The 72,089-nt window shown below is 42.0% G+C and overlaps 1 protein-coding gene across 1 annotated transcript; it reads left to right on the forward strand.

The window, feature by feature from the left end:
* The first annotated feature begins 4,956 nt into the window (after nucleotides 1–4,956).
* Nucleotides 4,957–36,683, forward strand: MATN1 (matrilin 1). Its single transcript, XM_089671888.1, has 8 exons — nucleotides 4,957–5,116; nucleotides 8,268–8,614; nucleotides 17,796–18,018; nucleotides 18,111–18,236; nucleotides 18,373–18,777; nucleotides 32,899–33,051; nucleotides 33,180–33,260; nucleotides 35,273–36,683. The coding sequence occupies exons 1-8, from the start codon at nucleotides 5,032–5,034 to the stop codon at nucleotides 35,323–35,325; spliced, it is 1,473 nt and encodes a 490-aa protein (XP_089528014.1). The 5' UTR covers nucleotides 4,957–5,031; the 3' UTR covers nucleotides 35,326–36,683.
* Nucleotides 36,684–72,089: the final 35,406 nt, after the last annotated feature.

Genomic DNA, 72,089 nt, shown 5'->3' on the forward strand with positions numbered 1-72,089 from the left:
TGAGAACATGGGTTTGTTCAGTGGAGGGCCATCTCTGCTGGCCTAAACACTGCCTAATCTATCAATATCATTGACCTGAATAAATGTGTTATTCCCAATAGTCTATTCTTTTCATTTCATAACTTTTCTCTTGGTTTTGCTGCTTCCAGTAGTGTATGTTTATGTTAGAACTTTTATTCAATCATATTTCTAGGGTCAAAGAAAATCTGTCTGGAGACCTTCAGATACAACAGTGTGGGGGTCTGTAGCATACAGTAAATGGCAATGAAACTGTAGTTTTAACCAAGATGCCGTTCATAAACGGTGCCCACCATTTTAGCCTGTGCACACTCACTGGGAGCGTGCGGCACCACGATCCAGTGCCCACTGTGTCCGATCGCGGTGATCACTGATTGGCTAATCAGTGATCACATTACTAGTAGTAAGCAAGATGTCACTTCTGACATCATTGCTTACTACGTGTGAAATCTGTGAATGATCACAGAGATCACATGGTACAAGGCTATTCACAACAGCCTTGTACCATGTGACAAGCTGTGACCAATCACAGCTCTCACTGTATTTCTCAATGGCTGCAAGAATGCAGCCAGAGAGAAAGAGAAATTATTGCTTTTACAGCCTTTATGGGTGTAAAAGCAATCAGTGTAAAAAAAAAAAATCTTCATCATCCCCCACAAGTAGTACAGTGTCACTATGGTGACACTGTACTGCTAGGGTGACAATATGTTAAAAAAACATAAATAATAATATAAAAAAATTAAATAAAAATGTAAAAAAATGTTTTTTTAATTATAATTTTTGGTTATAAACTAATTTGGGTTATTTTTTTTTTTTGCTAACTAAATACATTTTGGCCAAGATTTATGAAGAAAGATCATTTATTTGCAAAACTTTATAAGAAAAACACTTTTTTAAAAAATTTTTTGGACATTTTCATTTATATAGCAAAAAAAAAAAACCCAGTGGTGAATAAATTCCACCAAAATAAAGTTTTATCTGTCTCAAAAAAATGCTAAAAAATTCATATGGGTACAGTGTTGCATGACCATGCAATTGTCATTCAAAGAGTGAGAGAGCTGAAAGCTGAAAATTGGCCTGGACAGAAAGGGGGCAAAAGTGTCCGGACTTGAAGTCGTTAAGTCAGTCACATGACTACACATTGCATACGATACTAAAAATGTCAACTCACTATTGCTAGTATGCAGTATTTACCGAAAATAGCAAAAACACTTGGTAAATACTGCATAAAAAGACCTTAAAATCAATTAAAAAAAAGGAATAAATAATTAAATGTATGCGGTAATTGAATAGTGGTCCAGACATGTGGTAATTACTGTATCTGTCAGTACTGTCATGGTTTGTTAAGGAATGGGTGGCCGCGGAGTCCTTAACAACCACTGACAGCTGAATGTAAAAAAACGTAATTGCCGGCAATTAAAATAATATTTTGAAAAATGGTGTGGGGTCCCCCCCTCCATCCATACCAAATCCTTCAAGTCTGGTATGGGTTTCGAGGAGAATCCCCACGCCAAAATTTTTTTAAAAAAATGGCCTGGGGGTCCCTCCAAATTCCATACCAGACCCTAATCCAAGCATGCAGCCCAGCAGGTCAGGAAAGGGGGAGGGGAGAATGAGTGCCCCTCCCCTCTCTTGAACCATAGCAGGCCACATGCCCTCAATATGAGGGGGTGATTTGGGGCAGGGTGGCTCCCCCCCAAAGCACACTGTCCCCATGTTGATGTGATCAACTACCCAAAGTCCACAAATCAGCAAAACTCATATGCCAATCCAACCCTGGCATAGTGAAAAAAATTAAAAGTTAATAAAGCCACTTAAGTACTACACAAAAAAAAGAGAGACAGAGGGTGAGGTTGATTAAAGTGGACATGAACTTAAAAAATTGATCTTGAATTCCTCCTGAAAAGTAGCACACTGGTATGTGAATATGTCTACAGCCTTGTAGCTGTATATCTGTGGTATGAATCTAAAGATTTGCTGTCTTTGACTGATGTTATCAAAATATTTGTAATGAGATGTATTGATGTCACGACTTTGCTGCCTAATGTTCTCATTACTGGAGGTTCTGACATGAGAAAGCTAACCCAGCCTCTACCAACATGGCTGAATGTAGCAGCCTAAAATAGGAAGCACCTCCTTAATGCAGTGCTTCAATCACTCAGGGCACCTTTTCTTACCTCGGCACAAGGGGATTGTTAGGCAGATTATGCTAGGCATCTTTGGAACTTGCAGATTACAATCAATAATGTATTTAAGATCTGATTTGAAGACAGGTTAAACCTGACTTAACATTTACCGTACATCACAGAATACCTGTACCTTTACTATACCCTACCTGTGCTAACCTTGGTGTCCTGTAACCTTGATTTTGGGGTCTCTGTTGGACACATTCGCAGCCCCCTCCTCCCTCTCCCAAAACACACCCAATTCGTCTTTCCTGAATCTTGGTGTGCTTTGTGTATTTCTTCCAGATTTATGCAGCAATCCAGTGTTAAACTTTGCCACTGGGCAGAAGCTTCCTGTAATAATGACCGGTCACTGCTGGTCTCTATTCTTGTGCATGGTGAATGATCTTGTATCTGCCCCCTCCTCTCATTTTATGCAGGCTGCCTGTAGTGGATAGATCTGTTGGGTCCCTCCCATAGCTCTTCAGGGGGCAGGGAGCTGAAGTTACATCAGTAAGAAGAACTCTGAGAGTTGATTGGAGGGAAGGGAAGCACCTTCTTCATACAGGAACAGAGCTGAGGCTGTCAGTCACAGGATAATAGAAAAAAGTCTCCTGCGCTGCAAATGGATACCCTATCTTTAAGCAGCCAACACCAACCTTAATCACAAAGTATAAAGTCACAGATACACAATACAATATAATGGTGTAGCGCTAAATGCATATAAATGCATATAGATAAAGACATGCAACACACCCCTACCCACAAAATAAAAACATAAGCCCCGAATAGGGGATCAAGTGGTAGTGATTCCTCTTAGAGGAACTTAACACGCGTGAAAAAAAGTCCAAACGGTGTGTAAATCTTGGTAATAAGCTAGTCCTTATATCTTAATGGATGCAGAGACCCAGACAGATGGATGGATGGTGTATATTAAGTGCCACACTCTGCAAGGTGATATCCGTGAACAGCCAAAGTGCCTCCTCACCTCCTTTATGAGACCACAAGGGTCACCACACTTTGTGGAATATCCACATACATGTGCCCTCCCCGTCACCATTTTTCTCTTGGTGTCAGGAAAACTTGTCAGAAGTGACTCATGCTTAGAGCAGAGGAACAAGACAGCAAACAGAAATGACACTTAGTGCTCTGGATTGAGACAAGTGCACACTATAGATGAAGATGCTTTGTTCATATTTCATGTCTGAGGTTTACAACCACTGTAAATGAAAGTTTTTGGTCCTGGAACTTCGGCCACATTATCACCTTTGCATTTAAACATGGGCGCTGTAAAGAAATTGCATGTGTCATAAGAAACAATGTTATTAAATGAGGCTGTTCAGAGCTCTGCTGTGCCTTGTGCTGCAGTTTGAAAAATGTAGCTTGTCCATTTTCCTGTACATTTTGAAAAATGTGGCTTGTCCATTTTCCTGTACATTTTGAAAAATGTGGCTTGTCCATTTTCCTGTACATTTTGAAAAATGTGGCTTGTCCATTTTCCTGTACATTTTGAAAAATGTGGCTTGTCCATTTTCCTGTACATTTTGAAAAATGTGGCTTGTCCATTTTCCTGTACATTTTCATGCACTGCAATGCCCAATAGAATGAAGATGCATCTAAACATACTACAATACGTGTTAAAAAAAAGCCGCACCAAAACAGACAAATGCAGATTCAGATAGATGTGTACCTGGCCTGAATAATATTTTGTGTTAAAAGCTCAGCCATCCACTATAGTGTGCATGTATGACTGTATGTATGCTGTTTTGTTCTGTGCTGCACTGACTAAGTTCGTTATTATTGCACCATGACTTTCGTTCAAGAATCACATTTAAAAAAAAATCTGCTTGGCTGCAGATGGTAGGAGTTAAATATAGGGAGTAGTCATATGGAGGGAAAAGAGGAAAAGTAAAGTATACAAAGTGATTAAAGCTACTGGCTGAGTAGAAAGGAAGACTTGTAAGTACTGTATATAAATGTGAACAGTTGCTGTTTTGTTAGAATTGTCAAATAAAAGTAGAGTGCAACATTGCAGGCTTTTAATAAAATAATGTTTCCGAGGTGAAACTTTTCTTTAACTTGTTAAATGCCAACACACAGCAAACGTGCTGAAAAATGGTTGCTATAGTCCTATTTCAGTTGCTTATAGAGCCTTATTGCACTGCTGTCCTGTAGTCTCGAATAATGGTGCAGAGGGCTACGCAGATACTTTGTGTGCTCAAGCTGGAATTAGCCCTGATCCTGAACAGAGATCTTTATGTCTCCACTGCAGATACAGGACTCCTTTTATAAGTTACACTGAAAGGCTCTCATTTAGGTGCTTTCACCTGATTAACCATTAGTAGTAAAATTACTAGCTGCCGTCTACAAGCATTCCGTGCCTTCATTCACCCTTTTCAGACTGGTGGAATACAGAGCCCACAGCTGGTCCTCTGGGTGCCCTCACCAGCTCATTTGTCCTAACTATGATTCAGCACTGGATAGGTGAACAGCCACCACTATTACATTCCCTGTCTTGATGTTATGTGTAGGTGATGTCTAAGATTGCTGTAACAGGCATGCTTTAAGAGTTTCTCTTGTACCTGCAACTTTTCTATACTAAAGGAAAGTCAAGGCAAGTGAAAGAGTTAACTTTAGTGTTTTGAAAACCAATATTATACAACGATAAATATACTTTCCGTAATCTTTCTCCTCCTAATTCACCTCCCTCCAGCCAGTCCCCACCCATTCCACCCCTCTATGTCACTTAACTGGGAGGCACACCTGGAGGGATGTAAGTAAGATACCTTGAACACAAATTACCCATTCCTTCATTCTCACTTTGCTTTCTGACTCCCCTCTGGACACCATGAAGACCTGTCTACTCTCTGCTCTTCTGCTCTTCAGCTGCTATGCCTATGTTGCAGTGGGAGCACCACCACAGCAGCTAAGGGGTAAGTTACCTAATTCTTTTTGAATGGCCTTAGCACAAACTATGCTATCATATGCTGTGCTATCATAAAATACCCACCATACTATTCTTCAAACATGTGCACTGTTAACTCAGTAAGTGTGTTAAATAACTCCTATCAGACACTTTGGAAAAGTGGAAGAGGTACTTCTAACAATTTAGTTAAAATCCAAACCAACTGGATATTTTCAATGGATAGGTAGGTAGATTATATTGTATTTGGCTAGATATTTTAGTCAAGCTAGAATTATTACACAGAGGGGGAGATTTACTAAAACTGTTACACACAAAATCTGGCGCAGCTCTACATATCTCTTAGATTGTAAGCTCCAAGGAGCAGGGCCCTCCTAACCCTCTTGTATTGAACTGTATTGTCTCCCGTTATATTGTAAAGCGCTGAGCAAACTGTTGGCGCTATATAAATCCTGTATAATAAAAATAATACATAGGAACCAATCAGCTTCCAGTTTTTTTTTTTTTTGCCCATCCAATTTGAACAAGCTGAAGATAGAAGTTGATTGGTTACTATGCACAGCTGCACCAGATTCTGGGTGTACCAGTTTTAGTAAATCCCCCCAAAGTAAACTGCAACACATTTTATTTTATAGCATTAACAAAAATAAACAGCCTTGTAAAGGAATCAGCAATAATAATGTGAAATGCACAGTAAGACATAGCAAACAATCAAAATTGAAGTTTTCTGAAATCAAATCAGTAAATGCTTTCTGTTCATTTTCTATGGATTTCTGCACTTTGCAAAGTGCAATCATGGTGAATAAAGCGTAAGGTGTTCCACAATTAACATGTAAGTACCTGTTCATGTACAGTATAAAGGTGCATACTTTATGTGTACTTGATGCTCAATTTAACTTGTTGCTCTATATTTGCCAATATATGATCAACATAATGCTGCATTACGTATTTCTGAAAAATGAAAAACCCTTTGTATGACATAAATGGATAGCTTTTATTGTCCTCCAATCATTCTTAAAAAAAACATATTTAATAACTCTGGCCAGCATCTCTTCAGCATATGTCTAGCTGTAAAAGATGGGGACATCCATAGACATAGCAAGTCTCCTATGGCTTCAGAAGCAGTGACATACTTTTTAAAAAGATAGACATCCAAACAGCTTTAGCATTAGAAACCATTATTTTTTAAGACTGATTTAAAGTAAATTTGTAGCATACATATTCACAAGGAGCAAAAACTGTATTACCTAGCACCCAGATCACCATTATTGTAACAGCACATCTCCTTAGTCACTTACTTTCTGAAAGTGACTATTATGATAGCTCTATGCAAACCTCCTTCTTGCTTATGAGATAATTCTCATGCCTGGTGAACAGGTGAAACCACTCTCTTGTCAGAGCAGGAGGGGGTATAATTATTTTCCCCCATATCCAGAAGTTTAGGTTTTCCGGAAGCTCCAGTGACCATATGGGTAGCTGCGCTTTGACAGCACACGTATGCTGTAGCAATGTTTGATACCTACAGCTATCCACATCGTTAGTTTATTACAAATGACTGTATTACAGGTTTACATTCAAGTTGTTTTTAATAGTATAAGGAGAAAATATCAAAAGTACATATACTGTATGAATCCCCTTTCTATTACTGTGCAACCTACTTCAAGATGTTGTAATTGTACAAAATAACCTGTTTTTAGCAGCCAGTGAAAGCTGAATTAATTACCGCACATCACAGCTTTTCAAAATGTGTTACCAAATTGTCCCTATTATTTTTTACACCTGAAAAAAACTTTTTTTTTCATTTTAAAACATTTAAAATTTTTCCTATATTAGTCATCCATAGGTTTGGCCCATTAATATTAGATGCTTAACATAGGTTAATCTCTATCAAATGACATGTCCTAGTAGAGAAAGAGTAAACGTTATTATAATTGTGTAATATGTTTTTATTATTAATGTTTATGTTCATAATTATTTTGTGCCTTACTATTATTATTAAAATGTAGTTTGCTTTTTTTTATAGATAGATATAGATAGTTTCTAACCTTTGAGTTAGGATTTTTTTTTTAATAATGATAATGCAATACAGCAAGACTGTACTAACAGTTTGATCAATGTGTTTTAATGAGCACAAAGAGCCTGGTGTGGTGTATGGTTATGTCAGAACTCGAATCCTCAGTGGCTTCTGCTTGTTTGAACTTTCCATAGATTTAGTATGGTCATAATTTACATTGATCTTGCACTCTGGTATAATAGATAAAAAGATATTGATTTTAATCATTTACAACTGTTGTTTCTGATATCTTTCTTCTCATAACAAACACTACAACAATTTTTTGAACAATGCTTGTGTAGAGTATTGACAGCAGTTTGCTGTATAATGCGAAATGAGTCAATTAATACTAAATTTAGGTTCCTAAAGGAATATTATAATTCTCATGTTATTTGTCAGTCACTAAGTATACACGTTTATTTTTTGCGGGAGACGGATAAATTCTGTCAAATAGAAGAATCTCACAACTGAAAGAATATATCAGGTTTTTTTTAAGTAATTTCAAGTCAAGAAATAGTTTTGCTAATGTATTTTGATAAAGTGTGAAGACACATCAAGTTTTAGGTTGTTTGCCAGATTTTTGGAACCCAATATGGAGATCAGGTTTTCAAATAAATACAGCCTGCTTGGAATATGCTGCTTTTTACCAATGCCCACAGCCATATAAAACACAGTAAAATAACAAATGAAGTATTGTACTGATTAAATTCCTTCACGGTACAAACATATTGATTTGACCTTTCTTTTAAAAATATTTATCACTGTGTATCTCAAACTGCTACCTCTATTCTTTAGCCTTTAAAAATTGTATTTTTCAGTGTGATAGTGTCCCAGTTAATGAGAGATCATGATCATCAGTCTTGTATCCTGCAAACCACATGACTGAATGTTTTACTGGTAATTCTATTTAAAGTGTCTCTGTTACTGTGTCTATCCCACAAATATCTGCTTTCAGTTGTAGTCACTGTTAATTTACTGATGTGTCTTATTTACTGTAGACAGTTGAAAACTATGAATGACATGCAAAAGATTATATGAGTGCCAGTAATCTGTTAAATTCAATACCATAGATAATCTTTTGCTCATTCTTGCTTCTCATCCAACAAAGGCCCAAACTGCAGGACACAACCCACTGACCTGGTATTCATCGTAGACAGCTCACGTAGTGTACGACCTTCTGAATTTGAACAAGTCAAGGACTTCTTGTCTCAGGTCATCGAGTCTCTGGATGTCGGTTTAAATGCAACAAGAGTCGGAGTCCTCAATTATGCCAGCTCTGTCAAAAATGAGTTCTCCCTCAAAACTCACAAAACTAAAGCTGCATTGCTTCAGGCAGTCAAAAAAGTCCAGCCTCTGTCCACCGGTACAATGACAGGCCTTGCCATTCAATATGCCATCAACCAGGCTTTCACTGAAGGTGAAGGAGCACGTCTGAGATCACCAGGTATCAAGAAGGTGAGCAGTACATATGTTAATCTACCACAGCAAACAACAATATGAACAATCCCTTTATTCTATTCTATCAGAAGAACCAAGTACCATACCAAAAAACAATTCTTAGTCCCCAGGTTTGGTAATAATGAATCACACATGTGATTTTAATTGACTCTACAGCGTCTATTACAAGATGACCAATAAAAATAACCTGTCTCCATGCAATACAAACAAGTAAGCAAAAAATAAGGTTCACCTTTATTATATAATGTGTAATGGAGGGCACACATTTCTATATTAATATCATTTAAAAAGGATATATAAGATCTGAAATATCACTGTACAATAAATGTAAGGATTTTCATCATACATTTTTTAATAAAGGATTTAATTTTTCTTGCATGAATGGAAATCTAATTTCCATATGATCAAAACCTTGAAAGATCATCTTTCACTCCTGCTAAGAGCTCCTAATAAATAATAAATTATCAGCCATATATTTCTTCTCATTCAGCTTAGGAGGAAAAAGAATTTGTAGAAATGATCACTTTTTATAACAACAAAGTTCAAAAAGGAAGGGTAAAGCTCACTTACACCTATATCTGCAAGTTAGGAGGTAGTGTACCACTGAATCTAAGATCCAGGCTACTTAACTCGAGATCCTAACCTTTTCAGATCATTTCCATACATAGCCCAATCCTATACTTTACAAACTGTTTGGATAAAAGATTTACATCACTATATTAGAGGTCATAGTCTTACTCTCAGCACATTGTATTTATAACCAAATTTATTATTAATTTTGGATAGTGTAAGGAATGGTAAAAACACTGTCAAGTTATTTTTTTGCTGTCTGTGTACCAGTGGAGAAATTTCCCTTCACCTTCTAATTTTCCCTTAACCATTCGGTACTCTATCCAAAACAAAAAATTATTATTATTATTATACAGGATTTATATAGCGCCAACAGTTTGCTCAGCGCTTTACAATGTAACAGGAGACAATACAGCAACAATACAGTTCAATACAAGAGGGTTAAGAGGGCCCTGCTCCTTGGAGCTTACAATCTAAAAATACAAGTTTTGCTTGGAGATACACTTTAAAATTATATATTTGTATCTGGTAAATCCTTTTAATGGTACTTTATTCCATGCATTCATAAAATTAACTGATGTGTTGGTTTCCACTGGAAATGCAACTGGTATGTATATGAAACAGCCATATGCATCAGTGGATTTTATGTGTATATTGAACATATGTATAGTATAAAGCATCAAAAATGATCTCATTTAACTGCTGGATGCAGGGATTTTTTTTTCTTACAGGGTTTCCTTATTTACAATATTTCCTTCCCAATAGAATGACATTTTTTAACAACTGAGTTGACATTCGGTCCGTATTGCACAACAGCCTTGTCAAAATTTTAGTTATCTGTCTTGCTTATCCAATAGCTTCATTCGTCTCTCTATCTCTGAACTGGAGCAAGTAAAGTTAAACATCCTTTTCTGCATACCCATTCTAAATCAGACTCAGAAAATAGTGAAGACATTGGATTAGTATGATAGCAGGCAAACAGCTTTTTCGGAAGGAAAGATCAGCAATGACAGTCTTGTTTATTCTCTCAGTAAAGGTCTCCTTGAACTTGTTATAAACATTAATACCATGGAAAAATTATGATTTATTGATAGCAAGCTGACATGGTTGATTTTAATATTACAGATGTCAACGTGCTACATAATTGTGATATCTAGAAACCATTCTTGTATATCAGTATGGCATTTGCACATATCAGGACCAAGTAATGTTATGTCATGTATGCTTCTTTGTTTGATATTTACTGAGCTGTAGAACATTTGGTCAAAAGAATGTAGCTAAGATAACGCTTATACAGAAAGCTATGACAGGTGTTATCGGTTGGACTTGCAAAGGGATGAGAGCGGGCCCCTTTTCAGGTATAGTGTAACTGCCTTTTGAAACACACAAACCTTTGTCATAAATATATATAAATGGAAATCGAGTGCTGGGAACATAAATGCGAAAGCAGCTAGCATAAGAGGTAACCTTTGGAACCCAGTGGAAACATGTAAACAAGAGTATGCAGCACTAATAAAGCTAATAAATCAGATACATAAATTGCACAATAGTATAAGCGAGAAAAACTCAGTCCATATTAAATGGTGAGATAAAGTGATAAGGTGCAATTGTCCAAGCAATCCATGGTCAGAAATAGTTGTGACTATTGTGTTCTTGTGAACGTACAAATAATGCACTAACCAGATAGCGCATGAGGTGCGCATGGAGCAATTAAGACCCGCTCCTGGTACTCTGGACTTGTGATATCAGGAGGATGTCATCTACAGGTATAGCCACAAGATGTCATCAATCCAGGTATATTCGTAAGTCATCCACAGGGAAATCATGAGCGGGGGAGGGGGGAGTCACACATCACTCCAAACCAGCAGGAACCTTCAAAAGCGGGCTCCCATGCAAATAGATGAGACCCAGAGAAGCTTCTAATAGTGTAGTATTTCTTTAATTGGCAAAAATTCAGCATATACAGATAACGGATAAAACTTACATCCAGGATAAGATCTGGCCTCCAGGGTGTCAGTCAGGATAGCCTTGTAGTATAAGTACACAGGTCAGGGGCATAAATAGCTGTGAGTTAGATATACACAATTTGTATACTAAATGACATGCCTTACTTTTATTTGAGATTCACAAATCAAAGTAGAAAAAAAGAAATCAGTTATAAACAAAATGTACCAAAGGCATTTTATTTAATTCTGTATGATAGCAGGTTTAAATTTAGAATTACACAGAAATGAGTCACATAAACTGTCAATGAAAAAAAAAATAACTATAAAAAAAATGCCCATGACAAAAGTTAGGAATCTACCTCATTACATGAAAATTCTATGCAGAAATAAAGAGGAAAAAAATAAATTGTATCTACATCCAAAAGCAAAAATGTATTATGTTGCAGCGTACCAATCCTAAATATGATGGCTGCAATTGCTCTCCAGTTTTTAGGCTTTTTCCCTTATTTTCACCTGTGATCCGACCAGTAAGTCTTTTATTTTGCAACTTCCTTCTATAGACCATGTTGTTTAGCAAAAGCAGCAGTTAACGGGTTGAAGCAAACCATTTAATACTGACAGGAGTGCTTACAATGGTCAGCTTTAATTTATTTGTAGTGCTAACCCAAGAGGAACTACTGAATTGTTTTGGGATCTCACTGCACACCTGAAGATGACAACCCTCACTCACCCAGCACTTACCAACACACACCTTGAGGTATTGCAAAGAATGTATTAGGGCAAACATAGCCTAAAAGGAAGGAGGATTAGTAAGTGTACATATACAAACAATCAATAAGACAGTAACATTACATCGAGAGATATGGTTAAACACCTGCAATATTCTGACCAGGGGCAGACTGACAACTCATGGGGCCCCCGGGCAATAGGAAATCATGGGGCCCCTGTGTCCTTGCCCAAACTCAAAAAAGCCTATGAAAAAGGTACCAGGGGCATCTCATGGGGCCCCTTACTGACCCCGGGCCCTCAGGCAGCGCCTGAGTTTCCAAATGGTCAGTCCGCCCTTGGCGGTGATTTAGTATTGTTGTGCGTATAAATTGCTTTGGCAATTCATACAAATCTTCTGTGAAAAACAGCAAAGGGGCTTAATGCTAGTGCTGGCAGCGAAAGGGGCCGATCCTGCTAACACTGCATTTTTGGGGACATTATACAAAGGAGGCACGAGTTTCCAAATGGTCAGTCCGCCCCTGATTCTGACTAACAGTAATTAACAATAAGCAATAATATATAAAGACAGCCATAACTTGTAATAAAAGTCCGCTTTTTCCCACTGACCAGTGACTGATAAAAAAAACTGTTGGGGCCCATGAAGAAAGCACAATAGTCCCCAGCAGACAACAGATGAACTTGCTCAATGCCAGTCTTTTACCAGACCCAAAGGACCCTCTCCTGGGTCTCCGGATACATGCTCCAATCCAGTAAAAGTCAAGTTCAAGTCAGACAGGCATAGAAGTTGTTGTGATATCTCTCTTTTTATTTCTACTGAGATATTTCCATTTTTTCTTCCTTACAAGTGGGAGTCCTTTCTGATCACAATAGGAATCCAATCACACCTCACATTGACCAATGAGCAGTTTCTATTGACTGTGGACAGCTATGGCAGAGTTCTGTTCAACCAGCAATCCAGTCTTTTTTTTCCACACACACCTCCAGCTTTAAGATTGTCCTCTTTCCTTTTCTCCCAGCAGCCCTTTCTCTCCTTGCTTTATTGCATCAGCCAATCTCATTCAAGATCGAGTCAGACCCAGCCAAGATGGCTTCCCCCTACACTGGAGGCATTACATAGATGAACATTGCAAAGTGTTCTCCCTAAAGATGGCTGTTGCACTACTGCATTATTGAATATTCAGTTTAACTCTGTCCACACTGCAGTAGGATAATACAACCGCAACAGAGGAAGAGGTTCTGCAACAATTATCAGCTACATTCCAAGTTACATATATATGTAAAACTACTATCTCAAAAGAATAAAAAAACCTGTTTGTGTAAGTGTTAAAAGGAGAAGTAGGACAAAAGCTCTTTTGGCTCTACTTCTCCTATGGATCACAGGAGTGCAGTTCTTTCAGCACTCCCATGACCAGTTCAGGTTCTGGAAAGATCTTAACCTAAAGCTGGGATCCACCCAAATGCCTGATGGGCACCTGGTTTAGCCTCTCAGAGTGCTGCTTAGAGCCTTAGCCAGCCACTCCTACTTCCTCCACAGCCTGGCACTCTAGTGAGTGCTGGAGAGGCAGAGCAGAGTCATCGGCTCTCTTCAGACTGAAGATTGAGAACTGAGTAGTCAATGGTGTTTGATCCCTCAGTTCTTGGTCTTAGAAGCATCAGGAAACAGCTGCAGCTGGAAAAGGTGCTGCAGCTATCTAGGCAAGTATGAATGTTTATCTTATTATTACTGAACTTCTCTGTAAACAAGTGTTAGCTGGAGTTCAGCTTTATTTTTTGATAGTCAAGTTCATCTAAATTTGTTTTGCATCTAAAGCTGGCCATATATGAATCAAAAATCAATGGTTCGGCAGGGACTGGGCAAATTTTGACCCATATATGACCATTCCCATGAAAAGTCAATCTAGTGATCAACTTCTAATGAACAGGCTTGTTAGAAATGTTTTGTTAAATCGGTCCTGCAGCCAATTGGCTGCAGTACTGATCAGTATATTCTGACAACGGATTTCCTGCTGTCAGAGAACAATAACACAGTGTAGAGGATTCCTCTATCCACCTCACTTGTGTGGAAGGGGTAATCTATTCAGTCCATTGGCTGATCGAAAAATCTAACCCATGTATTCCCAGCTTAACACTCACCATGTGTTGGCAAGGCTGCTGTCCAGGAGCAACCCTAAGACAGGAGGTGAGTTACCGGATGAAAATTAAGGAAAAAGCCCAGACTAGAAAGATTTTGGGGCCCATTTATAAAGCAGTGAATGTGACATTTACCAACCAGTCCCTACAGGTGAATATTCATGTTGCATGTGTTTTAAATTACAATGATTGATTTATCTGCAGAGAATGGTTTGGAATGTTTCCTAATATTTTAACTATGTTTCACTTTTTCTCCAAACTAGTAACACTAGAACCAGACTCTGATGCCAGTACAGGTTAATGCATTTGTATCCAAAAAAAGTATTAAATAGTTAAGTATTTATTAAAGTACTTAAATGTATTTTTGTATTCACCTCAGCCTGTCTTTGTCCTAGCCTACTGCACATCAGCATTGAGTCTGGAAATGAAAGGGCCAACACTATCAATTAGTCTTAACTAAATTGCACAGTGCTATGATTCTAACCATTGAAGCTTGCTGGTCAGAGGAGAGAGCACACGACCTTATCAGTTAGCTGCTGTTTTTTTGCTATCTGGTCACAGTCTTGACCAATCTGTATTGCTTTATAAAAAAGTAACCACTCAGCACCTTGTATAGTATCCTTCAGAGGTGTCTGGACTGTAAAATTGGCTGAACAAAGCACATCTATGTATTTCAAATCTGTATTAAGATGTTTGCCTGCACTTGCACCTTTATTTCTCAAAGAGGCTGTGAGGCTAATATAATGACAGGTCTAGAGATAATGGATTTTGATTGGGGAAAATGTACTTTAAAATCATACAATACAATCTCTTAGGAGATTAATCTGGACCTATATATTGTACAGTTTAATGAATAAAATACATTTGAGTAGGTGAGAGACATAGAAAATCTAAATATTTACAGTTAAACTGCCATGCCAAATTTTGCAAGTGGTAGCCAGAACAAGACAGATTTCTGTAAGCACGTTTTGGTATAGGTATTGTTTCTGTGTACCAGACAGTTCTATTCACTAAAAAGTAAAAATACAATGAGATCATTTTATTTAAAAACCCTGCTTCTAACATCTGCATGTAGGACTTATAATTTCCATAAATGACACTTATATCACTCATGAACTACAGCAAATGGTGCTAGTCTTTGCTCAGCAACAGTTTCTGCCCTAAACCTTGGCAACAGGCAACTCTCTGATGGGAATTTGGAGCCTTTGATTTATATAAAACACTTCTATATATAAAACTTCACTCCACTTACAACTTCCTCCAGATGCCTTAGGCAGTCAAAATGTCACAGTCTATGGAGGCATATGTTTTCCACCTTTGGGCGTTATTGTCAGGGTACTCAGACAGCAAGATGATTTGCACAGCTGGCAATTAACCAACCAGCTTGCTTGCCAGCCAACAAACATCAAATCCCTGTGGATGAAGAATTTCAAAAGTTTACCACGTTTTGATAAATCTGATAGTGCCAAATGTTTTAATAAGTTTGAACAAAGCCCTCTTATCCCTCTGATGCAGATATAGTTGGTGGTGTAAGTAAAAATATAGAATTTTTCTACTTACACTCAATTCTTTTTCTTGAAGTCCATTGAGAGACAAAGGAATATTGACATTTTTAGACATTTGGGGTATGTTCTGCTGCCTAAAGGAAGTTTGGACACTTACAAACAGAAAAAAAAGTTAATGGCCAGATAAATGGAAAACAGTTCCACAAGAGAAAACAAGCCCAATCTTTACACTACCCATCCTGGGCATCAGGGAAGAAGGGTTCCAATATGGAGTAGGGATGAATAAGACAATCATTCAATCTTATATGAGATAATCAAAATAAAGAGCCATCTAAAATAATAACCATACCAATTAAATGTTTTAGGATTTGAGGAATTGGAGACAGCCACAAAAGAACCACTGTTAGAGAGGGATTGACAAACAAAGGGGGAAAGGGGTGCAAGAAGAACCCCAAAAAATAGACAGGAATGGGAAGACACCCACTCCATACTGGTGCAGCAACAACAGTAGGACAAGCAGATCTGTCTACAATGACACCCCTGCAGTGTCACTAGAACCAGACAGGAAAAAACTGACTGCAGGGTCTGCTTACCTGATTTGGGTCATGGCACTGTAAATCATCTGACCTTCCCTAACCCAGTCTAGCGTCCACAGTCATGGAGCAAGTGGGCGGAGAAAGTGCTAAGAAAAATACAGTACCTGACTAAGAACAGGAGAAGGAAAGATATTTGGAGGAACCTCCCCTGGAGGCTGCGAATAAGCCATAGTTGGAGGGGTGGATTTCAAATAACAAGAATCCTTGAGGTCCTGCAGATGTGTGCCTTTCCACAGGGAGTCTCTCCAGCAAAGTTGAAGTGTGAAGTGTCTGATGACAATCCAAAGGTACAACAAGCCCTTCAGAAAGGTGAAGGTCTTACAATACAAAGTTGACATCAAATGGATAAAAAAAACTGAGCATCTCTTCTTAAATCTCCCAGATACCAAGAGAGAATACGAAAAACAGAAGGTCAACAAGACAAGGAGAGCCAATGTAAGGACAAGCTTCCCCAGTGTTCCACTAGTTCTTATAAGAGAACTTAGCAGGATCTCAGCTGGTTAACCCCTCTCATTGGTGACTGAACACTACCATCACTACCCAGGTGTAAGGTTCCATACATTGGAAACTTGTAGGAGTTAGGCCCATTGAAAACAATTCCAAAAATGGTTCCTCTTCAAGAAAGGTCTAAGTGTCCCAAAATGGGGATGCCATTTTGGGTGGACATAAAGTTATGGGCTGTCAAAAAGTCCAAACGGCAAATTTATACTAAGACAAATACACGGGGGGGGTCCCATAGTGCATGGAACCTAAAGAGGCCTAGTGAAAAGCACCCCCATGTGTAGTAGCACAGGAAACATGTTGCAAGGCAGCTGCAATAGAAGGCATCTCCAAGTAATTAGCCAGTGAGATAAGGGATACTCACTGACCCAATTATTTGTGCTAACAGTCCTTTCATTTGTAGAAATGAGGGTACACCTTTATGCCAGAATCAAACCAGAGTTATGGAAAGCACCACAGGCAGAGCCTAATGCCCAAAGATCCAGGATAGCCCTGCAATCTTTAAGTCCAGCAGGGTCTGGATACAGCCTCCAGAGCTATTGTTGAGGATAGGCTGATCTGGATAGCTGCTGTGTGGAGACTAGCTCAAACAGCAGTCTGATATCTGAAGTGTACCGAGTATCTTGATTGAAGAAAAAAAATAGCCAGCAGAAATATGGATAGAGCTCAGGAGAAGGTGTTCTGTCTCCAAAGACACTAGCAAATAATTGAAGCATTATGATTAAGGGTGGGGTTACTCAGAGGCTGTCCTTCATTTTATTCTGTTTGCCACTGTTTGTTTGTCTAAACCACCTGTAGGCAGCAACATATAACTAAACTTTGTAAGAACTACTATGTTACTGTGTCCTTTAATGGCCAATAAAAAAGTTACATTTGTAAACCACAAAACAATATAAATAGTTGACCTTTATTGTGTCTACCCAACAGGGGCGGACTGACAACTCATGGGGCCCCCGAGCAATAGGGGATCATGGGGCCCCTGTGTCCTTGCCCAAACTCAAAAAAGCCTATGAAAAAGGTACCAGGGGCATCTCATGGGGCCCCCTACTGACCCCGGGCCCTCGGGCAGTGCTACCCAATGATTTTGACACATACTGTACACTATATTTCAATTGCATGACACTAGAATATAAAAATAAAATTTTAAATAAAAATCAGTAAAAATTAAGTGCATTAATTAGATTATTTCCTTATGTTTTAGGTAGCCATTGTAGTAACTGATGGCCGACCTCAAGATGGTGTAAAGGATGTCTCTGCTAGGGCTCGTCAGAGTGGTTTGGAGCTGTTTGCCATTGGGGTAGGACGCGTTGATATGACCACTCTTCGTCAGATTGCCAGTGAGCCCCTGGATGATCATGTAGACTATGTAGAGAGTTACAGTGTAATTGAGAAGCTCAGCAAGAAGTTCCAAGAAGCATTCTGTGGTAGGTTATCTAGTATTTTATATTGTCTTTCCTTGTACATTAGGTATGGTGCTGAAAATGTGTATTTGAATGTTTACTCTTCTTTTGTCCAGAAATGGCTGACCTCTGTTCCACTGGAGATCATGACTGTCAGCAGATCTGTGTCAGCACTCCTGGATCTTACACTTGTGCCTGCAGGGACGGATACACATTGAATGAAGATGGCAAGACCTGCAATGGTAAATTTCAGAGTACTATTCATCTTTTACTTAGTCTTAATTATGTCCCAGAAGAATCAGTTTCCATTGTACAATGTAAAGCCCCTAAATTTATCAGACAATAACAATGACAACATAATTTGTCTTTCCTACTTAGCATGTGGTGCATCAGCTATTGATCTTGTGTTTCTAATTGATGGATCCAAGAGTGTGCGACCAGAAAATTTTGAACTTGTCAAGCAATTCATCAACCAGGTTGTGGAATCTTTGGATGTTGGAAATAACAAGGCACATGTCGGTGTAGTTCAGTACTCCAGTTCAGTAAGACAGGAATTCCCCTTGGGCAGATATAACAGTAAGAAAGATATTAAAACTGCAGTAAAAAAGATGGCTTACATGGAAAAAGGCACCATGACCGGCCAAGCCATCAAATATCTCATTGACAACACATTTACTATCTCCAATGGAGGAAGACCTGGTGTATCCAAAGTTGGCATTGTCTTCACTGATGGTCGTTCCCAGGACTACATCAATGATGCTGCTTTGAAAGCCAAGGAACTAGGTAAGAAACATTTGTAAATTTTACAGCAACAACACCTACAATTCTTGATCTTTTAAGCTGCACTGCTGAACAGAAATAAATACGCCAATATACCTATTTGGCATATGACTAAATTAATGAAACATCATTGATTTTCCCTGCAGGCCTTTACAAGAATAACATTAATTTAGAGATATAATTTAAAGAGGTAGAAATTCTGATATTGATCTTAATAGCAACTGATTTGATGAAAGAAGAGCTTGTATTTACATCCTTTAGAACCATCTATGTTCAGGGTCAAAAACCCTCATGTATGTCACATTAGGACAGGCAACTGTGTCTGTCCAGCTGCTGCTTCCAGCAGACTTGGATGAGCTGCCTGCACACAGCAAATGAAGTCTAGATGTGCTGGAAAAAAGAGCCTTTGCTTCCATGTGAACAAGTCCATATACTGTCATTATACAAATGTGACAGACAGTAGAGTATCAAAAAGCGTAACTAGCATCCTAATTTAATAGTCAAAAATCAGCAATGACAAAACAGTTATACAGCTTTCAGGTACTGGGCAGAAAGCAACAAGCATAGGTCATCAGCAGAAAAAAAGGAGGAAAAGTGACTCACAAAACAGTCAGGGGTGTAGTTGGGACCAGGGGCGGACTGACCATTTGAAAACTCGGGCACTGCCCGAGGTCCCGGGGTCAGTAGGGGGCCCCATGAGATACCCCTGGTACCTTTTTCATAGGCTTTTTTGAGTTTAGGCAAGGACACAGGGGCCCCATGATCCCTTATTGCCTGTGGGGCCCCATGAGTTGTCAGTCCGCCCCTGGTGGGACAGTCCAGATGCAACTGCAGAAGGAATAACACAGGAGTGCACTGGCCTAGCGCATGATACCAGGTAACTGTTTAATAAAATGTGAATAAAATATTATACTCACAAACAAGTGGTGACAGATTGCATATAGATAGATAGTCACAAGATGCATTAATCCACAATGAGCCAAAGACCCTGTTGTCATTGAAGTGCCATCTAGGGGCCAAATTCATCTGACTCATTTTGAGGGTAACCCGCTTCCCCAGAGGAAGAGGGTTACCCTTCAAATGCGTCAGCCGGATTTGGCCCCTAGATGGCACTTCAGTGACAACAGGGTCTTTGGCTCATTGTGGATTAATGCATCTTGTGACTGTCTATCTATATGCAATCTGTCACCACTTGTTTGTGAGTATAATATTTTATCCACATTTTAATCAACAGTTATCTGGGATAATGCACTAGGCCAGTGCATTCTTGTTTTATTACTTCTTTCCTTCAGTTGCATCCGGACTCCCCAGACTTATATGAGAGCTGCAAGGCTTGGCCCACCCGTTGGAGTTTCGCACACATCTGAGTTCCACAGAGTACAGTTGCAAGAAAAAGTATGTGAACCCCTTGGGATTACGTGGAGTTTTGCATGAATTGGGCATAAAATGTGCTCTGAACGTCATCTAAGTCACAACAATAGAAGAACACAGTCTGCTGAACATAATACTACACAAACATTAGATGTTGCCATGGTTTAATTGCACATAACATGTAAACATTCACAGTGCAGGGAGGAAAAAGTATGTGAACCTTTGGACTTAATAACTGGTTGACCCTCCTTTGGCAGCAATACCCTCAACCAAACGTTTCCTGTAGTTGCAGATCAGACCTGCACAACGATCTGGAGTCATTTTGGACCACTCCTCTTCACAAAACTGTTTCAGTGTAGCAGTATTCTTGGGATGTCTGGTGTGAATCGCTCTCTTAAGGTCATGCCACAGCATTTCAATGGGGTTGAGGTCAGGACTCTGACTGGGCCACTCCAGAAGGCGTATTCTGTGCTGTTGCAGCCATTGTTTTGTTGAATGACTTGTATGCTTTGGGTCATTGTCCTGTTGCATCACCCATCCTCTGCGGAGCTTTAGTTGGCGGACAGATGGTCGTACGTTTTCCTGCAAAATGCCTTGATAAACTCTGGAATTCATTTTCCCATCAATGACAACAATCCGTCCAGGCCCTGAGGCAGCAAAGCAGCCCCAAACCATGATGCTCCCTCCGCCATGTTTCACAGTGGGGATGAGGTTTTGATGTTGGTGTGCTGTGCCTTTTTTTCTCCACACATAGTGTTGTGTGTTCTTCCCAAACAACTCAATCTTGGTTTCATCTGCCCACAGTATATTTTGCCAGTAGTGCTGTGGAACATCCAGGTGCTCTTTTGCAAACTTCAAACGTGCTGCAATATTCTTTTTGGACAGCAATGGCTTCCTCCGTAGTGTCCTCCCATGTACTCCATTCTTGTTTAATGTTTTCCTTATTGTAGATGTGTCAACAAAAATGTTAGCATGTGCCAGAGATTTCTGTAGGTCTTTAGCTGACACTCTGGGATTCTTCTTTACCTCATGCAGCATTCTGCGATGTGCTCTTGCAGTCATTTTTACAGGACGACCACGCCTAGGGAGAGTAGCAACAGTGCTAAACTTTCTCCATTTGTAGACAGTCTGTCTTACCGTGGACACATGAACATCAAGGCTTTTGGAGAAACTTTTGTAACCCTTTCCAGCTTCATGCAAGTCAACAATTCTTGATCGTAGGTCTTCTGAGAGCTCTTTTCTGTGAGGCATGGTTCACATCAGACAGTGCTTCTTGAAGCCAGTAAACCCAAAACAGGTGTGTGTTTTATAAGGGCAGGACAGCTGTCAGCAACACATCCAATATCATCCCACTGATTGGAGTCAAGGTTGGCTCACTCCTGGCTCCAATTAGCTCTGGGAGAAGTCATTAAGCTAGGGCTTCACATACTTTTTCCTCCCTGCACTGTGAATGTTTACATGTTATGTGCAATTAAACCATGGCAACATCTAATGTTTGTGTAGTATTATGTTCAGCAGACTGTGTTCTTCTATTGTTGTGACTTAGATGACGTTCAGAGCACATTTTATGCCCAATTCATGCAAAACTCCACGTAATCCCAAGGGGTTCACATACTTTTTCTTGCAACTGTATTTCTGTTCCTAGCCTTACACACCCATGCGCAGAAGCTTTTGACATTATTTCACTCACTGTGCAGTTGGGACATCAACAGGTCAGCTATTTACTAGAGTAGAGGCACAATACTGTGCAAATGTAGTAAAGCAAATGTGATAAGAAACTCGCAAAGTCAGCAGTAGGTTCAGAAATACTCTTAGACAGACATTAGTGATGATGGTAACCAAAAAAAAGACATCAGGGACATACCGGTAATTCCAACATAATTAGAGGAACTGCCAGCTACATTAAGAATAGTATAGAAATAAACACAGAGAATATGTGAAAGAGCAACTGGCCCAAAGTTAATTAGTTTTATTTATATTGGCTATTGCATGTGCTTGAGGCCTCAGTGTATACACAGGCATGCATATGTATCCAAGCAGCTGGGACTGCACATGACCTTTTTTAGTCCCAAAATATTGGTATTGTTACTTTTTGGTGAAGACACTGCTGCCACTACTCCCAGTGCTGAATGAAGTTTGTATCTTAGCAAGAATTAGTTTAGTGTTAAATATTAGGTTAGGTTAGTATTACTGTTAGGGTTAGGCTTTAAATTATATAGCTAAGCTTTAAGTTTTGGGATACAGATAATAAATAACAGCTTACTTTGGGATTAAAGTACTAACTAAAGGCACAACTTGTTTTTTTTATTAGATTTGGTCAGAGTGGAGAAGGGGTACAACCCCTGTCAAGTTGTTATTGCTGTTTGTGTCTCCATTGGGAACATTCACTCTCTATATTTGTTCAGAACAGGAAAAGAGGAGAGATAATCCAATCTTCCACTTGGAGATATCGCTCCAACTGGAAAGATACCTTCTTACTTTTTGTTGAGTCTACAGGACAGGAAGTAATGGGAAATCTCCCTAATGAGACACAAATGGCAAAAACAAACTGGAAGAAGTTATTATCTTCCCCTACTCTATCCAAAATGAAAAAAAAAATGGTTTCAGATTTACTTTAATTTGTGTATATTTAGTTTTCACAAGATTGACATACTTTTAAATGGAAAAGATAAAGGTTTTCAGAATAACATTTAAAACAGACCCCCGAGGTGTTGGTAGTTAATTGTAGGCAATTATTAAAGGGGTTCTGTATATATTTTCTTTTATTATAGTCAGGACAGGATTTTTGGGGAGTTCATTAAGGGTCAGAAAGAAGTCTGAGACTTATGGGTTATTCTGCCACCTACATGAGAATAGGATATGGAAACAAAAAAAGCTGTTAGTCAGCCAGTATGCCCCCTTCCATGGCCAACATCGTACAAAAGCAATAGAAGGAGTGATCATAAGGCAGAGGTGTGGGCTCTGTGTCCCTTAATAAGCTCCAAGAAAGGGATTTTATGATAAGTCAGAAATCCTATTTTCTTAAAAGTTTTTTAAGAGATACAGGATCAGAAGGAATTCTGAGATGTATGAGATGTCCAAAGTGGTCCAGCTGAGGAGTGGGCAACGAAGCAAACAAATGCTAACATCCCTACACACAACCAGGTAAGAACACCTGCTGGGGCCAATTTGGTTTTATAAGCATGACCGGAATACTCTCCATCTTTATTCTGCAAAGCAGAGAAGGAAGAAACTTCAGAGAAGGAAACACTGATCTCATGGAGTCACCAGAGCATTCATTGCTGTGGGCAGTGGATCCCTGAACATAGAGAAAAACTTGCTTAGTGCATATTTAAATGTGGAGGCAGAACAGGTATGCCACTGCTCTGACATTGTCTGACTGAATATGGATTGAATGACAGTGCAATCTTAAAGTCCAATGCTGGATGGACAACTGAACTGCTTATAGCTCCAGGAAGTTGATCAGGAGACAAACTTCCATCAGAGACCACCAGGCAAGGGATATCCTGGTCATGGGTGAAGGGGCATGTGATTGTCAAGTGAATGTGCCCAGTTGTCGTCCACAAACATAATGTTGAGTTGCAATGGTCTGGAGTGGAATTGGGTTAAGGGGATCACCCCAAAGGAGGCTACCATCAGGCCCAGAACTCTCATGCTAAAGCAAAAAGTGGGATGGTTCCTGGACTGTAGTTTCCAAATGTGGAGGAGGAGTTTTTCCTGCAGAAGGAGGACCCTGAACTGAACAGTATATAAAAGAAAACCTAAATCTTCCAAGTAATGGGTCAGTTCCATCATGGACTTCTGATGGATTTAGGATTCAACTGAATCCCTAGGGAGTCTGAACAGTTTAGTTGCTATTGACTGATAAAGTCTCTGGTGACCGTTCCTTCAGTAAGACATTGTCAAAGTAACCCTGTATGGGAATGCGAACATAGAAAGACTACAAATGGAGCCATTATCCTCAAAGCGCAGTTGAAAAACTGAAGGGAAGGCCAATGAACTGAATTTTCAAGGTAAAAATGTAGTGACAAAAAACAATAAATATTTATACAAATAGTGAGCAAAAAGTCTCTTTCAAAATATACACTGCTCAAAAAATTAAAGGAACACTTTTTAATTAGAGCATAGCATCAAGTCAAATAAACTCATGGGATATTTATCTGGTCAGTTAAGTAACAGAGGGGGTTATTAATCAGTTCCAGCTGCTTTACTGTTAATGAAATTGACAACAGGTGTACTAGATGGGTAACAATGAGACGACCCCCAAAACAGGAATGGATTTACAGGTGGAGGACACTTACATTTTTTCCATACTCATCTTTTCTGACTGTTTTTCACTAATTTTGAATTTGGATAGGGTCAGTGTCCCTACTGGTAGCATGAGGCGATACCTGGACCCTACAGAGGTTGCACAGGCACGCCATCTCCTACCGAATGGCACATCAATACGTGCCATTGCCAGAAGGTTAGCTGTGTCTCCTAGCACAGTCTCAAGAGCATATAAGAGATTCCAGGAGACCGGAAGTTACTCTAGGAGAGCTGGACAGGGCCATAGAAAGTCCTTAACCCATCAGCAGGACCGGTATCTGCTCCTGTGTGCAAGGAGAAACAGGATGAGCACTGCCAGAGCCCTACAAAATTACCTCCAGCAGGCCACTGGTGTGAATGTCTGTGACCAAACAATCAGAAACAGACTTCATGAGGCTGTCCTGAGGGCTCGACATCCTCTAGTGGGCCATGTGCTCATTGCTCAGCACCATAGAGCTGGTTTGGAATTTGCCATTCAACACCAGAATTGGCAAGTCCGCCAATGACGCCCTGTGCTTTTCACAGATGAGAGCAGGCTCCCCCTGAGCTTATGTGACAGACATGAAAGGGTCTGGAGAAGCCATGGAGAACGTTATGCTGCCTGTAACATCGTTCAGCATGACCGATTTGGTGGTGAGTCAGTGATAGTCTGGGAAGGCATATCCATGGAGGGACGCACAGACCTCTACAGGCTAGACAATGGCACCCTGACTGCCATTAGTTATTGGGATGAAAATTGTCAGACCCTACGCTAATGCAGTGGGAGAAGATGAAAGAAAGAGCGCACAAACCTTGCGCATTACCTCGATAAATAATGACTAATTTTATTATTAAGGAAATATACTCACAAAGTGATGGTATAACAGGCATAAGTAACCATAATCCACACAGGGTTACAGGTAAATCCAAAAAGGGTGGGGGGGGGGGAATGAAGGCTAACGCGTTTCGAAGGGTGCTCCCTTCTTCATCAGAGCTGGGTTGAGCAGATAGAGACTTCAGTATGGCAGAGTTCCCATGGCAAGGAGACATTCAGCCACTGAGTGTCAGTATTACAGCAGTTCAGCCTGTTTAGTCACCCTTCGAGACACGTTAGCCTTTATTCCCCCCCCCCCCCTTTTTGGATTAACCTGTAACCCTGTGTGGATTATGGTTACTTATGCCTGTTATATCATCACTTTGTGAATATATTTCCTTAATAATAAAATTAGTCACTATTTTTTGAGGTAATGCGCAAGGTTTGTGCGCTCTTTCTTTCATCTTCTTCTACAGTTTTATCAAGCTTCCCCAGCTTCATGATAGAGCTGCACAACCTCTGATCACCAGCGGATGAACACGCTGCTTGTTACTAACGCTGTTTGATCTGAGTCTTTGAGCGCAGGAGATAATGGATCTTTGATGGCTAATGCAGTGGGTCCTGGGTTTATCCTGGTGCATGACAATGCCTGGCCTCATGTGCCGGGAGTATGCAGGCAGTTCCTGGAGGATGAAGGAATTGATACCATTGAATGGCCCCCACCCTCGCCTGACCTAAATCCAATAGAACACCTCTGGGATATCATCTTTCGGTCCAGGTTGCACCTCAGACTGTCCAAGAGCTCAGTGATGCCCTGGTCCAGATCTGGGAGGAACACCCCAGGACACCATCCGTCATCTCATTAGGAGCATGCCCCAACGTTGTTAGGCATACATACAATCACAAATGGGGCAATACAAACTACTGAGTACCATTTTGAATTGCTGAAATGAAATTTCAGCAAAATGGATTAGCCTGCTGAATCATTTTTTCACTTTCATTTTCGGGGTGTCTTTGAATTCAGTCCTCTGTAGGTTGATCATTTTCATTTCCATCAAACGATGGAGCACCCTTACGTTCCTAACACATTACCCAGTCCATATCAGTATAGATATCCAGCATGATATTTTTTCCCATTCAGATCTGATGTGTTTTCTAAGTGTTTCTTTAATTTTTTTGAGCAGTGTATTTTCTTCTTCATCATAACATGTGCACCAAATGAAGATCCATAAAACTTCAACTAATTTGTAGTGCCAATTGTTTTTTGGTGCTACATATTCACCATGAACATTCTTTTGGGTTTTTGTATGTCAAACCTTGATGTTAGCTGAGTAGAGAAAAACAAAAAGAGAGCGCACCGGCCTAGTACATTACCTTAAAAAATGTGTTTATTAAATAATAAAAGTAGGTATTGTACTCACAAAATGTCAATACAGTCAAAGGTACATCGTATAGGAACAGCTTGGTCCAATCCGCACTACGTTTGCATCCATAATGGGAACTCTAGACCTCCAACAGGCTGACGTGTGTCGAAGACTTGCCTCTTCCTCAGAGCCAACTCTGGAGTTGGGTCTGAGGAAGAGGCAAGTCCTTGACACACCTCAGCCTGTTGGAGGTCCAGAATTCCCATTACGGATGAACACATAGTGCGGATTGGACCGAGCTGTTCAAATTCGATGTACCTTTGACTGTATTGTCATTTTGTGAGTACAATAACTACTTTTATTATTTAATAAACACATTTTTTAAGGTAATGCACTAGGCCAGTGTGCTCTCTTTTTGTTTTTCTCTACTCAGAATACTTGGACTTCCCCGGTCATGTGAGGGCAGGAAATTTGTGATGTGGTCCCATCCTTTTAGAGTCCATCCCTAAGCGCAGGAGCATTTGGGTTTGCATTTCTTTATTCTTGATGGTAGCTGCCTAGTTACTGAAATACCTAACTTCTGTTATTTTATTTAATGAACTGAGGGCAGAGGGATAGTAAGAGATTCTGGCTTGTAGCCTGTGGACACCGCATCCCTCACTTATGTGTCTGACCGGGTGGTTTTTAAAGCTAACAAACATCTTCTCACTTTGGGAAGTGTGGGTGTCCCTTCTTATGAGGTTGGCAGGTTCAGAAGGTTTTGGTGTCCAAGGTTTGCAAGAGAACCAATTCCCAGTATTGATCTTAGGCTAACAGACCTGGGAAAAACTAAAGGAGCTCTTTTTAGTGGCATAGGAAGAATGATTTCAAGTTTGAGTTTTAGCATTTTTTGCTGAGCTTAAAGGGTACTCTTCCCTCCAGTGACAGCTTTGTCCAGAGAAGCACCAAAGATGCATTCTTTATCAAAAGGCATGTGCAGTAAGCGTTTTTGCACTTTTTTTCAGCAGCCCAACAGTTTAGCCAAAGAGTCCTCCTCTTATATACAGTACAGAAATTAGAATCAATTTTGGATATGAGACATAACATATCTAGAAACCCATCAATGCAGTAGTATAGGGCAATAGGCATGGATTATAACTGTTGCAAAACCGAAGGAACAGTTAAGATCAATTCAGGTGTTTGGAACCAAAGGATCTGGCTAATGGCAATAACAGCAATGGCAGGTTGTAGAGCAAAGCCTGCAAGGAAGAGGGACTTGGAAAGGATTTCTAACCTTTCACTAACTAGGCCTTTAAATACTGGAATGTCCTCAACAGGAAAGGTTGGTTTCAAGCAAGAAATGGCCGGGTCCACCATGGGAAGGTCCTGTGTCTTAACAAAGGTTTCCTCGGTAGGGTATTGCTCAGCAATACCTTTGCGAGAGGAAATTAGCTTGGCCAGGAAAGGACCAGTCACCTGAAAAAACTGTTTGCATGAGCAAACCTACTGGGGAGGTTTTGATGGATTGTGGACTCTTAAAGGATCCCCAACTAGTAACTTTGGAGAACTTGGACACAAGCTGCTCCAGTACTAGGCATGTATGCTGTGTGCCAATAAGTTCTAAGATGCTGTCTTTAAACTAAGGAGGTATGTCAGCAGACTGAGCCTTGTAAAGCACAAAATTATTCAAAAGGTATATGTAGGACTCCTCATCATCCTCAGCTGAACGTACAAAAACAGCTGCAGCTACAGACATACTGTACAAGGAGAGGAGAAGGCAAAGATATACGCTGGCAGTCCCTGCATTCTGGGTCAGCAATTATGGCAGGGATAATGCATAGGAGGGAGCTATGCCAGATAGAGTTAGGGAAGACTCCAGAGAACTTGTGGCATCGAGTGCAAAAGGTGCAATGCTGCAACATACCTAGGAGCTGTTACTGGATCGTGGACTGGTAGGACCTGCCTGACTTTGCATACATTGTCTCATAACACTAGACTGCAAGCTTCAGCACCATAGGGGAGTAACCAGAGCACACTCCCAAGAACTTGCAACATCATAAAAACTGTTGCAGCGCCAGCCGTTAGTATTCATGCGACTTATGTACATTTACTGCAATAGTTAAACCTAAAGGGTTAAACTCAGAAGGCAGAGTACACAAGCCAAATTACCTACAAAGAAAGAGAGAGGGGGGACAAGCTCCCACACTTGCTATAATATTTATAATATTGGTCCTGAGAGCTACAGTGGCAGCATTAAGTACCAGAAACACCAGTGCAGCACTCAGAGAGCCATTCACAGTCCAAATAGTAAACTCACCTCTGGTGGACATATTCCAAAGCAGTCTTCAAGAACAGGCTTACAGCAGAGGATTTATAACAGCTCCAAGCTTAAAAAGTGTTCTGTGACCTACATAGTTACAAAGTTCCTTGAGAGTGCCACTAGCAGAGCCTAGTGCCTAAAGTCACATTACAGGCCTGCCCTGTATCTTCCTCAGGTGTGGGTATGGCAACCAAGGAGCTCTCCTGGCTCTGCAGTGAACAAAGACGTTCAGTTGAAGAAAACATGTCTTGACAAAAAAGGAAAAATAATTGTTGCTTTTATCAAAGAAAAAAGGATGTCTATTCTCCTAGGACACTAGCATGAGACCAGTACTTCATGAGAGTGAGGGTGGAAGGTGTTATACTGACTGACCAACAATTTTTTTTGTTGCTGCTAGTGTCCAATTTTCCTGTAGGTGACAGTATACCCATACATCTCAGAATTCCTTCTGTATCCCTTAGTGAACAATTCAAAAATATGTAAAGCTAACATTTCATATTCCTGATATTTGCCTGCTGTACCATGTACTTGTATGAAAACGTATCCTGTTCTATTTGTATTGCTTCCTTTGTGTGTAATATCTGGTGTTGCTGCAGTCCCTCTGCTTTCCTATTAAAAATTTACCACACTAGGCATGAGAGGATAGGGTGGTCAGTTTTCTAGCTGTTCTTGAATTTGTCCTGTTCTCCTTCAATGATCAGCCCCCTGCACAGCCATTCACTGGGAAAACCAGGGTGATGCGGTTTCTCCTCCCCCAGCTCTCTAAGCTCCTTATGCAGCTGAGAACAGAGGGCATGTGATCACTTCTATAAATGGACAAAAAAAGTATTTATATATATATTTTTAATATGTATACACAAATGTTTTGCCTTTCATTTCTATTTTAAACTGAATGGGTTATTTTACAAGGTTAGGGATTACATATACTTTAAGAAAAATATATATATTTTTGGTTAAGTAAATACAAAATATTGCAAACCATATTTTAAAGCTATAAACTTTTGAAAAATCAACTTAAACAAAACTGACACAAAACCAATATGCTTTACCTTTAGGCCTCGTTCACACCATGGAGCAGAGACATCAGTTTTTCTGCACGCATTCTCTAAGGGCACAAAGAAAACTGTTCTCTGTGTGCCCTGTTCACATGACAGCATTAGTAATATGTGCGGATTTTTTTTGCACAGGAATTTGCAACATGTATAAAACTCACTGAAACGTACATGAAAACTGGTGTAAACTGATGTCTCTGCAAGTGAAATCTATGCGGTTTTCCCAGCAGATTTTCTGTATGTATGGTGTGAATGAGGCCTTAGTATTAAGGGTTCAGGTAGGAAGCAGTTTAATCAATAGTGCTACTCTCCAAAAACTGGAGCTAAGTTCACACTAGACTGAGCATGCATACTCCTGTGCATTGAGTTTAGGGCAGCCGATTAGTTTCAATGTGGCACCCTATGCGTGGGAAGCATGCAAAAAAGGTGCATGTACTGGTCTGAATGAGTCCTGAAAGCTAACCTACCAGCTAGACTGCCACTGCCAACTGAACTTGATTTGCACTATAGAGATCTGAGTTTCTCCAGTCTTTTAAAAAAATTCATGGGTACAAATTGCATGTTTATGGTGGGAGGAATGTTGAAAATAAGGGCTCATATACACTGCAGCTGATAAACTCACGTTTAGGAGATGTTCAGCATTTTTTTAACAGCCCCTGAACTCACCCTAATGTTTTCCTATGCCTCCATGTACACATCTTCGTTTACAGGCGTTTACAGGCATTTGAGTTTACAGTCGTTTTTTTGAACGCAGAAAACTTGCGTTCAGCAGTTGATTTTATCAGCGTTTCAAATGCAAAACGCTTGTAAAAGTGGCTAAAAGTGGAAAATTGGTTTTCATAAGCGTTTGCATTTGAAATTTTTTTTTAACTCTTCCAGTTCCCGATGCTGTCCAGAGCCTTTTTCCAGCATGAAAAATGCATGGAAAGCGTTTTCAAGGTACTCAAATGGACAAAATACTGAATACAGGATGTTCCTACCCAGCTTGTCACACATTTTAATGACCAATTCTCACCTCAGACCTCTCCCACCCTTGGAAACAAAAGACATGTTAATGACCATTCACACCTCAAATTCCTCATGCAGACCCCCTGCCAGGTGACCTTAATGTCTCACTCCACCAGACACCTTTCCTACCCTTGGAAACAAAAGAAATGTTACTGAGCAACTCCCACCTAAGCTAATCTCAACATATACTGCTGTCTCTGCTTCTATTATTTATTTATTTCAGGTACTTATATAGCGCCCTCAATTTATGCAGTGCTTTACATATATATTGTACATTCACATCAGCCCCTAACCCTCAAGGAGTGTACAATCTAAGGTCCGTATCTCACATTCATACATACACATACTAGGGCCAATTTTAGACAGGATCCAATTCACCTACCGCCATGTCTTTGGGGTGTGGGAGGAAACCAGAGTACCCGGAGGAAACCCACGCAGGCACAGGGAGAACATGCAAACTCCAGGCAGGTGGTGCCATGGTGGGGATTTGAACCAACAACCCTAGTACTGCCAGGCAGAAGTGCTAACCATTTAGCCACTGTGCTGCCCATACTTCTACTTTCTGTATTACTCTGAAACAGTCTAAAATAGTTAATAATTTACCACTTTTCAGTGCATTCTGGGCATCTGGGAGGTTCTCTTGTGCTTATCTTTAAAAAACGCTTCTAAACACAAACGTGCATAAATGCGCATAAACGCGTTATGCAAACGCAGCTAAACAAATGTTTTTTTTATCCTACGTTTTCCAGCAGTCAGTTTCCATCGTTCAGAAGTGTCCCATCTAAATGGCTAATTGGGAGTACTGATGTACATACACTTAATTAACTGCTTTCCAACCACCCTATAGCAGAAATACTGCTACAGGGTGACATGGGTGCGCAAAATCACTTATATATGCGTGATTTTGCATTGCTGGGTAGGGTGTGCATGCAAGCTGCTCACACCCTACCCGGTTGTCAAACACCGGGTCCTGGCCAGTGATTACTTGCCAGCGCCCCGTGATTACTGAGGATCTCCAATAGGGATGAGACCGGTTTTGTTTACTAAACATTCTCCTCCCTGTCAGCGCAGGCACACTGCTTTGGATGGCTGTGCACAGCAGAGCCATCCAAAGCAGTGTGCTTACAGTGGAGCACACAGACTCTGCCCCCTAATAAAACGCTCCCTGCACACAGTTAACCCTTTGATCTCCCCTCATGTTAACCCCTTCCTGCCCAGTGCCATTAATACAATGTCAGTGCTTTTTTTTAGCACTGATCACTGTATTGGTGTCACTGGAGATGTCAGTTCCCCCCAGTGTCAGAATGTCTGCTGCAGTCCCACAGTCCTGCTATAAATCGCTGATCGCTGCCATTACTATTAAAAAATTTTTTTTTTAAAAAATCACAGTATATGTACCGCCATTTGTAAAAGCTACAAATTTCACATAAACCAATTAATTTTTTTTTAGCAAAGACATGTAGCAGAATACCTTTTGCCCTAAATTTATGCCGAAATTTGATTTTTTAAATTTTTTTACTGGACATGTTTAATAGCAAAAAGTCCAAAAAAAAATTTTTCTCAAAATTGTCAGTCTTTTTTTTTATTAAAAAAAGCACAGGCGATCAAATACCACAGAAAGAAAGCTCAATTCGTGGGGAAAAAAAGAATGTAAATTTCATTTGGGTGCAGCGTTGCGCTACAGTTGTCAGTTAAAGTAACGCAGCGCCGTAAAGCAAAAAATGGCCTTTTCAGGAGGGGGGGGGGGGTAAATCCTCTGGAGGTCAGGTGGTTAACTAGTTTATTATCACTATTAAATAAGGTTGCATAACATGAAAGTGTACTGCTTACAAAAATCTGGTTGTATGGAGTTCAGTCCAATGAAATGTATGGTGTTTCAGAAGCTGGACAACAATTTAGAACTAAACAGCATCTATATATGTTGCATAGGTTACAAGATGTATGCTGTCGGTGTGGGCAATGCTGTGGAAGATGAGCTGAGGATGATTGCCTCAGAACCTGTGGGTGAACATTATTTCTACACAGCTGATTTCAAGGCCATGAAGGAAATTGGCAAGAAACTTCAGATGAAGATTTGTGTGGGTATGTGTCAATGAAGTAGGGAAAAAAAAATGCTTGTTCGCAACAGAAATGTATAATGTATTTGGATCCAGTAAATATGATTGGCATTGATTTTAATGACTAATTACTTTTCTCTTTTGAATGAGCAGAAGAGAATCCCTGTGAATGTGAGGCAATTGTGAAGTTCCAGAGCAAGGTGGAGGAACTCATCCAGTCATTAACAAGGAAAAATATCCTTTTTATACTATAACAAGAACAGACTTTTGCTATGGTTTTCAAAAAAAAAAGACTACAAAGATTTGACAAAACAGACCTATACTGGGGAATGAACTAAGTTTCCTGCGCCATTATAATGGCACAGGAAACTTCAGGAGTGGTGTGCGCCACGTTAAGTAAGCAGATAGACTGGTATCAGATCTCTCTGCACCACCTATGCCAGTTTCTAGTTCAGGGTGAATTTGGAAACTAGCACAAGGTTGCACCTAATTAACAGAGGAAATATGGCAGTTTTCTATGTAGAAAGGTGGCACAGATTCCCGCCACATGTGATCCTATGGTCATATGAGATGTGAGCTGTCAGCAGACACTCACTCCCTTTCTCTGTCCATGCAGTGATGCAGTGGGAGGGCAGAGAAGGGTTGTTACTGCTCAAGCTCTGTGTGTGTAAACACACAGAGCTTGAGCATTAACAACCCTTCTCTTCCCACCTGCTCTGATTCAGGCAGGGAAGGGCAGATTGATTGGAGCATGCAGCCCCAGCTCTCACATTCTCTGTGCTGCCTGTCACTGAAGAGAGAACGGATTGCTCATAATAAACAAGGGGTGTGCAGCCCTTTTGTTATTTAGGAGCAGCATCTGCTCCGTTTTTATGTTTAGGAGAGTGATGCAAGTATTGTGCAATGGTTCCTTCAATAACTCTAACTAATAGGTGGCATCCAAATGAAAAGTAATGATGCTACTATCCCAAGAAAAAGCTCATATTATAAGGATGAGATCCATTAGCCTGTGGCTGGACTTAAGTAGTACCTGCCATCTATGGATGTAGTAGAAGAGTAAGAATCCAGCACCAGAGCATCTTGAAGTTAGAAGAATCATTTATATTTTCCATCAAGACATAAAAAAGGGAATGAATTTCTGAAAAAGATTGACAAGTTTCAGCCCCCTACGATGTCTTAGTCAATCTCTTTCAGGAATTGATTTCCTTTTTTATGTCTTAATGTAAAAATAAATTGATTCTTTTAACTTCACGATGCTCTGGTGTCGGACTCTTACTAACTAATAGGTGGCCCAGGCATACATTACAGGTGACTTTTCATTGTGTTGAATTCCATAGATGGTGGCGCAGTCCATAGTTGGTGGCATTGTTCATAGATGGTGGCATCATGGGGCTCTTGGTATAGAAGAAAGACGGCTTGGACTTCTCCTGGAAATGGGAAGAGCACCACAGCAGAGTGTACGGCGACTCTCAGAGTGCTGGGGCTCTTTGGACCCCACCCTTCCCCAAATTTATATCACAGGTGGTCCGGCTGAAGCTGCAAAAAGCCTGCGCACCAGGATCAGTGATCTTAACCCTTTCCCAACTCAGCCTGGGCCAGTACCTAATTTAGTAAGCAGTTTCAAACTGCTTACAAGTTATTCCCTGCTAGCTCAAGTCTTCAGGTAAGACTTGGATAATGTGGGAACTGAATGAAATATCTGCTCTTTTTGTTTTTCCGTCTGTGCAGTGGTATGGAGATTATCCTTTAGTTCCTTAAACTCTCGTACCGAAACTGAAACTATATGAAAATCTTTTCGATGAAAACACAAATAACAGTAAAAAAGAGAAGGGTTGGAACCTTTGTCACTGGGCAGTTTAAAATACAAGTTTGATTAGGATAGGGCCAGTCAGAAATGATATTACAGAGATAAGAGAATCACGGATCATGATCTCATGTGTCCTCTACCAGAAAATAAAAGCAGGATCCTCACTGGGTCCAATTTACTGCTGAGTGAAAGGAGCACAGGTTCCCTGTAAAAAAAGAGCCTGCGGGTGAACTAAAAACTTCCTATCCCTCCATCTTCTAAACATCTTGATTGCTGCACAATGATAGGATTAAATCTGCCTAAGCAATTTAGATAAACACAGAGGATGATTATACTCATAGGAAGAAGCTTTGTCTTAAGCCATTGCCCTTTTGTCTCTAACCCTGCCAATAATGTTTTATGTTGTACCATACAGTTGTTGCCTTAACTCCTGCCTCACTTGAAGCTGTATCCAAGAGGCTCACCGCTCTGGAGAATAAAATCACCGTGTGAAGAACTCATGATCTTTTTCTTCCTTTAACATCCAGGATCCATCCTATGGCTCCCAGATCTATGGTTCCAAAGCCAAACATCAAACCCTCCATCTAGCCTGCACAAAGACTGTCTAATTCTCTGATAAAACATTGCAGGTTATTGATGAGAGGATATTACCATCTCTGATGCAAAAATGATGTCTCTAATGGAAAGAGCAAACAAGATCCTGTGAAATATGTAGTATGAAAAGTATGCAGGAACCACCTCTGCATTAAATTGTAAAAAAAAAAAAAGAACAGATACACATGTATATATACTTCTATATATATAGTTTATATGACAAAGATGGGTAATCACGTTTGAATCAAAGAGCTCTGAGTGGGTATTTGTTTGGATAATGTAATAAATTAGATGAGAACAGCCCAATACAAACTTTCTAGTGCAACATAAATTTGTTTCCTTAGGCTCTCTAGAAACCATACTTTTTAAGACTAAAACATTAACCAGCCCACAGGACAGCAACACTGCACTATAAAATTGTATTGTTTTGCTGTTTTCTTCTAGGCTCCACAAAAAAAGACATACTTGTCTATATATATCTGTGTACATAGACATATACATAGATATATATATATCTATATTAGAAATATTTATATATGTGTATGTCTTTAAATGCCAAATCAATATGTGTAGAAAAGAAGTGATACGTTACTCTGCATTTGTATATATCATTACAGGAAATTTATTATACTAAATATTTCACACATAGCCGACATATGATCCCCAACCAAAAATCTCCTTTAATAATATATGCAATATTGGTTGGATGATGCATAGCTTTCAAGGACCTATATGCCTTATTAAGAAAAGCAAATTTAAAACATGCTAAGTTCTAAATGCAAACCGTGCACAGAGAAGCAATCTCCTTGCCTCCAGAATAAATATATATATTGCCACATACTCCATACTGCATTATGTTATGAAATACCTTAACACAGCTCTAGTTTTAATTATCTTTTGATTGCATAGGTCTTTAAATAAGAGCATGGAAGACTGCACATTATTGTGACATCACATTGATGATATAATGTGATGGGACAATCTGTTGTTTAGTATATTTATGAATATACTGAAACACACATGCATATGTATGTGTGTATATTTATACATATATTTTGTGTTGTGTTTAAAAGGAATATTTGCTTCTCCCACTCAAAAAGATAATATATAAAATGTATATATAATATAAATATTTCAGTGTTTTGTAAACATCCATTTTCCTACATTTGTGAATCAAACATTCTGCTTGTCAGAATAAGTTAATTTAGAGTGTTAAAATGATTTCACTGCTAAAATAAAAGTGACATAAAACCAAATACATGATGTAATATTTTATACAGATAGGACTACTAGGTAGTTAAAGAAGAAAAAAAAATATTTTTCTGGTATCATTTGCATGACTGCAAGTGCATAACTGTAAATGTGAAAAATACACCACATTTAAAGCAGCTGTAAACCCAATATTTGTTTCTAAAATAAAAAAACACGTTTATACTTACCTGCTCTTTGCACGGAGCAGCCTTGAACCTCCTCTTCTGGGGTACCTCACTGGCGCTCTCTGCTCCTCCTCTTCTACGAGTGCCCCCATAGCAAAGAACTTGCTATGGGGGCACTAGAGCAGACGAGCTCTGGTGCCAGGCTGTGTGACCCCTCTCTCCCCCCTCCCGCTCTCTCCTCACTGGTGTTGACTAACAGCAGCAGGCGCCAATAGCTTCTGCTGCTATTAGAGCTTCCAGTGAGACCAGAAAGAAGAGAAAAGAGCTGCAGCAAATGGGCACAGTGATTATTCCAGAATGGACTCAGGTAAGTGTTTGGGGGATGGGGGGGGGGGGGGCTGGGGGAGCCACTTTTTATATCTTAATGCAGTAAATGCATTGAAGCTGAATTCCAAGAATTCAGCAACTTTGCAAAAAGTGCAGGCACACTATGAGTTAAGTGAGTGTCATCGTCAGGACATTTCTCTATTACTTATATATGAAAGGTTTATTGCACTCCTGGAGGATACATGGGACACTGGATACTGTGAAAGGGGAGAGAAACATGCAGAGCAGCTATGCCCACCCCTCCCCTCCCCTCTGCTGCCCATTCACAGAAGCCTTTGTATTTTGTGAATGAGTTCACATAATACAAAGGCTTCTAGGAATGGGCAGAAGGAGGGGAGGGGTGGGCATAGTTGTTCCAGTGACTCTGCTCTTGATGGAACTGAGACCCACAGAGAGCAGAAGCGGAGCTCCGGAAGTTATCAGAGATCAGTCTAGAAGGTGGCAGTCTTCTCATTAGACTTATCTCAAGGTATGCCTGCAGTTTTTACAAAGTAGCTGAATTCCTTTTGCCTTTAGAACCACTTTAAGGACATGTTTTGGAAGGCAAATGTAGCTTTGATGCATTCTGCTCACATTTGACATCAGTTTGGACACTCCTGAGAGCATTGACAGGTACATTTGACCTGTCGTTTACCTTCCTAAGCTGAATCAACCTGCTTCAAGCTGTGTTAGCATTCCTATTCACCTGTCTGGAAGATCAGTAGTTTCAATGGGAACAAAATGCCATTGTCACAGGCCCTTCCAGAAACATTTCCTGATATAAACATAGAGGCTGCCTCTCAATCTAAAAATGCTAGTTGCCTTTCTGTCATATTGATTCGGTGCCTTCAATATTTTCTAGTCACTGGTCCAGACTAAGTATGTAGATGAGAAGTTTAGGCATCACTCTGAAATTATATTCTGCATACTTGTAGCAAGTCACTGATTAAGAAGTTCTGAGGTCAGAGACGGTAAAGCAATTATGTCATTGATGGTACCTCCATAATTTCCTCAGTACAGCTTTAATATACGTAGCTGTTTAGTACTCGATATTGAAAAACACCTTTTTCTGTTTAATATGCAACTTTATGTATTATTATTATTATACAGGATTTATATAGCGCCAACAGTTTGCTCAGCGCTTTACAATATAATGCATTGACATTCCTCCTTAGACCTAGTCTGTCCATACAGTATGGTAACCTGCTGACTTGCCACCATCCACAGGCAACCTAATTCTTCAGTAAGACATAGAAGTTAAATCAATGCCATTTTACTTCAGATACCATTTTACTTAGAACGTTGCATTTGGTGTGGAATTAGTGCAACCCAGTATGGCCTAACATGCATGGCAATCTGGCAATCAGGTCACTCTGGCAGCGGACACAAGGAGTTCAGGACCATATTCCCAAGAAGGGCTTTTCATGTACAGAGCTAGTGTTGTATCCTGTGTCTGTTCTGTTTGTACTGGCATTCTATTGTAAATAAAATACAGTAGGGTAACAAGGTGCTGCTTAACCGCTTCCCGTCCGTCCTATTGCAGAAATACTGCTACAGGGCGGCATGGGTGCGCAAAATCACGTATATATATACGTAATTTTGCAGTTCCGGGTAGGGGTTGCACACAATTACTCGCCGACACCTGGTGATCGCCGAGTATTACAGTTCTCTCCCCTGGAGCTCCTCCACACTGCATAGCAGAGCCATACAAAGCAGTGTGCTTTCAGTGGAAAGCACAGCCCCATAGTAAAACACTCCCAGCACACAGTTAACCCTTTACTGCCCAGTGCCAATAGTACAGTGTCAGTGCTTTATAATAGCACTGATCACTTTATTGGTGTCACTGGGGATGTCAGTGACACCAAGTCAGTTTCCGCCAGTGTAAGAATGCCCGCCACAGTCCTGCTATAAGTTTGCTCTAGGAGGATGCAGAACCCCTGACCTCTGTCCGAACAGTGCTGATCACATGCACTCTCCCAAGGAAAAAAATATCTGTCAAGCAATATACACCAAACTGAGCATGTGCAGAGTGTCTTATCAGGAGATAAGAGGGGGGCACTGGAAGAAGGAGAGGATCAGAGAAGTCAGGATCAAACAGCCTTTTTACACAATGCAGAGGAATAACCCCTTAGGTTCTACAGTGAGTATAACAAGCTTGCTTTACTGCATATACACACTGATTTTACTGTTGTGGGTTTAGTAACACTTTAACACATTCATGACATTTCAAAGACATTGCTCATGCAATGCAAAGTGTAAAAAAAAAAAATCACTGATTATTACATCATCATCATCACTATCGTATTCACGCTATAGGTCGCTGATCACTACTAGTATAGTGTTTGTACAGATCAATATATTGATCATGAACAGAACTATACTTGTGCCTCCTTTGTATAGTGTCCCAAAAAATGCAGTGTTAGAAGGATCGGCCCCTTTTCACTGCCAGCACCATTATTTAGCCCCTTTGCTGTTTTTCACAGAAGATTTGTATGAATTGCCAAAACAATTTATATGCACAACAATACTACATCACCGCAAAGGGCAGACTGACCATTTGGAAACTCGGACGCTGCCCGAGGGCCTGGGGTCAATAAGGGGCCCCATGAGATGCCCCTGGTACCTTTTTCATAGGCTATTTTGAGTTTGGGCAAGGACACAGGGGCCCCATGATCCCCTATTGCCCGGGGGCCCCATGAGTTTTCAGTCCGCCCCTGATCACCGCCCACCCAAATTCAGCTCTTGCCAGACAAGTCATATGGAAACCTATCATGGCTTCCGAATTTAAAACTTTTTTTGGGCCTAACCCTCGACATGGCAATTACAAAAAAGAATAAATTGCGGTCATATTGGTCCACAGACCCGATTCACCAAATACCCATGTTCTCTGCTGTTACATATATGCCCAACATGGACCAGCAATATACTGGTATAATGCTGGACTTGGAGTGGTTATACCGGGATGATGTCTGCAACTACAGGCATCATCCTTGCATCATTTTTTCAGCTGGTGGTTGGATTTAATGTAAAACGATCCTAGCCGGGTGCATCCGCGACATCCCAAGATGGCGGACGAGTAACAGGTGAGCTCTGCCGATCCTCAGCCTGTAAAAGCCTCTCAATCCTCTTCTGAAGCTGTTACAGACCCAGGAGAGCTCTCTTTCGACTCGGGATGACCACAAGCTCACACATGGGAAAAATCGAGTGGTGAAAACCACCCACGCCACCTCCTCCAGACACGAGGCCTTCCATGCTTGATCCCTTCTTTACCAGGCCTCGAGTAGTTGCAGAGGCCCGAGCGAGTGCTCCACAGCGCTTACTGAAATGGCGGGGATGGACACTCCAGCCACCCAGCCTTCTATGCCTCCACCTCCCTGCCTGGGGTGGCTATATTTTGTTTTGCTTCTAAGAGTTTTTCTCAATCCTACTCAGCTTTTGATCCCTCTGGAAAGCCAGAGTAGCTATCTTGATCAGGAAAAACTGCTCCCTGAGGGTCTCCTCCTCTCGAGTCGACCCACATGGTCAATATGTTCTATTGGAATTTATGTATGCTGATATTTAATTAGTACTTTGGTCAGCTGTTATTTCTTTCTCAGACTTTAGACAAGTTATGCTCGATATCAACTCCTTGTATGATAGTTGGAGGGGATTTTAACCAGGTCATGTCACCTCATAAAGACAGAAGAGTGCTCTCCACCCCCACTCCATTGAAGAGGCTATGCTCCACATCTACAGCTTTCCACAAATTGATTAGGGAGCATCACCTCTTTGACACTTGGAGGATTAAACACCCCCTCCAGAGGCATTTTTACATTCTACTCTAATCCACACCGCATTTACTCTAGTTTGGATCATTTCTTTATCACTGCTCCCATGATCTCCTCTCTAGTTTGTTCGCAGATCAACCCGATAACAGGGTCAGATCATGCCTCATTCTCTCTAAATCCACTCCTAGAGTTTGCCATTGGCACTTTAATGAAAGCTTTCTGCGCACAGAGCAGATTTGAGAAAAGCTGTTCCAGGGTTTGGACACTTATTTTCATTTAAATGTTGGTACAGTAGCCTCACCCTCCACCCTTTGGGAAGCCCATAAGGCCGTCATCAGAGGCCTCTGTATCTCTAGTGGTGCTCGTTTAAAGAAAAACTCTGTCCACACCAGGCAATCCTTATTACGCCAACTAACCACAGCGGAACGTCGATTGCTTAATAAGCCCTCTATACCCTGGTTACAAAAGGTTTCCTATATACGTGATCAAACCAGGGCTCTTGATCTACATAAAACAGCTCAATCTCTTACCTGGGCCAGGCAAAAATTTTATGACTTCTCCAACAAACCACACCGCATACTAGTGAATAAACTCAAATCTCAAACACCACCCTCTCTTCGGGTCATTTAAACCAGCCCGATGGCACACCCACCTATGACCCTCCTGCCATGGCTATAATATTTGGGGAATATTATGAGAAGCTTTATAACTGCCTCGCTCCTGATATTCATCCCCCCCTTCCAATTGGCTGCTTTTAACACTTTTTTTTTACTCACTACACCTACCACGTTTATCAACTTCTGATGTCAATTCTTTAAATGCAGAGGTTTCTATGGAAGAACTTCTGGATTTTGTTAAGAACCTCCCTCATAAATTCCCAGGACCAGATGGTCTTACCTACTCATATTACAAATCCTTTATTGGCAACTTAGCCCCCCATTTAATTGAGCTGTTTCAGGCTCTCCTGAGCGGGACCCATTCACACAGTGACTTTATGCACTCATACATCTCTGTGATTCTGAAACCAGACAAAGACCACTCCCTCCCAGACAATTATCGCCCAGAGCCTTGTTTAACTCTGACTACAAAATATTCACAAACATACTAGCCAATAGACTGGCCAAGTATATCTCCAAACTTATACACAGAGACCAGGTGGGATTTGTCCCAGCTAGAAATGCGGCGGATAACACTAGGAGGACCATTGCCTTGATCGATCTCATAAACAAGTCCCCGAGACCCACTCTTCTGTTAAGCTTAGATGCCCAAAAAGCGTTTGACAGATTAGGTTGGCCTTATATGTTTCAAACGTTGGAGACATTTGGCTTCTGTGGCCCGTTTGTAAAACCTTTGAAAGCCCTTTACTCCATTCCCTCTTCCCAGGTCAAATTGCCTTCATATTTATCTCCTACATTTCAGATGTCCAATGGAACACGCCAGGGATGCCCTCTTTCCCTTTTACTATTTATCCTCCTCTTAGAGCCCATAGCAATAGCTATCAGAACCAATCATGATATTCATGGGATACATGCTCACAGTTGTGAATTTAAGCTATCTTTGTTTGCAGATGATATTTTACTAACCCTGACGGAACCTCATATCACTCTTCCTGTTCTCCATCACACTATCCAACTCTTTGGTGCTTTATCCTCATGGAATATTTACATTTCCTGTGATGACAATAAAAGTGATCAAAAAAAAAAAAAGGGACAGTGTAAAAATAATTAAAAAAAAGCAAAGTAAATAATTAAAAAATACAAATTCACCCCCATCCCGTGCTCGTGTGCAGAGATTGTACCATGCAGGTGAGGTATCATCGCGAACATCAGATCGGGGGCAGTAATTCTAGCACCAGGACTCCTGTGTAAATCTAAAGTGGTGACCTGTAAAGGCTTTTAAAGTGTTGCCTATAGATATTAAACATTTACATAATTTATTGCCATTGCACAGGTGTGCGCAATTTAAAAGCATGTCATGTTTGGTATCCATTTACTCGTTGTAACATCATCTTTTATATTTCATCAAACAATTGAGCAATATATTGTGTTTTTTTGCATTAAAATTCTAAAAAGTTTGCATTTGAAAAATCGCTGCGCAAATACTTTGTAACATTTAAAGTTTCAACACCCACCATTTTATTCTCTAGAGCCTCTGCTTTAAAAAAATAAACATGCAATGTTTGGGGGTTCAAAGTAATTATCTAGCAAAAAAAATGTTTTTTCAAATAAACAAAAAGTGTCAGAAAAGGCTAGGTCTTCAAATGGTTAGAAAAGTGGGCAATGTTTGGCATAAGCTTCTAATATAGGTCCTAAAATGCCAGGATAGTAGAAGCACCCCCCTCCTCAAATGACCCCGTTTTAAAAGGTAGACACTCCAAGGTATTTGCTAAGGGGCATGGTGGGTTTTTTGCAGGTCTAATTTTTTGCCACAAGTTTTTGGAATATTAAGAAAAAAAACAAATATATATATTTTCTTTTCTTTTATTCTTTTTCAAAACCCTGTGACAAAAATGATATCTGCAAAATACTAACCATGCCTTTTATTAAATTCCTTGAGGTGTCTACTTTCCAAAAAGGGGTAATTTGGGGGAGTGTTTGTACTATCCTGGCCTTTTAGGGCCTCCGAAACTGTGATAGGTAGTGAGGAAATGATATGAGGAAATATGCCCTTTGAAAGCCTGGAGGTGGTCATTGGATTTTGGGGGAATGTATGTAGCTAGGCTGCCAAATATTCTCTCACATGTGGTATCCCCATACTTGGGGTGTTATTTCACATATACCCATGGCATTCTCAAGCAATATATCATTTAAATGACAACTTTGTGTAAAAAAAAAAAAAAAGTAAGTTTCCAAAAAATTGTGGCAAAAGGCCATACAGCGGTTTACAGGACTGGTTCCACTCAGAACAGGCCTTGCCATGGTCGACCAAAGTAGTTGAGTGCACGTGCTCAGCATCATATCCAGAGGTTGTCTTTGGGAAATAGACTTATGAGTGCTGCCAGCATTGCTGCAGAGGTTCAAGGGGTGGGGGGTCAGCCTGTTAGTGCTCAGACCATATGCCACACACTGCGTCAAATTGGTCTGCATGGCTGTCGTCCCAGAAGGAAGCCTCTTCTAAAGATGATGCACAAGAAAGCCCGCAAACAGTTTGCTGAAGGAAAGCAGACTAAGGACATGGATTACTGGAACCATGTCCTGTGGTCTGATGAGACCAAGATAAACTGATTTGGTTCAGATAGTGTCAAGCATGTGTGGAGGCAACCAGGTGAGGAATACAAAGACAAGTGTGTCTTGCCTACAATCAAGCATGGTGGTGGCAGTGTCATGGTCTGGGGCTGCATGAGTGCTGCCGGCACTGGGGAGCTAAAGTTCATTGAGGAAACCATGAATGCCAACATGTACTGTGACATACTGAAGCAGAGCATGATCCCCTCCCTTCAGAGACTGGGCTGCAGGGCAGTATTCCAACATGATAACAACCCCAAACACACCTCCAAGACAACCACTGCCTTGCTAAAGAAGCTGACGGTAAAGGTGATGGACTGGCCAAGCATGTCTCCAGACCTAAACCCTATTGAGCATCTGTGGGGCATCCTCAAATGGAAGGTGGAGGAGCGCAAGGTCTCTAACATCCACCAGCTCCATGATGTCGTCATGGAGGAGTAAAAGAGGACTCCAGTGGCAACCTGTGAAGCTCTGGTGAACTCCATGCCCAAGAGGGTTAAGGCACTGCTGGAAAATAATGGTGGCCACACAAAATATTGACACTTTGGGCCCAATTTGGACATTTTCACTTAGGGGTGTACTCACTTTTGTTGCCAGCGGTTTAGACTTTAATGGCTGTGTGTTGAGTTATTTTGAGGGGACAGCAAATTTACACTATTCTACAAGCTGTACGCTCACTACTTTACATTGTAGCAAAGTGTCATTTCTTCAGTGTTGTCACATGAAAAGATATAAAATATTTACAAAAATGGGAGGGGTGTACTCACTTCTGGAAGATACTGTACATAGCTGAGGCTGTTGGCACAGGGGTCTCTAAGCACACTCACATACGAGGGAATGCATTGCTATTTTTCAGCAATAATTCAAGACAAAAAGCATTATATTCAGGGTACTGTTTAGGCATAAGTGACATGTTTAGATGTTCCACATAACATAGAAAATGTTCACTTGTTGAGTTCAATTCCTCTTTAATACATAGTGCAGTACGTTTTATTCATGCTTCATTGCATTGCTTTGAATTTTTTTTTGCTACAAGTTTCTAAAATACTTTTATAGAACAAATCACTTATCATAATAACATCTATAACTGCCTTTAAATAACTTTTGATATACAAGTATTTTATTTTCTCTTGTTCTACCGACATAACTTGTCCTTGTTTTACCCTTTGTGGACTAGAAAAGATGTATAATAGCGATACTTAATACTTACATAGGAAAATATGTAGATGTTGAAAGCCAAAGTCAGGAACATTCCTTCGATGATTGATGTTTGGATTAAGGACCTAATTAAACCCAAAACACAAAACCCTGAAGCTAAATATACTGTGCTTGTCTTAATCAAACAGTCACAGCTCTTGCGCAGTGTCACAGATGAGGGCACACATGTAGCTGTAAAAGTACTTACAGGGAGTGTTATACAGAGTGCTTGTAAGACGGAATTAAATTATGACTTGGAAAAATATACATTGTTATACAAGGTGGTAAGCTCATTGCCATTCTGCACAATATAGTACAAAAGCTGGACAGATAATTACGTATTCTATTAAACCTCTTAATGTACTATATTTCCAGACCCTTCTGGTGCCCATTAACATTTTCCTAGGTTCAGCATTGATTGACACTTCCATAAAAGTTCTGGATACTAAAAGCAAAGGAACAATGTAACGTGGTCATATTCACTAACCTTTTTCTTTATACTTGAACAGTCGGTACAATTGTTTCTTCAGGTATGTTCGCAAAACTATGTTTGCAATTGGCTTTTAATGGTCTTAGATTTAATAGTGGCAATAATGTAACTTTTCTTGACCTTTTGAGTTTTCTCTTTGTTAGGGGTGATTTACTAGTGTTAACTTTGAACAGCCAATCATGTGCAGACTTTTACTTTTAATTAAGAAATCATTTCAATGGTACGTGACCAGTTGATTGTATTGTAAGTAAATGTAGCTTTACTGAGCTAAATTTTAAAAATTATTCTTTAGTAAATCTACATCTTTGTATTATTATTATTACTTGTTTCACTACAGAGATATCTCTCAAAATGAGCAATTTAATCTAAGAAACAAATTAATTACAATCCAATTTTCCTGCTACGTGGCAGAGAGCAGCGCTAGTTTTTTGCAAGTTACAAGGAAACTATTAAATTAAATTATATTTTGACAACATATTTTTTAGCTTTTTACAGAAAACACTAAACCATTAACTTTAGTTTATGTCCCAAAGGAAGTTACACATTATTATTTCTGCCACAGTCAAACACATATTAGTAGCTCCAAGGAGCAGGGCCCTCTTAACCCTCTTGTATTGAACTGTATCATTGCTGTATTGTCTCCCATTATTATTATTATTATACAGTATTTATAAAGCGCCAATAGTTCACTCAGCGCTGTACATTACAAAGGGGGACAGAACAATACCAATACAATGCAAAACATGAGGGAATTGAGGGCCCTGCTCTTTCGAGCTTACAATCTAGGAGGGAGGGGTTGGTGGCACAGGAGGCGATAGCTGTGGGGGATGGAGTGGTAGGAAGAGTGGAGGAGGTCGGCAAGTTAGCAGGGGGTGGGGTAGGCTTCCCTGAAGAGATGGGTTTTCAGGGTGCGCCTAAAGGAGAGGAGAGTAGGTGATAATCTGATGGGTTGGGGCAGGGAGTTCCAGAGGATGGGTGACACCTTGGAGAAGTCCTGGAGGCGGGCGTGGGAGGAGGAGACCAGGGAACAAGAGAGAAAGAGGTCTTGTGAGGAGCGGAGTGTGCGTGCTGGGTAATACTTGGATATTAGGTCAGTGATGTAGTTCGGGGCAGTATGGTGGACAGCTTTGTACGTCAGTGTTAGGATTTTGAATTTGATCCGTTGCGCAATCGGAAGCCAGTGGAGGGATTGGCAGAGGGGGGTGGCGGAAACGGAGCGGTTGGAAAGGTGAATGAGTCTGGCAGCCGTATTCAGGATCGACTGAAGCGGGGATAGCCAGCGGCGAGGCAGGCCAGTGAGGAGGGAGTTGTAGTAGTCCAGTCGTGATATGATGAGGGAGTGGATGAGCTGTTTAGTGGTTTCTGGGGTTAGGAACGTTATAATGTAAAGCGCTGAGCAAACTGTTGGCACTATATATATCCTGTATTATAATTATAATAGTTCCAATTTTGGGTTAAAGCCATTAGTACTCACAGTCTTACTCTTACCAGGGGCTACATATATCCATTCCTATACTATGCTATGGCCGCATACTACCAGAGGGAGTACCTAGAAAGATGTACTTCCTCTCAGGGCCTGTTACTTGTTGGTGAACTGTTGTTATCTATTGGAGTGTTTCTAACTGGGATACAGTATTTTAGAACCGTGGCTACTTCATCTGGAGCAATTCTAATTGGGATATATTAAGGAAATTATCTAATATGGAATGTATCTACCTCTAGCTTTGGGCGTGGCATCTAACCTATAAGCATTTATTGAAAAACCTTTTCACCCAACTATTTTAATGGTGAGGTCTTGTGGCTGGATGTGTTCCATAAGCTAAATTTGCTGTCCAAGATTTATAAGCTATTGTGGTTATTACAATAGAGTAGTCTGTCACAAAGTGTTCCTCACATCACCACTTGCTTTGTGCAACTGTAAAACTAATGCCAAGTACACATTATTAGAAAACCTTACAAACAATTGTTAGATTTTTTTCCAAATGTTCATACGATGTTGAAAATGAGAATGCCATATGTGACCATTTCAATCATAGTAATAATTAGAGATGAGCGAATTATTCAAAAATTCGATTCGACTGATTCGGCGAATTCGTGAAAAAATTTTGATTCGAGTCGAATATATTCGCTGCGAATTTAACTTATAAAAGGGTGTTTCTAGGCTTCAGAGAGCCTTTATATTAGTGCAGAACACTGTACCTTTAATTTAAATGCCCTTGGAGTCTGCTGGGGAAGAGAAATAATACTGTCAGTCAGTATGACATGCAGATGAGTGCCGTCGATCTTAGAATCACCGCACACTTCACTCATTTGGGCAGTCACGGGGCCAAAACCAGAGTGTGGAGCCACAGTGTGGCGGTGGAGGCAGCAGCAATGGGAGGCCATACAGCACCCTATGACAAAATGGAACCCACCAGCAGTGTGAGGAGACCTGAAAGTGGCACATGGCAGAGTGTGGCGATGGAGACAGCAGCAATGGGAGGCGGTACAGGGACCCATGACACACTCTGGACCTGGCAGCAGCATGAGGAGGCGGTACAGGGGCCCATGACAGATTACGGGCCTGGCAGCAGCATGAGGAGTTGGTACGGGGGCCCATGGCAGATTACGGGCCTGGCAGCAGCAATGGGAGGCCGTACAGGGACCCATGACACACTCTGGACCTGGCAGCAGCATGAGGAGGCGGTACAGGGGCCCATGACAGATTACGGGCCTGGCAGCAGCATGAGGAGTCGGTATGGGGGCCCATGACACACTCTGGACCTGGAAGCAGCATGAGGAGGCGGTACAGGGGCGCATGACAGATTACGAGCCTGGCAGCAGCAACTTGGACAGGAGGACGTTCAGCTTCTGCACCGTTGGGTGCGTGCTCGCAAACTGTTGTCTCTTGGAAACGGATTCCAAGAAAGACTGCTGACGGAATCCGTGAAGAGGAGTAGTAGGAGAAGGAGCATCTGAACGAGCGGAATATGCCAACAAGCGACAACAGGGGCCCATGACAGATTACGGGCCTGGCAGCAGCATGAGGAGTCGGTACGGGGGCCCATGGCAGATTACGGGCCTGGCAGCAGCAATGGGAGGCCATACAGCACCCTATGACAAAATGGAAACCCACCAGCAGTGTGAGGAGACCTGAAAGTGGCACATGGCAGAGTGTGGCGATGGAGACAGCAGCAATGGGAGGCGGTACAGGGACCCATGAGACACTGTGGACCTGGCAGCAGCATGAGGAGGCGGTACAGGGGCCCATGGCAGATTAAGGCCTGGCAGCAGCAATGGGAGGCCCGTAATCTGCCAGCACCCTATGACAAAATGGAACCCTGGGCTGGGGCAGGCAGAACCGCCGTATCTTTATCACGGTATTCCCAGGCCACCGAATGGCGACGCTGCATATGCTGACGCAACGCTGTAGTCCCAACATGGGCCCCCTGGCCACGCTTGACTTTCTGGCCACATAGTCGACATACGGCTACGTTTACTTCCTCGGGCGGCTTGACGAAAAATTGCCACACCGCCGAGTAGGAAACTTTGCCCCCGCTACTCCTCACTGGCTGACTGCTACTTCCTCTGTGCACACCGGCACCACTACTGGCCGTGGTAGTAGGCTGCAGTGGAGCTGGTGCTCTACTCTGTGGCCGTTTGCCTCCACTGACACTGCTGCAACCCTGCTGCCTCCTGGCAGCAGCAATGGGGAGGAGGAGGCGGTACAGGGGCCCATGGCAGATTAGGGGCCTGGCAGCAGCAATGTGAGGCCCGTAATCTGCCAGCACCCTATGACAAAAAATGGAACACACCAGCAGTGTGAGGAAACCTGAAAGTGGCACATGGCAGAGTGTAGCGATGGAGACAGCAGCAATGGGAGGCCGTACAGGGACCCATGAGAGACTCTGGACTTGGCAGCAGCATGAGGAGGCAATACGGGGGCCCATGGCAGATTACGGGCCTGGCAGCAGCAATGGGAGGCCCGTAATCTGCCAGCACCCTATGACAAAAAATGGAACACACCAGCAGTGTGAGGAGACCTGAAAGTGGCACATGGCAGAGTGTGGCGATGGAGACAGCAGCAATGGGAGGCCGTACAGGGACCCATGAGACACTGTGGACCTGGCAGCAGCATGAGGAGGCGGTACAGGGGCCCATGGCAGATTACGGGCCTGGCAGCAGCAATGGGAGGCCCGTAATCTGCCAGCACCCTATGACAAAAAATGGAACACACCAGCAGTGTGAGGAGACCTGAAAGTGGCACATGGCAGAGTGTGGCGATGGAGACAGCAGCAATGGGAGGCCGTACAGGGACCCATGAGAGACTCTGGACCTGGCAGCAGCATGAGGAGGTGGTACGGGGGCCCATGGCAGATTACGGGCCTGGCAGCAGCAATGGGAGGCCCGTAATCTGCCAGCACTCTATGACAAAATGGAACACACCAGCAGTGTGAGGAGACCTGAAAGTGGCACATGGCATGACACACTGTGGACCTGGCAGCAGCATGAGGAGGCGGTACAGGGGCCCATGGCAGATTAGGGGCCTGGCAGCAGCTATGGGAGGCCCGTAATCTGCCAGCACCCTATGACAAAAAATGGAACACACCAGCAGTGTGTGAGGAGACCTGAAAGTGGCACATGGCAGAGTGTGGCGATGGAGACAGCAGCAATGGGAGGCCGTACAGGGACCCATGAGACACTGTGGACCTGGCAGCAGCATGAGGAGGCGGTACGGGGGCCCATGGCAGATTAGGGGCCTGGCAGCAGCAATGGGAGGCCCGTAATCTGCCAGCACTCTATGACAAAATGGAACACACCAGCAGTGTGAGGAGACCTGAAAGTGGCACATGGCATGACACACTGTGGACCTGGCAGCAGCATGAGGAGGCGGTACAGGGGCCCATGGCAGATTACGGGCCTGGCAGCAGCAATGGGAGGCCCGTAATCTGCCAGCACCCTATGACAAAAAATGGAACAAACCAGCAGTGTGAGGAGACCTGAAAGTGGCACATGGCAGAGTGTGGCGATGGAGACAGCAGCAATGGGAGGCCGTACAGGGACCCATGAGAGACTCTGGACCTGGCAGCAGCATGAGGAGGCGGTACGGGGGCCCATGGCAGATTAGGGGCCTGGCAGCAGCAATGGGAGGCCCGTAATCTGCCAGCACTCTATGACAAAATGGAACACACCAGCAGTGTGAGGAGACCTGAAAGTGGCACATGGCATGACACACTGTGGACCTGGCAGCAGCATGAGGAGGCGGTACAGGGGCCCATGGCAGATTACGGGCCTGGCAGCAGCAATGGGAGACCCGTAATCTGCCAGCACTCTATGACAAAATGGAACACACCAGCAGTGTGAGGAGACCTGAAAGTGGCACATGGCAGAGTGTGGCGATGGAGACAGCAGCAATGGGAGGCCGTACAGGGACCCATGAGACACTATGGACCTGGCAGCAGCATGAGGAGGTGGTACAGGGGCCCATGGCAGATTAGGGGCCTGGCAGCAGCAATGGGAGGCCCGTAATCTGCCAGCACTCTATGACAAAATGGAACACACCAGCAGTGTGAGGAGACCTGAAAGTGGCACATGGCATGACACACTGTGGACCTGGCAGCAGCATGAGGAGGCGGTACAGGGGCCCATGGCAGATTACAGGCCTGGCAGCAGCAATGGGAGGCCCGTAATCTGCCAGCACCCTATGACAAAAAATGGAACACACCAGCAGTGTGAGGAGACCTGAAAGTGGCACATGGCAGAGTGTGGCGATGGAGACAGCAGCAATGGGAGGCCGTACAGGGACCCATGAGACACTCTGGACCTGGCAGCAGCATGAAGAGGCGGTACAGGGGCCCATGGCAGATTACGGGCCTGGCAGCAGCAATGGGAGGCCCGTAATCTGCCAGCACCCTATGACAAAAAATGGAACACACCAGCAGTGTGAGGAGACCTGAAAGTGGCACATGGCAGAGTGTGGCGATGGAGACAGCAGCAATGGGAGGCCGTACAGGGACCCATGAGACACTGTGGACCTGGCAGCAGCATGAGGAGGCGGTACGGGGCCCACGGCAGATTACGGGCCTGGCAGCAGCAATGGGAGGCCCGTAATCTGCCAGCACCCTATGACAAAAAATGGAACACACCAGCAGTTTGTGAGGAGACCTGAAAGTGGCACATGGCAGAGTGTGGCGATGGAGACAGCAGCAATGGGAGGCCGTACAGGGACCCATGAGACACTGTGGACCTGGCAGCAGCATGAGGAGGCGGTACAGGGGCCCATGGCAGATTAGGGGCCTGGCAGCAGCAATGGGAGGCCCGTAATCTGCCAGCACCCTATGACAAAAAATGGAACACACCAGCAGTGTGTGAGGAGACCTGAAAGTGGCACATGGCAGAGTGTGGCGATGGAGACAGCAGCAATGGGAGGCCGTACAGGGACCCATGAGAGACTCTGGACCTGGCAGCAGCATGAGGAGGCGGTACAGGGGCCCACGGCAGATTACGGGCCTGGCAGCAGCAATGGGAGGCCCGTAATCTGCCAGCACCCTATGACAAAAAATGGAACACACCAGCAGTGTGTGAGGAGACCTGAAAGTGGCACATGGCAGAGTGTGGCGATGGAGACAGCAGCAATGGGAGGCCGTACAGGGACCCATGAGAGACTCTGGACCTGGCAGCAGCATGAGGAGGCGGTACAGGGGCCCACGGCAGATTAGGGGCCTGGCAGCAGCAATGGGAGGCCCGTAATCTGCCAGCACCCTATGACAAAAAATGGAACACACCAGCAGTGTGAGGAGACCTGAAAGTGGCACATGGCATGACACACTGTGGACCTGGCAGCAGCATGAGGAGGCGGTACAGGGGCCCATGGCAGATTAGGGGCCTGGCAGCAGCTATGGGAGGCCCGTAATCTGCCAGCACCCTATGACAAAACATGGAACACACCAGCAGTGTGTGAGGAGACCTGAAAGTGGCACATGGCAGAGTGTGGCGATGGAGACAGCAGCAATGGGAGGCCGTACAGGGACCCATGAGAGACTCTGGACCTGGCAGCAGCATGAGGAGGCGGTTCAGGGGCCCACGGCAGATTACGGGCCTGGCAGCAGCAATGGGAGGCCCGTAATCTGCCAGCACCCTATGACAAAAAATGTAACACACCAGCAGTGTGAGGAGACCTGAAAGTGGCACATGGCAGAGTGTGGCGATGGAGACAGCAGCAATGGGAGGCCGTACAGGGACCCATGAGAGACTCTGGACCTGGCAGCAGCCTGAGGAGGCGGTACAGGGGCCCACGGCAGATTACGGGCCTGTCAGCAGCAATGGGAGGCCCGTAATCTGCCAGCACCCTATGACAAAAAATGGAACACACCAGCAGTGTGAGGAGACCTGAAAGTGGCACATGGCAGAGTGTGGCGATGGAGACAGCAGCAATGGGAGGCCGTACAGGGACCCATGAGACACTCTGGACCTGGCAGCAGCATGAAGAGGCGGTACAGGGGCCCGCGGCAGATTACGTGCCTGGCAGCAGCAATGGGAGGCCCGTAATCTGCCAGCACCCTATGACAAAAAATGGAACACACCAGCAGTGTGAGGAGACCTGAAAGTGGCACATGTTTGGGGCATGATTCATGGTGGATTTAGTCAGTTGTGTCAGGAACTGGTGGTTTGAAATCCATGAAAAATTGCCACACCGCCGAGTAGGAAACTTTGCCCCCGATACTCCTCACTGGCTGACTGCTACTTCCTCCGTGCACACCGGCACCACTACTGGCCGTGGTGGTAAGCTGCAGTGGAGCTGGTGATCTACTCCGTGGCCGTTTGCCTCCACTGACACTGCTGCGACCCTGCTGCCTCCTGGGCAACCCACCGACTGTTTTGCTCGCTGCCAAGCTGCCACCCTCATCTCCTGATGATGCGGAAGCAATAGCCTGATGACGACGAGGCTGCCAAGTGCGATCAGCCTCATCATCATCAATTAGGGTCTCCGCCTCACTACTAGCCCCCTCGGCTGCGTGTGGGTCAGGAGACAGACCTGTCTCTAGACCGGCTACCGAGCCACTCTCCTCGCCACTACTTCTTCGCCTGGCTGCTGAAGAGGCGGATGTCTCCCCCGTTCCTGACCGCCCTCTGTTAGCTCTTCCTCACTGTACAGTGGGGCTGAGCCCACAGCATGCGATACTTCGCTTGGTGAGGGAACACCAAAGGACAGGGGCAGGTCGAGGACACGTGATTTCAGTGGGCTTGCTCCCGGGCCATGCCAACTAACGGTTGTGTCTGACGTACCCACCGACCGTTGGCTGTAGGTGTCAGAGGTGACCTGGGAAGAGGAAGACGACCGAGCCAACCAATCGATGACGGCAGGGTTGTCGGTGGAGACACGACCGCTGGATGACACCGGGAGCAATGGCCTCTGGCTGCGACTAGTGCTGCCTCGACCCCTTCCTCTGCTGCCACGTCTGCTCGCTCCTAAAACATTGCCTCCTCTGCCACTCCTCTGCATGTTGTCTGACATACTCTTTAATTCAACGATTATGTGTCCCTGAGTAACAATTCTGTGTCCCTGAGTAACAATTCTGTGTCTGTCCCTGAATAACAATTCTGTGTCCCTGAGTAACAATTCTGTGTCCCTGAGTAACAATTCTGTGTCTGTCCCTGAATAACAATTCTGTGTCCCTGAGTAACAATTCTGTGTCCCTCAGTAACACTTCTGTGTCCCTCAGTAACAATTCTGTGTCCCTCAGTAACAATTCTGTGTCTGTCCCTGAGTAACAATTCTGTGTCCCTCAGTAACAATTCTGTGTCTGTCCCTGAGTAACAATTCTGTGTCTGTCCCTGAGTAACAATTCTGTGTCCCTGAGTAACAATTCTGTGTCCCTCAGTAACAATTCTGTGTCCCTGAGTAACAATTCTGTGTCCCTCAGTAACAATTCTGTGTCTGTCCCTGAGTAACAATTCTGTGTCCCTGAGTAACAATTTTGTGTCCCTCAGTAACAATTCTGTGCCCCTCAGTAACAATTCTGTGTCCCTGAGTAACAATTCTGTGTCCCTCAGTAACAATTCTGTGTCCCTGAGTAACAATTCTGTGTCCCTCAGTAACAATTCTGTGTCTGTCCCTCAGTAACAATTCTGTGTCTGTCCCTGAGTAACAATTCTGTGTCCCTGAGTAACAATTCTGTGTCCCTCAGTAACAATTCTGTGTCCCTGAGTAACAATTCTGTGTCCCTCAGTAACAATTCTGTGTCTGTCCCTGAGTAACAATTCTGTGTCCCTGAGTAACAATTCTGTGTCCCTCAGTAACAATTCTGTGTCCCTGAGTAACAATTCTGTGTCCCTGAGTAACAGTTCTGTGTCCCTGAGTAACAGTTCTGTGTCCCTGAGTAACAATTCTGTGTCCCTGAGTAACAAATCTGTGTCCCTCAGTAACAATTCTGTGTCCCTCAGTAACAATTCTGTGTCCCTGAGTAACAATTCTGTGTCTGTCCCTGAGTAACAATTCTGTGTCCCTCAGTAACAATTCTGTGTCCCTCAGTAACAATTCTGTGTCCCTCAGTAACAATTCTGTGTCTGTCCCTGAGTAACAATTCTGTGTCTGTCCCTGAGTAACAATTCTGTGTCCCTCAGTAACAATTCTGTGTCCCTCAGTAACAATTCTGTGTCCCTGAGTAACAATTCTGTGTCTGTCCCTGAGTAACAATTCTGTGTCCCTGAGTAACAATTCTGTGTCCCTCAGTAACAATTCTGTGTCCCTCAGTAACAATTCTGTGTCCCTGAGTAACAATTCTGTGTCCCTCAGTAACAATTCTGTGTCTGTCCCTGAGTAACAATTCTGTGTCCCTGAGTAACAATTCTGTGTCGCTCAGTAACATTTCTGTGTCCCTCAGTAACAATTCTGTGTCTGTCCCTGAGTAACAATTCTGTGTCCCTCAGTAACAATTCTGTGTCCCTCAGTAACAATTCTGTGTCCCTCAGTAACAATTCTGTGTCCCTCAGTAACAATTCTGTGTCTGTCCCTGAGTAACAATTCTGTGTCCCTCAGTAACAATTCTGTGTTCCTCAGGAACAATTCTGTGTCCCTCAGTAACAATTCTGTGTCTGTCCCTGAGTAACAATTCTGTGTCCCTCAGTAACAATTCTGTGTTCCTCAGTAACAATTCTGTGTCCCTCAGTAACAATTCTGTGTCCCTCAGTAACAATTCTGTGTCTGTCCCTGAGTAACAATTCTGTGTCTGTCCCTGAGTAACAATTCTGTGTCTGTCCTTGAGTAACAATTCTGTGTCTGTCCCTGAGTAACAATTCTGTGTCCCTCAGTAACAATTCTGTGGCCCTAACTAACGTTTCTGTGGCCCTATGTAACGTTTCTGTGGCCCTAAGTAACGTTTCTGTGGCCCTAAGTAAAGTTTCTGTGGCCCTAAGTAACGTTTCTGTGGCCCTAAGTAACGTTTCTGTGGCCCTAAGTAACGATTCTGTGGCCCTAAGTAACGTTTCTGTGGCCCTAAGTAATGTTTCTGTGGCCCTAAGTAACGATTCTGTGGCCCTAAGTAAAGTTTCTGTGGCCCTAAGTAACGTTTCTGTGGCCCTAAGTAACGATTCTGTGGCCCTAAGTAACGTTTCTGTGTCCCTAAGTAACGTTTCTGTGTCCCTAAGTAACGATTCTGTGGCCCTAAGTAACGTTTCTGTGGCCCTAAGTAACGTTTCTCTGGCCCTAAGTAACGTTTCTGTGTCCCTAAGTAACGTTTCTCTGGCCCTAAGTAACGTTTCTCTGGCCCTAAGTAACGTTTCTGTGTCCCTAACTCTCTCCCTCAATACAGACAGCTCTGCCTCTCTTGAATGACTGGAGGCAAATGGAGAATTCTAAAATGGCCGCCATTTATAGCTCGACCATTACACAGTGCTGGCTGGCTGGCTGCTGATTGGCTAATGTGATCACATGTCATGAATGAATGCATTATGGGTCAGCGCGCCTTGTCTGCGCGCCTTCCCAGACATCCCCGCTCCGTCGCCGCACATGTCGCCGCCATTTTAGGAAAAATTTCGATTCGCGCATCCGAAGTCTGCTAATTTTCGGATTCGTCGCGAATCGAAATTTTCCTAATATTCGAAACGAATTCCACTTCGCCTAGTTCGATTTGCTCATCTCTAGTAATAATAATAATAATAATATTGAGTAAAATAAAAAATAGTATTAATAATAATAAAATTATCTATTAATCATAACCCTTTATTTGTAGTCCAAGAGATAATCTGTATACTGGTAAACTGCATACTGCTAAATTTAAATATCTTTAAAGTGATATTAAAGGCAATGTTTGATTTTTTTTTTTTTTTTTAAATAATATGTCATACTTACCTGCTCTGATCCTTCTTTTCTCAGGTCCCCCGCCGGCACTCCTTACCCTTCACTCCTGTCGAATGCCCCCAAAGCAAGCAGCCCGCAGCTCGGCCCTGACACTGACTCACTGACTGCCAATGAGGAAGGAGAGTCCCCGAAGAGCCAAGGCTCTTGTGCACATCGCTGGATCAAGATGAGGCTCAGGTAAATATTATAGAATGCATTAAGGTAAAAAAAACTTCTACCTTTAGAACAACTTTAACCACTTGATAACCGCGCTATAGCCGAATGACGGCTACAGTGCGGTTGTCCAGTCCTGGGAGGGCGTCATATGACGTCCTCCCAGAACGCGCTTCCTGGGGGGCGCGCACCAGGCGATCTCCATAATCGCTTTGTCCTACAGTCACAGCTGATCATGTGATGTGGTAAAAGGCCAATCACAGAAGCCTTTTACCATGTGATCAGCAGCCAATCACCAGTAAATGCAGTTGCCGATTATCGGCTGCACTTTCCTCACACTGTCACAGCATAAGGAAAGTACTGCTAATAAACAGTAATTGTTAGAGGACAGAACGGCACCGATCATCAGGGCACTGATGATCAGTGCCCTGATGATTGGTGCCCAGCAGTGCCACCCACCAGTGCCGTCCAGAAGTGCCACCCGCCTGTGTCTATCAGTGCCTAGTAGTGCCACCCACCTGTGCCCAGCAGTGCCACCCACCAGTGCCCAGCAGTGCCACCCATCAGTGCTGTCCATTAGTGCCACCCATCAGTGCCCAACAGTGCCGCTAGTCAGTGCCCAACAGTACCCCCAGTCAGTGCTGTCAGTCAGTGCCACCCATCAGTGCTGTCCATCAGTGCCCATCATTGTTACATATCAATGCAGCATCATCAATGCCGCCTCATCTGTGCCAGCTCAACAGTGCCGCCTATCAGTGCTGCCTATCAGTGCCCATCAGTGCCCATCAGTGCTGCCTATCCATGCCACCTCATCAGTGCTGCCTATCACTGCCCATCAGTGCCACCTATCAGTGCCCATCAGTGCTGCCTATCAGTGCAGCCTCATCAACGCACATCAGTGAAGGAGAAAAATTACCTGTTTGCAAAATTTTATAATAGAAACAAAGAAAACCCTTTTTTTTTTTAATTTGTTGCTCTTTTTTTGTTTATAGCGCAAAAAATAAAACACCCAGTGGTGATTAAATACCACCAAAAGAAAGCTCTATTTGTGTGAAAAAAATGATAAAAGTTTCATATGGGTACAGTGTTGCATGACCATGCAATTGTTAAAAGTGCAACAGCGTTGAAAGCTGGAAATTGGCCTGGGCAGGAAGGGGGTATAAGTGCCCGGTAGGCAAGTGGTTAAAAAAGTTTTTCATTATCCTGTATATGATAATTTTTTTGTGTTTAGGAAAATTATTCTCATTGCTATTGTCTTCAGGGTTGTACTTTCTTTCCTATCATGTGTGGTCTTGCTCATTTGAAATTTTTATAGACGACTACTGTACTAATAAAAACAAAATCGTTCATACTGCTTACTAACATAAACATTTTCCAATACGTCCCTTTGGAAATGTTTGTCTGAACAGTTGACATCAGCTCTTGAAAGCAGTATACTATCAAACAGAAATCCAAACGATCATTCCAAATACAGATAGTTTCATCCGATTTTCTAATAATATGCACTAGGCTTAATGTATTATAAGTTGTATCATACACTTGACTAATTATTTATTTATTTCAGGTACTTATATAGCTCCGTCAATTTACGCAGCGCTTTACATATATATTGTACATTCACATCAGTCCCTAACCCTCAAGGAGTGTACAATCTAAGGTCCCTAACTCACATTCATACATACACATACTATGGACAATTTAGACAGGATCCAATTAACCTACCTGCATGTCTTTGGAGTGTGGGAGGAAACTGGAGTACCCGGAGAAAACCCACGCAGGCACAGGAAGAAAATGCAAACTCCAGGCAGGTGGTGCCGTGGGTGGGATTTGAACCAACGACCCTAGAACTGCCAGGTGGAAGTGCTAACCACTAAGCCACTGTGCCGCCCATATAATAATGTTCTACACCAATAGCAGATGGGGGATGATTGTATATGGTATTAAGGGTTTATTTGGAACAAACTGTCAATGCTTTCAAGATTTCTGTGATGCAGCATTCATAGAGGACCTTCACCCTAAAACAGAAAATTATTTTCCCCTGCTTTCCTCCCCTCTCATTTGATTATTGTTATTTTTTTTAACCTCATAAGGTTTTCATTCCTAGGGAAGATGATTTTTTGCATACGCAGATGTGCAGCAGTGCTTCGGGTCTTGGCAGAGTCCTGCAGCATATCTACACATGGGTGGGTTTTCTGTGCATTAACAAAGACACTGTGGGTATGGGAGCCCCAAACCTTGCCATGTCTCTGCATGCACATAAACCCCCACTCCATACTGCATGCATACAAATGTGCTACAGGGCTCTTCTGGGACCCAGAGGCAAGGCAAAGCCATTCAGCACATATAGTTACATAGTTAGTCTGGCTGAAAAAAGACAAAAGTCCATCCAGTTCAACCATAGAAAAAAAAAGAAGTTATAATCCTATACCCACAGCTGATCCAGAGGAAGGCAAAATATACACGTAACATGTTGGTGGGTGGTGGGCTGCCACACGTGTGGCCATAGCGAGCAGTAGAGCTGATCCCCAATGCAAACTAACCTTCTGGGCAATGCAAAGCTTTTCCAACAATTCTCCCTGATGTGTGGGTGGTGCCAATAGATCAGGCCCCCTCTCCACCCTCCTGGCTTTGCGACTTTGCCCCCTCACTCTCACGGGTATCCAGATGCTAGCCCTCACTTTCCTCAGTCTCCACAGCCAGGGTGACATCGAAGGAAATCTTGCCCTCTTTCCAGATTTGTGATAGTGGTTGAACAAATGCACAAAGAGGCTGTATGAAGTTTAAGTTCTTTACTGCAAAACCTTGAATGATGACATAGCTCAGGGAAAGCCTGTCCATAGTACAGATAGAGTTTCCAGGCGCATATGCCTATGCATGCACAAGCAGGTAACTGGCCGAGACGTGAGCAGAAGTGTGCACTTACCCAGGTGCATGCCTGTCATCAATACTGGCACTAAATGCCATATTTAATCAAAACTGCAGCACTGGCTCATTGCTGTTTGCTCTACAGTGTTATGCGTGTTAATCCCTGATTCCTGTCCCTGACCTCTGATCTTGACCCGGTTTGCTTCTAACCACGCTTGTCTGCTACCTGCCCTGACCTTGGCATGTCCCTGGATTGTGCCTCTGCCTGCTGCTCTTGCCTGATCCATCCATCATTGCTGACAATGGCCTGTGATCTGACTATTCTCCTGCCTGCTGTTTATGCCTGATCTGCCTGTCTGTCTGTTACCGACCCGGCTTGTCTGACCCTGCATCCTGCTTATCTAGCCTGCTACAGCTCCTTCAGTCTAGCAAGCCTTCATCTGGCTCCTGTGTCCTGCTGCACATTCACAACCTGTCATTAGCCAAGTATCTTCCTAGCCTGTCTGCTACCAGTCTGTTCTGCTGTGACATCAGCTTGCTGTCTGCTGCTCCATTTTCTGGCATCCTCCTGTTGATGTGTCAGCTACTACCCACACAGACTATTGGACTGACCATAGGCACTCATTCCTTGCCATGCTCTCACAGTTACTGTTCCACTATCATTGGCCCCCATAACTGTACAAGAGACCTTCCTCTTCATGTCAGGCTCGCAAACTAGGCATGTGACAGGCAGCAGGTCCAGGACATTTGATTTTGGCTCTCGCCTCCAGTGAATTCATTCTTACTGATCTAGGGAGGGGATGGACTGAGGTGTAGACCATCTCCCATAGCTTCATTCTAGAACTGGAATGCTCAGTTAAAGCTTTCTCTCCCTCTACAGGCCTATGAAGGGGCCCTTGGGGCATCCTGCCCTCTCCCCTCAAGTGGCTAGATGTTACTTTATTCCTCTAACTTCCCCACTCTGTACCCTCCTCCCTCCCTGGCCCTGCCTGATTTATCAACCATCTCACAGGGGAGAAGGCATCTTTAAAGGGGACCTGCTCTATGCACCTTCTTAAAAACAGGCTAACAAAAATGGCAGATACGGGAAGGGGGGGAGGGTCATGGGAATGGCCCAAAGGTAAAGGGGAATAAAAATCCTCTTTAACCTTTGAATATCTAATAGCAATGAAAAAATAATAATAATGTTGGGTGGGTACCTGAAATGTCCATCTTTTTCTTTCACAATTTGGTTTAATATTATTTGGATTGTACCTGGAATTATGATTTACCCACAATTTTCTCAAGTATTTGTTTGGACCATTGGAGAAAAAAACAGAGTATATCAACCACTTGCCCTCTTGAGGATTTACCCCCCTTCCTGACCAGGCCCTTTTTTGTGTTATGGCACTGCGTTACTTTAACTGACAATTGCGCTGTCATGCAACGCTGCACCCAAATGAAATTTCCGTAATTTTTCCCACAAATTGAGCTTTCTTTCGGTGGTATTTGATCACCTGTGCAGCTTTTATTCTTTTGTGCTATACAGAAAAAAGACCAGCAATTTTGAGAAAAAAACTATATTTTTGACTTTTTGCTATTAAACATGTCCAATAAAAAAATTTAACAAATCAAATTTCATCATAAATTTAGGCCAAAATGTATTCTGCTACATGTCTTTGCTAAAAAAAAAAAATCACAATACGTGATACGTGATAGATACTGGAATTTTTTATTTTTACTAGTAATGGCAGTGATCAGCAACTTATAGCGGGACTTCAGTGGGCATTCTGCCACTGGGGGGAACTGACTTGGTGTCAGTGACATCCCCAGTGACACCAATACAGTGATAAGTGCTAAAAAAAGCACTGACACTGTACTAATGGCACTGGACAGGAAGGGGTTAGCATGAGGGGTGATCAAAGGGTTAACTGTGTACAGGGAGTGTTTTACTAGGGGGCTGTGTCCGTGTGCTTCACTGTAAGCACACTGCTTTGGATGGCTGTGCTGTGCACAGCCATCCAGAGCAGTGTTCCCGAGCTGACAAGGAGGAGAACTGTTAGTAAACAAAATTGTTCTCCTCCCTGTTGGAGATCCCTGGAAATCACCTGGTGTCAGCGAGTAATCACCAGCCAGGACCCAGTGATTTACAGCCATGACCCCCTACCCGGGCATGCAAAATCACATATATATACATGGTTTTGCGCACCCGTGCCGCCCTGTAGAGGTATTTCTGCTATAGGGCAGACAAGAAGCGGTTAAAGTATTCCTGTAAAGAACAAGAATGATATGGGAAAACAGTGGTGGCAATTGAATTCAGTGATAAAATGCTAATGAGTTCATGCAAAAAAAAAAAAAAGATTCTCTGTAAAACCTCTATAATGAACACTGAACATAGAGAATGCATAGGATTTCCTTTAGTATAACATAATGTATTGACTTATTTTGTCAACATCAGTATGTGCTACATACTTTTATCTTAAAATAGCAGAGACCATACTGCTTCTTATATGAGTGGCTTGTTGTTCTCTCATCTGCAATATGTGTCTGAAGAATATTTTCTCCTCCAAATTGCAGAGATGTTCTGTTGCAGATGGATAAATGGTCTGGGTAAAAGCCTTCATTATGTATTTTTATCAGCGACGGAAATGGCAAGAAATGAAAGACTGTGGCATAGTAGAGGTTAGGTAACAAACCCAATAAGGACATAATAGTGAGAAAGAGTGAGTCCCTTAATAATGTAATTATGGGCTATTGCACACATTTATTGCATGTTGAAGGGGTTTATATTTGAGCACAGAATGAGATACATTGCAATCCAATTATTATTAAGTGAAAAATGACTAAGCTATTTCAAAAGAAATGTCTTTGTTAAAGCTAGATTTACAATTAACCAGGTAACCATGATTAAGTCTGAAAAACGTAAATAAGAGCAGACACCATAATATTGCTTAGTAGACTCTCTTTGTATTACCTGGACTTATCCAATTGAGAAGTAAGCCCCACCTATCAATTGTCACACTGTCCAATGACAATGCCCTGACTGGCTACTAAGGCATTTTTATTGGACTAGTAAAGACTTAGATCAGGGGTCAGATTTTATCTCCAAAGGTAAAAGAAGTCAAGGCTGAAAATGATCTTTATTATTACGGAATTAGGAAGGGCATTTAGCTTTAATACTATAATGTGGCTGGCAGGTATGTTTAAGGTAGCATTCATTATTAGACAGCTAGATAGTACTTCATTTTTTGAAAAAGGGAATTATGAGTGCTCCAAGGTAGCACAAACAAGACCCTCAACCTAATTTACCATAAAAGGCGAAAACTAGGAAATATCTTCACCTTCCCATTTAGTGTTGTTTGTGAAACATAATAGACCAATTATAAATTCAACATTTAAATATAAATTTGGGTAGATGTAAATATGGGAAGGTCTGAAAAGAAAAATACTGAAAAATTGGAAAATTTCTTTGTTTTTTTTCCAAAGCCTTTTCTTTGGGATTGTTTTTTTTTTGTGGACTATATTATTTTACAATGATAAATTCCATATCTATGACATAGTATTTAAACTATATAACACAAAGACCTTAATGAAAAATTTCTAAAACTATATGTAAAGTCTTAAATTATTGCAAGTTCTCTCAGCTGAGGATAAACAAATCCTGGAATACAATTCAAGTAACACTGTACTTCTCAATTCAGTTCTCAGCCAAGAGAAATATGCATTTCTGCCACTGGGAGAACTGCAGGGGAAAGGCTCCAGTTTAGTTTGCTTGTAGGCTCCATCTTGTACTTTCTACAGCTGGATAAGTGTTGGGATACAGTAGATTATAGTTTCTATCCTCTCAGGCCTTAAATGACAGGTGAGAGGGAAAACTTGTCTGACAAATTAATTTATCTTTATATCCTTTAAATGATTCCAGTGAATGTTCTGCACCGCTCTGAGCACCGATACGGCGAAATGACATCAGAACTTAAAGCAGAGTTCCAGCTGAACTTAGAAAAAAAAAAGCAGCTACAAAAACTGTAGCTGCTGTCTTTTAAAATACAGACACTTACCTGTCCCTCGGTCCAACGGTGTCCTCACCACGTCTAGTTTCACCGACTTCTTTCCCCGGCGCTTGCATTTTCAGTTTGGTTCGTGAGCCAAAAGTGTGTATTCAATATTTCATAATTTTCATTCCATGCAGTGTACAGCTATACCATTTATTGCAAAATAGGGATGAGCTTCATTTTGGATCACACATGAGTTCAACCCAAACCTAAGTCGTTCACAGTTTGGAAAATTGGTGAAGTAATGGGCCATTTGCCACCTTAGCAATCATATATTTTCTGGCCTCTGAACTGTGGTCAGGTGGCTTAGGAAGACCACCTGCAAGATCCCCCTCCACCATGTTTCTCTGGCTCCACTAGTCCAGGACCAGTATGGCAGGTGTTGCTGGGTAGAAGAGAAGAAGACCAGCAAACATCTGTTTGCTGATTTCCCTAAGCTAGAAAAAAAATGGAATTGACGTGTATTAAGACACTTCTACTTTCAGCAATCAATTTCCCTGGCCATTGTGGTTAACGGCACATGATCTGTGCTCAATTAGCTTCAGCGGAGAGCAGGGGAGACATTAGTGGTCTAATACATCCCTGATGGCACACACAATGCTATAACATAACTTGCTATGTTATAGCAATAAAGGTAAAGTGGTTCTAAAGGCAGAAGTATTTTTTATATTATGCATGCTATGCACTGAGGTAAAAAAAACCTTCATGTGTCTTGCCTCCTCCCTTGCACAAACACTTTCCTGACACCACTCTTAATACAGTGCTGTCCCTGCTGGCAGCCCAACTCTGCTCTCTTCCTGGATTCCCAGGTTTGGCTGAGAGCAGTGGCATCCTTTGGTTGCTGCTGCTGTCAGTCAAATCCTGTGAGGAGAGAGAGGGGGCAGTGCTAAACTGTACTGTGTGTGTTTATGGACACACACAGCCCAGCTTGGGATCCTGCCCGCATGAGCAATGCGGGCAGACACATAAAAGGAGGGGCAGAGAGAGCCAGCAGGGGATCCCAGAAGAGAAGATTAGGGGCCTGAGAAGTTAAGTATAAGATGTTTGCTATTAAAAAAAAGAACAAAAAAGAAAACAAAAATGTCATCAGTCACTGTAAGTGAGAAAAGTGTAAAAAAAAAAAAAAACTTAGCTGCACCATGCTCTTTACTCCACCAAAGAATGTAGAGCCCCCCCACATGCACATATGAATGTAAAGACATGTGTCAAGGGCGTCTCTGTACATTACATATTGCCAGGAAAATTACTTAGGAAAGTTAGGAAAATGTCCTATGTGCATGAGGCCTAAGGCATCATCTTATGGGTATCTATTTACTCGGCACAACCTCAGCCTTTTATAATATGCCCACAATTGGGTAATTTATTGCATTTGTGTGCACTAAAATTAACTTTAGTGTATTCTTTACTACAAATTTGCATTTGATAGATCATTGCATTAATAGCTCATGACAAAGAAAATTCCATCTATCCTTATTTTATTCTCTTTTCAGAAAATATATCATGTTTGGGGGGGTTAATTAATCTTCAGGATTAAAATGTGCTATGTAAAATGTGTGCAAAAAGCACCAAAGTGGTTCTGGTGGTAAAAGAGTTAAAATCCACAGGGCATAAACCCAACAGGCCTTTTTTAGGACAACCTTTTGTGTGGTCAGGGTTTTAGTTTAAGGTTTTATTTTTTAAAAAGTTATTCTTTATTTTAATATAATTTAGCTAGAGTATTTGTTTCTGAGACAGGTAAAGATGTCTTTGTGCAGTGTTGTTTAGCACATCAATCGCCACATTCTCAATCCCCCTATTGCCATAGCCAGGGGAGGACTGACAACGCATGGGGCCCCCAGGCAATAGGGGATCATGGGGCCCCTGTGTCCTTGCCCAAACTCAAAAAAACCTATGAAAAAGGTACCAGGGGCATCTCATGGGGCCTTCAAAAAAGAGGGGTTTGTGAAAAGAGATTCACAGAAAAGCGGCTACATAATGAATAGAACGTGACACTCAGAAAATTTCCAAAAATTATGCTTTATTACACAAATATAGATATGACATATGGGCATATGCCCTGGTTTACCATCACCTCAGTATGAGACAATAACACACAGACCTAAAACCATATAAAATGACATCAAGACCGGTCTAAATGCATGTGCAACAGAAAAAATGACTTCAAGAGTCTAATACCTCTGCAGCGCAAGCACATAGGTGAACACTTCCATGAGGAGGTGTATCCAAAAATTGTACCATAAGTATACCATAATATTGAATATGTAATAAATGACAATATCATTCTGGTGAATCCCAATAAGGGAATCCAAAAATTATACTATGGATATATATATATATCACATGTATGCAGGGCAGCAGCACAAAAAGCGTGAAGAAGAGAACAATAGGCCTAGGGCCTGTATGGAAAAAGACATAAATGTCCAATATATGATACAATGCATTCCTGTGCCAGCACACGTGGTTGGGGCCCATTCATCTGTAATATGAACAGCTGTATCTCAGAGCTTTTGAATGAAAATAAGCCCCAGTTATTCCCAGGATGGGAGAAAAGATGCAAATAGCAACACTCTGCTTGAAATGGTGTCTTCACCACTGTTTGTGGACTACACACCACCTTTTGTAGAAAAAACAACAAGACATATCCCAAGGTATCTTCTGCTTGTAGAAATATATATGGTGGTGTTATATCTTGTGTCCTACATAAAGCACCATGATGTCCCCATCCTGTAGTAAAACAAATAATGTGGGAAGTCACTGACAGAGCTTACACTCAGTAAGATATATAGATCATATAGATCACAGAGGACCATATATCTAATGTCCCGCAACAATCCACTCACCACCTGTGCTGTGGAAAATGAGAATAAAAGAGATGTCCTTCATGGGTATTGCCATACACGGCCACAGAGACCAGGGAGCCACCGCTGACATCCACCGATATACCGCGGGCTCCAGCCTCCTCTTGGCGCTTGTGCTGCTCACGCTTGCCTCATGGCATGTGAAGATGGCTTCCTCCTCATGGACCAGCGTGCGTTCCGCCTAGTGCGCATGACCGGAAGTGACGTAACTGACGTATGACGTGAACGCGTTTCGCCGATGGGCGTATCTCACTCAGCTTCGTCAGGACCAATGAGATAACTGCATTTCAATATCCTATTTATAGTGGGTAAGAACCCACCCATTTATGCAAAAAAGGATGACCTGCAATTATTCTAATGGGAGAGAACAAGGGGGGGAGGCTAAATACTTAGCACAGCTGCTGGTCTTAATAAAATTAAAAGAAAACAGACGGCTGGAGTCAACAATGAGGGGAGAGGCTGAATATTATTTACCGATATACATATTGATCACATGGATCATAAATTATATATATCTCAATCTATTAAAGCCTTTCATACATTCCCGCCAATAGATAGTGATATAGATCAGAGAATCAACAATTCCATTCATCAAATCTGGTTACTTGGAGATCAATGTCTATTATCAAAAGGTATCCTATAATACCTAAAACCACCACAAGATGGCAATATAACCTGAGAATTCACATAAGGGTCATTACAACCAAAATACCCCAATTTTTTAAAAAACCATCTCATAGTGTGATTATTGTACAAAGAAAGGAAATACTAAAGATCATTTGATCAGGCCGTAAACCCTTATACATTATACAAGCTACATGAAAGTTCATATCATAAGGTCATCCCTACTTGTATAAATATTCCCACTGTATATAGTGTGGTTAATGAGGTTAGTTGATCACAATTCCAGCCACAAAGGGGGATGGGGAAATGCCATCAACTGACCGTCACATAGTAGTGAACCAGTACATAGTCCCATAGATCTATTTTTCCAAAAACACTTGGAGATCACATTCCACATTTAACCCCTTAGGGTACAGTGTATCAAGTTTATATATCCAATATTTCTCCTTTTTAAGCAGTTCTCTATCAAAGTCACCCCTCCTTTGTGGGAAGTGCAATGCATAGAAACCTTTTACTTTGGTACCATCCAATTTGCCTCCATGGTATTTGGCATAATGTTGAGCAAGATTACTATCAGGGTCATTAGATCTAATATCTCTAAGATGTTCACCTATTCGTACTTTAAGTTGTCTTTTAGTTTTACCTACATACATCTTTTTACAGGGACAGGTTAAAATATATAGTACTCTTACTGTAGAGCAGTTTATAAGACTCTGAATTTTATAGTGAGTATTGTTTCCTGAATCATAAAAAGAATCTGTACGATCCACATACTTGCAGATTTGACATTTCCCACATTTAAACATTCCCTTAGTACGTGATTTTAGCCATGTTGTTTGTTTTAATGGTTGATAGTCTGAATGAATAAGGAGGTCACCAAGATTTGGTGCTCTTCTTGCTACCATTTGGGGACGTTCACCTACTATCTTACTCAACCTGGGACATTGGGTGAGAATCTTCCAGTGTTTTTCCAATATCAATTTGACATCTTGCCACTGGGCTCCAAATTGGGTTATCATTCTCACAGGCTGATCACTCAATTTGGCCTTTTCTTCCTTTTTTCTGTTGCACATGCATTTAGACCGGTCTTGATGTCATTTTATATGGTTTTAGGTCTGTGTGTTATTGTCTCATACTGAGGTGATGGTAAACCAGGGCATATGCCCATATGTCATATCTATATTTGTGTAATAAAGCATAGTTTTTGGAAATTTTCTGAGTGTCACGTTCTATTCATTATGTAGCCGCTTTTCTGTGAATCTCTTTTCACAAACCCCTCTTTTTTGAATGCCTCTTTTGGCTACTGAATAGAAACCAAATATTGGGTGACATGATAACTTAACTGATAACCTCTTAACAATTACCTTTAGTATATGTATCTTTTTGGGTTCTTATGGACCTGTTCTTTTAGAGGTTAATTGACGTTGATAATTTGGTTTGCCATCACCCCAGATTGTGAGTGTTTTATTTTTATAGACGACTGGAGCACCCTGAGTGAGGGGTTGGTATTCATTGCATTTATACCGGGAGATGAGGTAGAGTTGGAAATGCATCAAGCCTTTGTAGCAGAAGGCCCAAATCTATCTACTGAAGATGAGGACATTAAGATTAAATTCCGGGAACATAAAAAGCTTGTTATCAAACGTCTCAATCGTAAGTGGGATGTTTGCTTCTTGGAAGCTTATATCAGACAGAGTATTATCCCACGTGGTCTGAGAAGTAAGGTTGTTCCAGCTGAACATTTACATAATGAAAGGTTTTTGGAGAAGTGGAAAGTGCTGTGTATTGAACATGGGATTAATGGTATGAAACTTATTGTAGAGGAAGAAAAATTACAACTTGAAGAACTGGATCAGGCTATCAATAAAAGCGCATTAGATCTAGATCCCTTTAAAAATCAGGAGAACTTTGTAAAATATAATGAACAACTGAAAAAGGAAGTCGAAAAAGTACAGAAAAATCTTAGAACTACTAAACAAACTAAATTTAGACGTGACTTAAAAGACTGGGAAACAGGTGAGATATTTGATCTCACCACAAAAAGAAGTAGGAGTCGATCTAAACGAAGAGTTTTTCGTTCACATTCTAGATCAATGGGAGAAACTATGTCCAGTGAAAGTGAGTCAGAAAATCTTGGGAAATCGGTCTCTTTTTTAGACCAACAGAACGGAGAACCTCCTCGTATCCATCAATTACAGATGGGAAGAGGATCAAAAAAGAAAGTAGAGGAATCCTTAAAAAACAAACATCAGGAGGACAAGGGCAGAACAAGAAGTCAGAGGAGGTAGTAGAAGAGAATATTAATGACAAAAAGGTGATCAATTTGGCTAACTTTCCACTTAAAAGGGAACATATTTCTTTATTAAATAAAGGAATGTCCTTTTCACCAGTGACTCCCATGGACGAGTTCGAGGTATTTAAAGATGTAAATTTATTTTTAAGAAAAGTTTTCCTGAGAATGATACACAGTAATCCCACTATTTTGGAGGATTTGGCCTCTGACTCGTCCACTGAGGATCGCAAGATGCTGGATATGTTGATATCTCTCATAGAAGAAAATGAGGATGATGATGAAAATGTAATAGATCTGGATAATTTTAACAACATTATTAGAAAGGTCGATCTAAATATCAGATCGACAAAAATGCCGAAAATTCGTTCTAATATGAGGATCTCGACATTTCTAGACTTTGTTGCTGATGATCTTAAAAATCTTGAGTGGAAAATGCCAATTGGTGATAACCTCACTAAAAGAGAAAGAAAAGCTCTAAAAGAATTAAAAGAGACTAAAGATATTGTCATTAAGAGAAGTGACAAAGGGGGTAATGTGGTGATTATGAAAGAACTAAACTATGTTAGGGAGGTGAAACGTTTATTGAGTGATTCATCCACATATAGGAAAGTGACTGCGAATCCTTTCCATATGGTGGTTAAAAAACTGAATTCCATTTTAACATTAGGAAAAGAAGTGGGTTTATTAACAAAAAAAGAATATGACTATTTGAGAACTGAAGAATTCAATCACCCTACTTTTTACATTATCCCAAAAATACATAAAAACCAAGAAAACCCTCCAGGCAGACCTATTGTTTCAGCCATCAATGGTCCCCTAGACAAAACAGGGAAATATATTGACTTGTTTCTTAAGGATATGGTTCCGAATCTCGCCTCATATGTTAGGGATACTAAAGATGTGTTGGCTAAAATCAAAAATATGACTATTCAGGACAACTCCATTCTAGTGGGAATAGATGTGGAGTCACTTTACACCTCTATCCCACATGAATGTGGGTTGAGATCAGTTTCCTACTTCCTTGACAAAACATATCCCACTTTAGGAGGACAGAACGAATTCATTAGTGAGTTACTAGAGTTTGCACTGAAACATAACTTCTTTCAATTTAATAATACCTTTTATCAACAAACTAGAGGTACTAGTATGGGAGCACCGTGGGCTCCGGCTTACGCATGCCTCCATTTGGGGTTTTGGGAGGAACAAGTAGTATTTAGATCATCAAGATTCCTAGCTAATGTCCAGATCTGGTTAAGATATATAGATGATGTGTTCCTTGTGTGGCAAGGAACATCTGAGGAAATAAAATTATTCCTGGAAGAGCTGAATCAGAATTCTTTTAATATAGGACTTACATACATATTTGATGAAAGATGTATTTCTTTTCTGGATCTGGAGATTAGACTTGAAAATGGAAGACTTCTCACTAAGACATATAGAAAACCCACAGCCGCCAATACCTTATTGGAGGCAAGAAGCTACCATCCACGTTCACTGATCTCAGGGATTCCTGTGGGACAGTTTTTGAGATGTCGAAGAAATTGTTCAAACATCAATGATTTTAAAATAGAAGCTCAGGACCTCTACAAAAGATTTAGAGAAAGGGGATATTCCCACTCCCAAATTAGAAATGCTCGGAGGCGGGCATATCAAACTGACCGCGAGGATTTATTATCTACCAAAAGGAAGAAAAGGCCAAATTGAGTGATCAGCCTGTGAGAATGATAACCCAATTTGGAGCCCAGTGGCAAGATGTCAAATTGATATTGGAAAAACACTGGAAGATTCTCACCCAATGTCCCAGGTTGAGTAAGATAGTAGGTGAACATCCCCAAATGGTAGCAAGAAGAGCACCAAATCTTGGTGACCTCCTTATTCATTCAGACTATCAACCATTAAAACAAACAACATGGCTAAAATCACGTACTAAGGGAATGTTTAAATGTGGGAAATGTCAAATCTGCAAGTATGTGGATCGTACAGATTCTTTTTATGATTCAGGAAACAATACTCACTATAAAATTCAGAGTCTTATAAACTGCTCTACAGTAAGAGTACTATATATTTTAACCTGTCCCTG

The sequence above is a fragment of the Staurois parvus genome, unplaced genomic scaffold, assembly GCF_062004578.1.
Source record: "Staurois parvus isolate SC_StPar_1 unplaced genomic scaffold, SC_StPar_1.0 ptg000115l, whole genome shotgun sequence".
NCBI lineage: Eukaryota > Metazoa > Chordata > Amphibia > Anura > Ranidae > Staurois > Staurois parvus.

Coding starts and splice junctions, on each gene's coding strand:
- MATN1 (XM_089671888.1), top strand. CDS start 5,032: ATGAAGACCTGTCTACTCTCTGCTCTTCTGCTCTTCAGCTGCTATGCC. Junction 33,052..33,179: donor TCAGATGAAGATTTGTGTGG/GTATGTGTCAAT, acceptor TTGAATGAGCAG/AAGAGAATCCCTGTGAATGT. Junction 33,261..35,272: donor CCAGTCATTAACAAGGAAAA/ATATCCTTTTTA, acceptor CTCCTGCCTCAC/TTGAAGCTGTATCCAAGAGG.